Source organism: Squalius cephalus (genome assembly GCF_949319135.1).
Source record: "Squalius cephalus genome assembly, chromosome: 20".
In the NCBI taxonomy this organism is placed as follows: Eukaryota; Metazoa; Chordata; class Actinopteri; order Cypriniformes; family Leuciscidae; genus Squalius; species Squalius cephalus.
In genome coordinates, this window is record NC_137141.1 from 15,129,035 (window position 1) to 15,189,982 (window position 60,948).

The following is a 60,948-nucleotide window of genomic DNA, read 5'->3' on the forward strand; positions in this document are numbered from 1 at the left end:
TTTTGTGACAAGTGAGGACAGCCCAGCATCCAGCCTGCGTTTCTTTGACCTCGCCATTTCCCCGACGGGATGAAAAAGTTGGAGGAAAAACAGCAGATCTGACTTGTGAATTTACCTCCCGCTGACACATGAATATGCAGCCCGAATATTATTATTAACAATTCAGAAGTGCCTCATTGAAGATAACTTATAATTTAGACTCTCAGCATCCAGCAAATCTAAGAACCATTTCAATTTATCTGGAACTGAGGCAAACATTCAATTTAATGATAAATTAACAATTTAACAATTTAATCTTTTTTTTTTTTTTTTTTTTTTTTTTGAGTGACCCATTTTCAAATTTCATATGCCACAATTTGTTTGCAACCACGCAAAAGGGAAATGAAGGTTGTGCTGAAAAAAAGAGTTCAATATGCCTACGTAAATAAATATTTAAAAAATTAGATTATTAATGATTTAAAAACTTTTCAATTACATTTTTATATGTGCCCTTGTATTGGCAATGGTAACAACAGTCCTTATTTTCTCTTGTGTTGACAGAGATTACATGTGTTTTACGCCTTTAGGTTAAAGGTTAATGACAACAGATGTTTTAGTTTTTGTTGCTTGCAGTTATGCAGCATGTCACATGTTTCTCGAGTTTAGATTAAAGATCAGTAATCACACATGTGACAAAAAACAAGAGCACATGTGAGCTTTTCTTCAGTTAATTGTTACAAACTCCACATCCATATAAAAAAAAATCTGCTTATAAATGTAACCTTCAGTACTGAACACGTTTTTTTTTTATATGTTTATCACCTTGGAAACAGATTTCTAAGGCCATACTGAAGATCATTCATAAAGCTGAAAGATGAAACATTGCGCAAGTTTCTCGTTTTATTTCTGAGTGTACAGAGAGACACTGCATTGACGCCACATATTTTTTCATCAAAACTATTAATTTTACAAAGGCTTTAATTATGGTGTCTGTCAAAAGCTCACATAGAAAAACTTATGTCCAGAATTTTGAACATAAAAGGTTCTCAGGGAAATAAAACGGGGTAGGCATACAAAAAGTGTTTTTTTTTTTTCTTCAGCAACGGCCCTAATACATTTTTAGTAATACTGGGCATTTCAAACTCCAAAAATGTTTGAATACACTATGCACTGTAAAAAAAAATATCTACATTAAATTTACATTACACTCATGTGAATTTAATCATAATAAATATAGAATCTCTAAAATTCTCTGCATGGGCTTTTTTAAACCGTCTGTTTGCTATACTTGAGTTGGAAATGCTCATGAATAAATAATTAACCCATAGTATTCATTAACAGTTATATAACCGCTGATTTATCTTTCTTCTTTGTTGGATTATGCTGAGCTTGCAATCATTTCCCACATATTTAACATCTATTATCGCTTCAATATCTGATTGGTAATTAAAATAATCTTTGAGGCTGGGACCTTTTATGTTATGAGAGAAATCATAGCAAAATGAATATTACAACAATTTACACTGCTCCCTAGAATACTTAATTTTGATTGGCAAGTCCTGGCGAATATTTTTGCATAATTTACTTATCCAAAGCAACTGAATTTCTAGCTATACTGCACTGTACAACATTAATTTCATGATTTATCACAACTTTTTTTTTTCTTTTGTCAAATCAACTCAGATAATGTGGTTCAGATAACATAATATTTTGAGTTTCTGTTGATTAAACCAATCTCATTCATTGCATGAACTCAATTTTTTTAATTTCAATGAACTCAACATTTTAAGGCAACCATGTAACTTACTTTTTTTTGAAAGTTAAACCAACAATATTTTTTACAGTGTGTAGTTATATCTCATCACCTTATAGTCATTTTTTCACAAAACCATTTCAACTCAAATCGGGATTTCATGTCATTTCGAATGAGAAATCATAGCTTTTCAAACTTTTGCATAATTGACCCAGGCAACTACATATTATCTACATAGTTTCTTATCTCTTGGCATCTTATGGTATTCTTTCTCTCATAATAAAATAATTCCACCTTAAATCAATATAATGTCATTTATTTGCTAAGAAGCAATTTAATAAGCGGGACAATGCCTCGCTGTACATAATCTCTATGTTATGATTTAAAGATTAACAGTCTGTATTTCATTACTGCACATACGTTTTGTGTAATTCTTTCATCATACAGTAGCTCCAGCGAAATGTATATCTCATCATGAGTTCGTTTGCTCGAGTCTTATGCGGTTCGCCAAACAATCATTAGATCAGTGCTTAACAAATACAGTGGAAAAAATACACGACGTGGTTGTCACTCTCCCATTATTATCTAAATTTGTAAGAGCAATGCATGCAACATTAGTCCACAATTTGAGGTTCCCAGCAGTGTGAACCGCGAGAATGATTCCAGCACCCATCATAGGGAGGAGATGAGCAAATTTAACGCGAAAGAGGCCCTACAGTGCTTTGCTCCGCACTTCAAAAGAAGTCGCCTGTCTGCGTGAGCGGTAACCTCCAATCAGAGTCACTCAGATTGACAATCTTTCTCATTTGGCTTTTAGCACGGAGCCAATGTGGCAGCGCTCATTTGGACACAGTTAGGGCTGGATATCTTGAGTCTGACATGGCGCGTTTGTAAAGACTCCTACATGCCATCAGCCACGTCTTTTCAGAAAAGGTCCAAGGATGGCTTTGTTTATATTTCCAATTGAATTTCTCCATTTTGATTTGCAAACACTGCAACACAAAAGCCCTCGCTGTGCAGGGGACAGATTTATCCCTTTAATATGAGAGGCCTGACAAAGTTTTACGTAACGGATCCTTTAGTGACACACTGGCGATCCTCCAGCTCAGTGGCAGGCATCAAGTGGATACGGAGCTGGGGCGTGGTAGCGCTGAATTGCTGTGAAATCCCAGATAAGCTGAGTTTCAGTGGCAGTAGAGCCAGAGCTGAGTGAGTGGGAGGACAAATGCATGAAAAAAAGAGCCTAACCATCTGCTGCTGTGACAGTGGCAGAAAGGCAGACCTTCAGGCAAGCCCCTGGATGGAGATCCCCTCCCCCCACTCCAATCTTCTTGTGAAATCTTCATGAGATTGAAAAAAATTAAATTGCATTAGATAACAAAATAGCATTTTTCTCAGAAATAACTTTACTTTTTGCAATGACTTTGAAAGCAACTGGTGTCGGTCATTTTTTGGAAACTTTTTGTCAAATGTTTTACTTGAGCTAAGACATTTCCTTTTGATGTTTTATGAAATCAGATATTTGGGTTACACTTTACGATAAGGTTCCGTTTGGTAAAGTCGGCATGAAACAACAAGGAAAAATGCAGGACTTGGAAATAGGGCAAGACTTGATTTTGTTAATCGGGAATTGATTGGATTGTTGGATTGGTTGTGGTTTGCTATTGCTGTGATCTCATGTGAGTGACAGATTGTCCCGCCCTCACTCCAGTAACAAGAGAGAGGGGACACTTTTTTGATTAAAGCTAATGAGGGCACATGCATTGAAAAATATATACTGTATATATTGACATACGTGGATAAATCACTGATTATAAATTCTAAAAAAAAACAGGAACTGTCCATATTGATTTCATTGTAACTTAGTTTAAATGATAATGAACAATGAAAAATGCTTTTAAAGGATTTGTTAATCTTAGTTGATGTTAATTTTACGGAGCCCCCAAAGGGGATGTGGTGACGAAAAAAAAATAAATATGAAAAATTATGGAAAAATTACACTGCCCGGCCAAAAAAAAAAAAGTCGGAAGACGTGGTTGAGGAACATCATGGCCATATTCCAGGATGACAATGTCAAGATTCATCAGGCTCAAACTGGGAAAGAATGGTTGAGAGGGAGCATGAAGAATCATTTTCACACATGAATCGGCACCTCTGAGTCCAGACCTTATATTCATTGAAAGCCCGTGGGATGTGCTGGAGTAGACTTTATAGAGAGCTTGACTCTTGCATTGTCAATATAAGATCCTGACCAAAAATGTATGCACCTCTTGATGGAAATACATTTTGTGATGTTAATTCCATCAAGAGGTGCATTACTTTTTTTTTTAAAGATGAATAAATAGGCCTATAACAAATGTAGCGCCTATTGTTAGTTAATGCCTAACATGAAGTAATGAGACCTTATTAAGTGTTACTGATATTTGTAATTGTATCAAATACTCATTTATGTTTTCATATTATGCATGTTTCCCAAAATTATTCACATGTAGTGATTCAAAGTTGTCATTCCTAAACTGCATCATTACCATTCAAAGAGACACATTTGCATTTGCGGCCATCGCTCAGAGGACGTAATTTGTCTTGTTGCAAATTAACAAAAGAAAATCCAGCAGTGTTACAGTGGGGTGCCAGTCGTGGCAAACTGCCTTCTGTCTGATGTTCTCTCAACAGGAAAGGAATTACAAATGGAAAGAAACAGTGGGGAAAGGCATCGACTACTATTTTTTTGTATTCTTTTTCAATCTCTGGGTTTCTTCTATCAGAGTTTATTATATCACTAAATAAATAGTTCATTATGATCCTTGTAAGACTGGAAGAAGTACAATTCATATGGTTAAAGCCTAATCTTTATGAAATTAAAAAGACATCTTTAAGCAGTTGAAACAAAGAAACTGAACACATCAGTAGATTTTCACTGGAAGTTATGCATTGCACGCTTTTCATCATTTTGTTTCCATCCATTTAACTTGGCACAATAATTTCAACCCAGTAGAGCTGTTTGTAGGCCTAAAATCCAGAACAGACAGTTTTCAAGCCATGGATTCCCTTGGGATTGTTATTTTTAGAAGGGTGTTTTTGGAATTGTAAAATAAGGTCTGTAGATAACTTGATACATGTTTTATGTAAATTGCTAACAATTTGCTAAATAAGGGCTGGGCTACAATTACCTCAGGGAATCTTATATATCAATTTAGGCCGGGTTTTTTTTTCCCCCCTCAAACAAACAGCTTCAAAACTGCATGCAATTTGTGTATAGTCTAACCACAGATTTTATTGTACACAGAAATAAAAAAATTGGGCTTTAAAAATTAACGTCATTAGTGAGCGGCTTAATTTTGCAATTCAACGTTTTTTTTTTTTATTTCAGTTCGGCGGTTCGGTTGAATTGTAGCTGATTGTTTTCCAGTGTAAGATGGGCATCTAAAATAGGTTAGCAGCTAGCTAAAGATAGTAGCTAAATTATGTAATAGCCTACACAAGTATTTTAAACAGAATTCCATTCGCCATGGAATCGTAAGTGAATCAAACTTATAATAATTCAAGAACTGTAATGCATTGATCCCACGAGCCAGAGAGAATCATGTGGAATTGCGTCAAAAACTTTAGACGGGGTGTTTTGGTATTTAGTGGATCCATTTCACCCGTGCTTTAGATTTGAAAGCTTGCATAGTCTCCGATGCAGAGCTTTTTCTGGTCATATGTGTCTGTTTAATCCGTCTTTTCCTCCAACCCTGCTACAGACAACTGTGGGAAGCGCGCGCGTATATGCCCACCGCTGATGCCATGTGGTCAAAGCAGCTGTGCGGCTGATAACCAATGACAGGCAGCAGAGACGCCGCGCGGAGCTGCAGGATGCGTCGCGTCGCGCTGATATTTAAACCATTCTCACATCGCGCATGCCAGAGATGCGAGCTCCAGCGATTTCTGCGCTGAGAACGGAAAGATGCTGCCTTCATGGATTCATGGATTAAGCTGGAGTTCAGGACACACCTGTAGATTTTTCACCTAGTTTTCTGCATAATGCCTTATCTGAGACAGTTCCTGGTTTTAGCGCTCTTCCTGGGCTCGTTTGGGGAGTGCCGGAATAAACACGCAACGAGAGAGAGGAGGTGGACAGGAGCTGTGGACACTCAGAAGCATGGGACGTAAGTGGAAATTCAACATTTGACGGCTAAACTTGGATTGACATCTCGTGCTGATGATGATGTGGACTAGCCTACACGTTGCTGGGCTGTTCATGATGAAAAAGTTGCTGATGCTCATGCTGATGATTGTTGTGGTAGTGGTGGAGATGCTGATGATGATGCATGTAGCAATAATCACATTGAAGATGATTAATGAACATGTCTGTCAACAAGCAGGCTACACAAAACATCTATTTCTATTGATTTAAGCTTCATGAGCAAAAGTGGAAGAAAACGTATTACTGCATTCTAAGATTTAGATTTTTACTTTTTTAAGGCAGTAATTCAACTTCAGGTTTTTAGTTGGCCAATGATATAAAATTTAATTGGGATATACAAAATTATATAAATGAACCCCAAAATGATTGTGTATGGGTGTAAATTTTTACTATACTTGTCAGTGACCTTTTCATCTGAAAATCCAGGTATGCCTCAATTAAGTTGTCACACAATCTAAATTATAATTAAAATTATTTTTTTTGTTAACCAAACAAGTTGTTTTAGGTTACAGATAATGTATCTGTGCTTTTTGATGAATATATGAATATTATGCATTTTAGGTTAAATGAAAACTTATGTAATGTATTTGAAACATTCAAAATTCATTGAAAGTGTCAGACTTTGCAACTTATTTCTAAAGAAAAACACTTCTGTTAATCGACCGAGTGGGCACAGTTATCGGCTGATGCTGCTGGTGCTCTCCAAATAGTCAAATATCATATGTCAGATATTTATCACTTCATCACTAATTACAAGCATTTGATGATAATGTTTCTGATTTATGTTATCAGAGATGACAATGTTGCACATAAGAACTGAGGTGATGGTGTGACCTCATCCATTTATGTCTTTTGCAGACTCATTTTTCCACCACCTTTATTAGCCTGATTTCTATATGACAGCAGGGTGCCATAAATGAGGCCAGGGGCCGGGGTGTAATTAACATGACCCAGACAGATGATGCCGGCACTGAACCGAAACGCGTATCAGTGGTGTGCTCGGACTGGTGCTTCTTACTCAGACAAACAGCCACGTGTCACAGGCACGTTTGGCCCATCTGCCGAGGACAGTACGCTGGCACAAAGCTGTCCTGACAAGCCGACATGGGTACAGCCTCATGGGTCTATGAAATTAAAACAAACAAGCAATCTTCAGAATTAACATGTTTTTAGAGTGCAAAAGCCTTCAAATTTGCATGAGCAAATCCAGCTGTATCACTGCAGACAGGGTGCCAGTCATGGCAAGCTGCCTTCTGTCTCATATTCTCTACAGGAAATAAATTACAAATGGCAAGTCGATGTGGGGAATGAGGCAGTTTACTACTCACTGGATTCTTTTGAGTCATTGTCAGTGATTATTATATCGCTACATAAAGATTTAATTATGCTCATTGCTTGACTGGAACAAGCACAGTTTATGAAATCCAGAGTTTGGGGCTCTTCTGAGCATCTTTCGATAAGATCTCCTGTAATTTGAAAAAGATCCGGCTGCAGCAGCAAGTTGGCCACTGCGTTAGCAGTTTGTTGATACAAGCGTTGTGCATGATCTTAATCCGTCATTACACTTTTGCAGCTGCATTTTCAGAAATTATGTAAATGTCATTGACTTTGAGGGTTCAGGCTGAATTTTTCATGTAACCTCTGCTCATTTCCACATAATAATAGTGCAAATTGTCCAAATCCATGATATAAGAGGCTGATCTGCGTGTTTGTGTGACTTTGAAACCTGCAGCTCCCTGGCAAAGAAGCCGCCAGATGTGACAAAATCACGGCGACTGAAAACAGAGCAGTTGTTGAAAGTGGACGATCATGACTTCACCATGAGGCCCGCATTTGCAGGTTAGTTCATCATTCTCCTGTGTTGCAAATGTGAACTGAATTCCCTTAATTTACTGTAAATGCCACAACTTCCATTAGGAGTCTATTTTAAAAACAAATCTTCAAAGACATGACCAGTATTCGTAAGTGTTTACAGTTTAGTGTCAACATCCTCCATGAGGATGAAGATTAGTCAAAAATAACTGAAGATTAGTCAAAAATAAGACAACTGTACTTGGAGCATGAGACTAAGAAAGTCGTGGTAAAGTGTTATTATAAATTCCATACTCAATTGTTTGCCTAAAAGCCACTCAAATATTTTTAGTTGCATTGTTTTAATCTTATGTACAGATTGCACATATTTACTATGCACAATTGGAGAACATTCAAGTCAGATATTTGACCAACAGGCATAAAATCTACATTGGCTCCCTCTTGGTGGGGTAAACAACTTCCCCATCAAGCCCTGCTGTAGAAAGACTGGGATTTCAGTTTAACTGGAGTGCATATGGTTTTGAGTATTGGAATTTTTGGTAGCACTTTATTTTATAGTGTATAACTTATTATATACTATAATAAGTGTATAACTTATTATAACTTATTATTTTATAGTATAGTATAATGTTGTTACATATGTTACATGTACTTACCATAGTAGCAACAGTAAATTATGCATAATTACATGCAACTAACCCTCATTCAAAACATAATCCTACCCTAACCCTATAGTAAGTACATGTAGTTGCTTAATATTACTCAGTATTTAAATATAGAATTACACTGTAACAATGACACCTTAAAATAAAGTGTAACCAATTTTTTTTATTTTCTCAATTTAGACTATTATTACTTGATATTAAGCCATTCTAGGTTACTATTATCAATAAGTACATTTGTGTTATTGATCATGTGACTCTTTGTACAGACAGTCAAATGTTTTTGCTTCCATTGAACCAAAAGATGCTCTTTGGATCATCTCAAACCATTCTGGAGAACATGATCAACCAGGTTTTACTTGTGGAGTTCATGCAGCTTGAGTGTTGCTCGTCATTAAAGCAAAAGGGGAAGAACTAAATGCCTCATGCTTAATTCATTCAAAATGTTCAGGGAAATTTTTGCCACGGTGCTAATATAATTGGTCCGTTATATTATTTCATGTTAAAGCCTAACTTCACCAATTTTCAACCTGTTTTTTATTGCTACAATGTCATGAACAATGTTTAGTTGTTCTCTGTATTACCTGGGCTGAGAAATTCAGGTTTATTTGACAGCGTTTCATGTCATCTGGCGGTGTTCAGATTATACTTCCTCATTCCTGTATCCCCGCCCAAAAACAGTCGGATCAGCAGAGGGTTATTAACAGAACAGTTTTTTTAAGGGTAGGTTTATCACTGAAAATTGTATCATACATTGTCTACTCTTTAAACAGCATTATGGTAAAAATGTAACACTATGGCAACATCTTTCGTACCTGTACGCAACAGCGTTTTGCTGGAACTGACAGAACGACAATTTCTTTCAGTTTTTCCCCTCCGTTTGGCCTAAAAACAGTGTGTTCATGGTCATCCAGTTTGAAATGCTAACTACAAAAATGGAGGATTTTCAAATTTCCCTTCACAGCATTCTCTCCATATTTTGATTCTTTGCAGCCATTAGCCACTGGATCCTTCATTGGCAACCGAAAGTAACTCGCTCCCGCTAAACGTTTGCTTTTTGAATTCTTGCACCCGGGAACTATACAAGTCGACACCATTATGACTAAAAGTTTGCTTAGCAGTACAGTATTTCCTACTAATACAAGGTGGTAGTTGACTCTGGTCAAGCGTATCCATAACAGACTGGTTGGAGTGGTCTTGGACGTAACATAACATGGCCAGTGCAATATGGGTGTTAAAGTTTTCCAAAGTTTTTTTTTTTTTTTTGCTTTACAAAGCAAAGCTAAGCTTTTTTAGCTTGGCAGATGGAGCTTTATACACTTTCCTCAAGGTTTTTTAATGAGATTGTCACTGTCACTTTTAGGAGCGTTAACAATCAATCAGATCACATAAAAACAGCTGGATGTGTGTGCAAATTGATCCTCTGGGAAGATGAGGTTTTTAAATATTAATAGTTTACCCAAAACTTTCATTATTTATTCACTCCCATTTTGTCTCATTAACCATATATTGTCATTTTCATGGAATTTCAGTGATAATCATAGTAACAACAAGACTTTCAAACTCCAAAAAGGATGAAAAGCACCATAAAGGTATTATGAAAGTAGTCCATGTTACTTGTATATCAAGTTTATATTATCTCTAGGCATATGATATAAACACATCCGGATTCAAAAATGGCATGTCATCGTCATGGTAAGCAAAACACCATTGTTTGTGTGAGTGTGTGTGCAAACAAACCTTCCATTTTTGATAGGCAAGAGTGTAAGATTATAAGGGAATAATTACTTCATATGGCTTCAAAAGAGTTTTATGGTTTTTATTTTTGGTGAGTTATTTTCGTTTTGCAGTTGCGTTTGACAGTCATGGCCACTATTAATTTTGTCACTAAAATGGTGAAAAGATGAAAAAAATTCCCCTTTTGTGATCCATGGACAAAAATAACAGCATAGGGGTTTTGAATGACAGGAGGGCGAGAAAATTCATGTCAGAATTTTCATTTTTGTATGATCTATTCCTTTAATGCTGACTCCTCTAGTCTACCACGGTTAGAATGGTATTAAAGGATGATATAAGGGGGAGCTCAAGACTTCTCTTTGTACGACACTTAAAAGTTTGAGCAGTAAAGGCTAAGGACTAATGAAAGTTCTCCTGCCAGTCCATACAGTCCCCCCTGTTCTTTTTTTAATGACGTGTTCCTATATAGGGCAAAGAAAAAGAAACACTCCAGTGTTTGATGCTGTTCCTCCTATGAATAGAGCATTCTAAAAAGTCACTCATTTGGATGCTCAGACTCGGCATACGTTTGGGAATTGCTCTTTGTTCAGCAGGGGGTCACAGCAAAGGGAATGAAAATAGCCCAAACATATTCACCCCCTCAGACGCATACACAGATCTGTCATCTCTGTCAGTGATGCATTGTTTTATCTGGTTGACGGTGAAAATCTTGGTTCTAGTTCAAAACATGATGTAATGAGTTCACAACTGTCATCGATTCATAGTATTGTAAATTTTCACACATGGGGGGGCATTGCATGCAAAACTGTGGACGATTGTAATCGCATTACAAAACACTAAATGGTCCAAAAAAGGAAGCTTTTTTTAAAGCACTGAACAGATTTTATTTCATTATTCATTTTTAAAGTATATTTATTTCAAAATAATTTTGCAATGAGCTTAAAGACAAAAGACTTTTTATAAAATCTGATTTTTGTCTGTTTTTAGTTTAGTTCAAGGTGATTAATATTTTTTAGCAAATGCCAAATATGTGAAAGGATAGTGTCAAAAGCATCCTTCAACAAGGAGCTAAAAGTCACCCATGAAAAGCCGAAGACCGAGGCAAAAAATGCCACTGAAAACACTGAGGTGGCACAATTTTTTTTCCCAAAATTGGAAGGAAATAAGGAATAATTTGTTGTGAAGGATGTTCAAAGCGGGTGCCATTTGACTGGATTTGCGAAAAATGCCTATACTACATTAGACAGCACTAAAACCAAAATAATTAGAAAGAAGATATTTAAGTGGTTATGAAAGGCCAAGTTACTAAATAAACAGGTTGGTTCAGAACAAGGGGTTATTTTTGCATTTAGATGTTACTCAAAATTATCTTGCTGTATCAAAAAGTGTTTGCATGGATTTGTTGAACCATTTCTTTTCACAGCTCTGTCAATATTCAGTATTTGTTTTAATCATCATGCACTTTTGAACCAGGAAAAATATTAAACAATGCTTTTTAGCATGCTTTTCACCGTCAAATTGCAGTATTCTACCTAAGCAATGATTAGTCAAAGGTAGCGCAGGGATAATGTGCCGTGTATACTGCATAAATGAGATTTACTTCAGAAGCAAAAGAGAATTGCTAATGCATGACTGCAGTCTAGTTTAAATCCAGAGACGGCTAACTGATGGTGCATAAAGCTTATGCCTAATCCTCCACAAGGGGAGTATCTCTTGATGTACACAAAAAACATATAGCACTCACTGTGTTTATGGGTCATTATAGGGCAGTATGTGTTTCTTGATGTGAAGGATTACACATATTAAGGATTTGTCTCATGTCGTATGACATGCATCCCTGTTTACTTCTGTTTGTAGATTTGCATATGTGCAGTGCTGCTTTCAATACTAATATTCTGGCCTGCTGGGCCAGCAGCATCCGAAAATCAGATACGAACCAAAATGAAAGATCAAAAGATATCAAGTAACCTCTCCATGCCAGGATGCCACGTCTTGAAGCCAGCAGCGTTTCTCATGTTATTCATGCTGCCAAAATTGGCTGGACTCTAACATTCGGCAAAAGGATCAGTCAGTTTTACAAGCTGCATGCAAAACTGTGGACGATTGTAATCACATTACATTTTGTTGCCCCTCTCTCTTTTCTCACTTTTTCTTTTTTTTTTTATTCGCCCGTTAAAGACATAAGCGATCCTCACTGATGGGTTCGTCCATCTGGAGGATCGCTCGATCTGCTATGGACTGAGGCTAGAGACGAGATTAATCTGGCTGCGGTTTGTACTGACCGGACCAATCCCCATGGATTAGCACATGCAACAATCCCAGCCTGTCCTGCCACGCAGACAGCTGGTTTAAAGACCGCCCACTCGCCAAACATCAACCAGCGATCACCAGCTCAGCGGCGTGGCCTCGGGAACTTTGAAAGAAAAGCACTATTATTAAAATCAACCCGAGACGGGGTGATTTCACCATTTTTGTAAAGGAGTAGGTCATAATCATTATGTCCTTTCAACTCTATTTGACTATTTCTTCTGTGGAACACAAATTTTTTTTAAGAGGATAAAAATCATATGGGTTTGGAATAACATGAGAGTTTGCAAATAATAAAAAAAAATGTTGAGGTTGTTGTTTGTTTTTGATGAACTATCCCTTAATGAACATTTTGTTGTAATGTCGCTCCAAATCAGTGTGACTTTCTCTCCTCTGTGGAACACAAAACGAAATATATTTAAGAGGACAGAAAGTCAAATGGGTTTCAATAAGACAAGAGTGTGTAAACAGTTACAAAAAAATAGGTTTTTTTTGGATGAAGTATCCCTTTAATTAACATTTTTGTTGTAATCATTATGTTGCTCCAAATACGTGTGCCTTTCTTTCTTCTGTGGAACAAAAAGAGATATTTGTAGAACTTTTAAGAGACTAGAAAGTCATTTGTCTTTGGAACAACATAAGAGTGTGTAAACAATGACAAAAAATGATTATTATTGTTAAAAAAAATTGTATGAACTATCTCTTTAATTAAAATTGTGTCGCTCCAAATCAGTGTGACTTTCTTTCTTCTGTGGAACACAAAATGAGATATATTTATGAATTTTAAGAGGACGAGAGAAAGGCACATGGGTTTTGAAAAACATGAGAGTGTGTAAATAATAATAGGGTTTTTTTTTTGGATGAACCAACCCTTTATTAAAATCTAGTTTATATAATGTTATTTGCATTTGTTTTTCATGGAACAAGCACAAATAACCACCTCCAAGTGGTAACTATAACTGAGAAATGGGACACTCAAGGTCATTCTAATGGTTTCAGACTCAAACTGACAGCAGGGTATTGATTAGTTTGGACAAATCGATTTTACCTAGGAGCTGTGTCCTTATTTAGGCTTATTTGTGTGAAATGAAAAGCCTTGATGGTACATGACAGGGAAATTGACAGGATGGAGTCCAGTGGGTATTGCTTGGCAATAGTTTACTCATGAGGATCTGGATTACATAAGAAAATTTGTAAAAGTCATCTCCACAGTTGGCCGTTACTTATCTACAGGGCTCAAATGCATTTTCTACAGCATATTAAGCAATGCTTGTGCATTTCATAAAGATTTTTTTTTTATGAGCGACACATTAAGTGACACATAATGGCAAGTTTCAGTCAGTGTCAGTATCATTTTAAGCATCCAAGTTTAATCCACCATTTACCATCTCCAGTAATCTCGTCGGATTACTACGACTAGGAGTGAAACACACTGGAAATCTCGTTTCGAATCTGTCTGACATTTGTGCATCATCCCCGTCCATATGTACCCTCCTGCCCATTTACCTAAATGTCTTACCTTCTGAGTGACAGATAGCCCTATTACACTAATCCTGGGAAAGAGCAAGGGTTTATGTTTGCTACAAAAGACCTTACAAGTGCAGCTCCATGTAGGATATGAAAGCTACAGTTCTGGTTGAAGGCCTGTCCTTTGAGAACTAGCGTTCCTTACAATCCGTCAGATGTCAAAGCAGCTGCTAAGCCTTTTGTGAACAGATCTGGTGGAAAGCAAACAGATTCAGATCTGGCTGTGAGGACACATTTAATGATGCTCACAGAAGTATTTGCGAACACCCTGCTAATTGCAACTGGTATGAAGCTGTCAGACTCCAGTAAACAATGAGTATTGTGAAAAATTAATGCATGGCATATGCAAAAGAGGTCATAAAGCAGTGGGATGGAGAAAATGGTGTAAATGAATTGACAAACAGAGTTGTATATGTTGTATAATTTTTTTTTTTTTTTTCAGGTCCTGCTATTCCAGTGGGAGTTGATGTACAAGTGGAAAGCTTGGACAGTATCTCAGAAGTAGACATGGTAGGTAATGTGCTGTTTTATGTAACATCCTCAACTCTTTGACTCTAAATTCTAGAATATATGAACACACATTAGGCGTGTTAAACAACACATTAAACAATTACATTTTAATTTAACAAAACAAGAAATAATTATTTGCATGAAAAAATAAGCGTGTTTTAAAAAAAATGTATTGTGACAAGCACATTTTCGCTTCAAATTATTGACATATGTCCAGACGTCTTTTGAGTTCCCTTTCAAAGTGGAACTGTGACACTACGTCATGGAGTTGACGCTATGGGGAACACCCTCACAGTGTCTGAACACGTGTACCAAACACGCCAATATATTGTCTGACGACAGTCTGTGACGTCATGAGCAGTGCACCCATGAGTATAAAAGGGCACCTGCGAGATCCATCATCAACTTTTTTTGTCTTCAGGAGCTGTTTGTTTGTATGCACGTGTAAGACCAGAATCTGTGGGAGCTGGATGCACTCATTGTAATGCATTGTAAGAGCTTTTGTTTTGCTCGAATCTCTTTGGAGGGATAGAATCTACCGTTTGCACGGAGCGCTTTCGGCTTTTGAGGGAGTTGAATGCACTCATTGTGATGCATTCGTGATAAGAGCTTTTATTCCTGCTTGATTCTCTCTCGAGGGATAGAATCTAGCGTTTGCACAGAGCGTGTTTAGCTCTTTAAGGAGTTGGATGCACTCATAGTGATGCATTTGCAGTAGAAGCTCTGTTTTTGCCCGATTTTCTTATAGTGATCAGAGTCCAGCTTTTGTACGGAGCGCATGCTCTCGAGGGAGCTGAATCCATTTACCGTAATGCTCTGTAATGCAACGTTGCAATTCACTGTGGCAAGCTCCGCCCATGTTTAACTCATTCTTGAGAGATGAGAGTTGAGCATCTGCACCTCGCGGTTCAGGTATCATGGCTGCCGAGGTGGAAGAGTGATCATTAGGATTGTAGGCGGAGCTTGGGGAGAAGAAATCAAGGCTTCTGATAGATCCATTCCTCTCAATCCCATTTGGTGAATTTGGAAGCTTGCTCTTAAAAGAGAGCAAAATCTTCTGATCTGATTGGAGATTTATTAAACACCATTGGTCTCATGTTGATTCAGGAAGCCGCTCTGCTGCCCCTTCCGACCTGACTGACTTATATTCCACCACCTCCGCTGCCCTGCATATAAGACTGTGAGCCTTTTATTTCTCCAAGATCACCACATTGAGGGGTCTACCATGTAGTGAATTATTGGAGGGACTGTAAGAGCATCAATATGAGAGTATGCCCCGGTTGATGAGTTGCTTGCGAGCTGTCTCTCCCTTGGTGCTGCGTCCTCTTGGAAGGTTGAAAGTCAAGAATTTGCACCTTGCGGTTCAAGCCCTGTGTTGCTGGAATAGCGCGGGAGCTTTGATCGTGGGGTTGCAGGTGGGTAGAGCCTGCCTCCTCTGCTTTACCATCTTGCGGCAAGGCATATGTGGTGGCTAAACAGGCCTGTGGGGCCCTGCCCACCATGGAATTCGCCTAGCAGTGAAAATAAAGAAAACTGAGGGTGATGTTCCTTCCTCACTGATTTTCGGTTGCACTCCCTCCATATTCTGGAGGTGTTGGCAGTAAACCCCTGAGGCAGCAGCTTACTGAAAGAGTGGCCACCGATAAGATAATGCAACCCCTTCACTCTTTAGCTGCTCTGCCGAGGTACAACCACTTTTCAGAATGCGTGAGAAGTGGATGAGTGGCGACACTGAAGGTTGCCTGTGATGCTGAAGTTAGGAAGTCAGTTAGCATTTTGATTGCTCCCTTTTAGGAAAGCTGCTCAAGTTAGGGTAGAGCAAGGTGGACAAAATTACGGTGGGTACTTACAGTTCTTCCTCTGCTTCGTTTACCTCAAGGGCCAATTACTGTGGGTTTTTGGCTCCTTGCTGTCTGTGTATGTGTTCTTACTCAAGGCAGTGGATAAGCTCCTCTCCTCCAGTTACATTGGGGTCTTTAAGTAGGGCTTAAGTCTGGGTAAATTGAAGTACTGGGCACACTGCATTATGCCTTGCTTTAATTTTCCCTCCTTCCCTGAATAGGAGTAAGGATTAGGCTTTCCCTTAGAGAGGCATCAGTAGGGAATAGTCTGAAGGACTAATTACTAAGGTTTTGAGCACTTAAGCCATGCTCCCTTTCTTGAGCTGCCATCAAGATAACCTTAGGGTAGAGCATGATGGATGGGATTGTGATAGATATTTACAAAATGTCTCAGTTTCGTTTATTCCCTCCCCAACTACGGTTGGGTCTTGAAGTAGGGCCTTTTGCTCCCCTATGGCTTGGTATTGTGCAGTGTCTCTAGTTGGTCCATGCTGGGAAAACCTGACAAGTAGAGGCAGTTTCCTAGTGGTTCCTGGAGAGGTTCTTTGCTCAAACAGGGTTGCGCGCTCTCCCCTATGTCTTTAGTAGAGGTTAATAAATAGAGTTTAAGGGGTTGAGCTACACTAGCAAGAGTTTTGGCATTTATTCTATGCTACTCTCATATTTGCATCCCTTGCAAAATGAGGGTTATATTCTCACCCTTATAGGTAGTGGTACCTGGAAGACCCTAGTTGATTTACTCCCTTTGATAAGCTACTCTTGGGGCCTTTTAGGTTTCTTTGCCTGCCCTGAAATTGAGCTTAGTGAGTGGCTCCCATAAGCATAGAGTCAATCTATTTTATGCCCACTATGGTTTGCATAGCCACTGCCTAGTAAGGCAGGCATCCCCTCAGCATGGCGGGGTGAGTATTGGTTCCCCATAGCGTCATCTCCATGACACGAATCAAAGTTCCACTCGAAAGGGAACATCTCTGAGAAGTGGAACGAGATGCTGCACCTCGTTACCTTGCATCGGTTTGCCTGAACGTCTCTTTCAGACAAAAGAGTTTTGATGAAATGTCTTGCAGATGCCCTCTTATATTCAGGATGAGGATGTTTCCCATAGCGTCAACTCCATGACGCTGCGTCTCATTCCCCTTCTCAGGGAACCAGGGTTACATGTAACCTAGATGTTTTTTTGCTTAGATTTAATTACTAAAAAAATGATTATATATATATATATATATATATATAAAATAGAGATGCTCTGATCAACCGGCCAGGGAACGGAATCGGACAATTTTCCACATGATCAGCCTGGACCGATGACCGGATGGTCAGTCTCACGTCTTTCCGATCCCGAGCCAGTCTGTTTTGTTTCTAGCGGCACAGGCAATAACGTCAACTGTGTGTTTTTTGCTCTTTTCTCTCCGACAGCGAAGTGACACACACCCGCCTCCTTTCACTCACTCGTCTCATTTACTCTGGTTAAATAGTACTTGTATTGCGCATAATTTTACTAATTCCCGCAGGTTTCTTGCTCACACCCAGTGTGCGCACCACTGATCTACAAAAGTGGAGCATGCTTCTCAGTCTCAAGGAACTTGTCGCAAGTACCAAAATGAGTGGCTTACTGCGCATCAATGGTCAAATTATGCTATCAACTGTCAAAAAAATTCCAATCGGTGCATCTCTAATATATAAAATTAAAAACAGTCATCATTACCATGATTTATAATTATCTTACAATTTAAATAGTATATAATCATATTTTCTTTATTTTAGAAAGTTTTTTCTAAATGTTCTTGAAAAAGTATATGAAAAAACTGGCTTTATGCTAAATTTTAAAAGGTAAGAGAATTATGAAATGTTCTTTGTAATGTTTTGTAAGATTCACCCTCAATTTCATAATTCTCTTGCCTTTTGCTCATTTATTACATGGCTGTTTTGCAGTTACTGTGTCCCACAAGGGTATTCCTAAAAAAGAGCTTCTGCGTCTCTGATGGCAGAAACTTTGATCATGAATCTTCTTTTTACTTCTGTTATAACAGAATATGACACCCATTCTGTCATTTCTTTCTCATGTTTTGGATTTCCCTCTTGGCAGAAGCCTTTGTGTGATGTAACAAAGAAACTTTGTGGTGCTTTTATTGACCATATATAATTACTGGCCGCTCCAAGTGTTTATGATTATGTAACCAAAAGATAGAATAGAGAAGGGATGATCTGCTTGGGTGATTTAAAGAGACATAGCCGCCATATGGAGGATCAAGAGGTACGTAGTTAGACGACAAAGAGAGACTTGTTAGGAGTGTTTACTGTATGTAAAATTGGCCATGTACTTGCTCTAGTGAAGTACAGTTGTCGTTTGTTGCTCCCAAAACTTTGCAATGTGTACATTGACATTATTTACCAAGAAAATAATTGAATCTCACATAAACTTCGAGAGCATGTCCAGATCATATTTCACCCCAAAATCAAAGAAATTAGAAACTACATGTTGCTTAGAAAATGAAACCAACTGTATTTAATGGTACATTAAGGTTTTTAGCATTGTGACATTAGTTTTTTGACATTTAATCACATCCCCTTCTTTCAATTCTCATTGTTTTAATGCAAATACAATCCCATTCTAATTAATATAATGCAGAAAAACAATGGTATTTTATGTCAGCATTTACTCCTCATGTTGTTGCAAACACAAATGACTTTCATTGTTCCTTAAATCTCAAAAGGAGAATTTCTGAATAATGTGGTCACTCTTTTGATTGCAATTACAAGGAATGGAACTTTCAAGCTTCAAAAAGACACAGAAGTACCATAAAAGTGATTCATATCATGCGCTATGCTCTTCAATCTTCAGAAGCCATACGATTTTGAAGACTTAGACTATTGCGCACAGGTTATATGAACCACTTTTATGGTACTTCTGTGTACCTTTTGAAGCTCTATTCCACATTCTTGAGACACGTACAGTCTCCAAATGTCTCATTTTGTGTTCCAAGGTAAAAAGAAAGTCAAAATGGTTTTGACTAGATGGTTTTGAAATGACAAATGATCCCTTTTTTTTTTTTTTCATCTTTTGAAAATCATATATTTTTCACCTCACTGTGAGAATTAGATTTTTGAAGTAAGATTTTTGAGGGAGATAATGTCCCAATTTGAAAAAATCTTAATGATCCTATAAAAAGGCTTTATTATAATAACACAAAATATAATATCTTATTTTTGTCTTATTATTTGTGTGTCAAATGTGAGAGGTTTTCATGAGATTAATCCAAATACTACCATTGAAAAATTTAAGGTTGGTAAGATTTTAAAAAATATTTTTGAAAAAAGTCTCTTATGCTCATCAAGACTGCATTTGATCAAAAATACAGTAAAAACGGTAAAAAATTGAATTTTCAGCATCATTACTCCAATCTTCAGTCTCATGATCCTTCAGAAATCATTCTGATATACTGCTCAGGAAACAATTCTTCGTGTATTTTTTTTTCACGATTCTTTGATGAATAGAAAGTTCAAAGTAACAGCATTTATTTGTGACATTGAAAATGTCACTTTTGATCAATTTAATATGTCCTTCCTGAATAAAAGTATTCATTTGTCAAAATACAAATACCAACCCCAAACTTTTAAAAGTTAATGTATCTCCTTTGTACATGTTCAAACAACAAGGATGATACAGCCTCCTGTAAAGATCGTTGTTGTGACTGAATCTTGTGAAAACTCCCACAATCTCTTTTCCTCCGTTTGTGTAGGACTTTACTATGACATTATACTTGAGGCACTACTGGAAGGATGAGCGCTTGTCCTTCGCCAGCACCACAAATAAAAGCATGACTTTCGACGGCCGCTTGGTGAAGAAGATCTGGGTTCCTGATGTCTTCTTCGTCCACTCTAAAAGATCTTTTATTCATGACACCACCACAGAAAATATCATGCTGAGAGTGTTCCCTGATGGTCACGTTCTCTACAGCCTGAGGTAAAAAAGCAGATTATCAACACTAGCATTTCTGACTTTTAAGTGTGTCATTATAATTCCAATTATTTGTAAGTTATGTATATATGTATAGAGTTTAAATGTATTTATGTAAATGTACGTATACATATTTATTATTCGTGTTTATTTTGTACAATGTAAGAAAAAGGTAATATTTTTTTCTCTGGGCGTAAGCATTTGCATATTGCTTTAGTGTTAAAATTAGAAAGATGCTTCTGGCCTGTGATGTTTTTGCCGTGTCTTTTGTGCTGCGAGTTAAAAATTAGGCCAAGCTACCTGCGTGCAGGCTATAATCAAGGTCTAGCGCTGAGTTCAAAGTCAAATTTCAGATACTGTTCTGGCTCCAGGGAAAGTGTCATTATTGATGGGCTTGGCCCAGATTATTTCCATTGTCCGACAAATGATTGACAGAGAACAGAGAGAAATACTGAGAGAAAAATTAGATGTCCTCAGTGCCAATTCAGTAAATGCCGCTAGTATGCCGTTCTTGACTAGCATTACTAAGCACATTTACATCACATTTACATTTTTATTCTTAGCAGAAGCTTTATTACTAGAGCCCAAGAATTTCTCTTTTTGTGGAACACTTAGTAGAATGTTCAAGATGGTCTTTTATAGGGCATTAAAACGATTAATCGTATCTAACTTAAAAGTTTGTTTACATAATATGTTTGTGTGTATATGTATGTATATATGAGAGTGTGTGTGTGTGTGTGTGTGTGTGTGTGTGTGTGTGTGTGTGTGTTTATGCACTGAAAAAAATGATTCGTTGAAATTAATAAAAAAAATTATCGTAAGTGGTTGCATTCAATTGATTTTATCTACATTTAAACAAATGCATTAAGTTGAACTAAAATTGAATCATTTTTTTCAGTGTGTATATATTACACACACTCATAGACATGCACACACACACACACACATATATATATATATATATATATATATATATATATATATATATATATATATATATATATATATACACACACACACATATATTATATAAACACAAACTTTTATGTTATATGCGATTAATCGCAATGAATCGGTTTTACAGCTCTATTCTTATACACTCGTATAGAAAAGAGCAGCTTAGACATTCTGCTGTACAACTCCTTTTGCGTTTCACAAATGCAAGAAAGTCAGGTCACACTATATATTGGGTGTCTTCAATTACTATGTACTTACATCAAAAAAATTGTTTACTATAGTGGACTTATTGTATTCATGTTGGATTGCAAAACACTTTTGCTTCTGTTGAGGTGAGATACTGGTAAGGTTAGAGACAGGTTTGGTGGTATGGTTAGGTTTAAGGGTTGGTTAAGGGATAGGTGTAGGGTCAACAGTGTAATTATGGATATAATTACAGATATTAATTAAATGTTATTATGTACAGGTATTTTTAATATATAAGTACAATGTAAAAACATGTATGGACACAATAAGTGTATTCTATCAAATTATTAATTTAAATCTTAGTACATAGTAGTTATAGTCAGATACTTGTACAGGTTTGTGCATGAGGGTGAGTATATGATGGCTGAATTTTCCATTTTTTAGTGAATTATCAATACAGGTTCCACTTCCCTTGTAACTGCAAATGAAAATTCCATGGATTTTGGGTTCGAAAACTGAAGTCTGTGAGAAATATGATGAAATATAAAGATCTAAGACGGTGTGTTTCTGTATTTTCATTCATGTTATACATGGTTCTTATGCCCAGGGTCACAGTTACAGCAGCCTGCAACATGGACTTCAGCCGTTTCCCGCTGGATACACAGACCTGCACTTTGGAGTTGGAGAGTTGTGAGTGAATCACTAATTTGTGTTATTTTTAGTGCGGCACATGCTCAATCCACTCTGCCAAGTTAGTTTTTCCTGAATTGGATCCTTTTTTTTTCTAGACGCCTACACGGATGAGGATCTGATGCTGTACTGGAAAAGTGGAGATGAGTCTTTGAGTATAGATGACAAAATCTCTCTCTCTCAGTTCCTCATACAGAAGTTTCACACTACCTCTCGGCTGGCTTTCTACAGCAGCACAGGTATCTGGGGATTATTTGTCAAGTTGAATTATTTCAAATAAATGTGGCCCCAAGATGGATTTGGACACTTAAGTCACACTTAAAAGTGTAGGAATGTTATTACATTAAATATCAAAGCAAGTGCATCTGCAAGCAAATTATGCAAGAGCTTTCCTCCGAACTAACTTCACTCTCTGTGCTGGGTTTACAGTGACATTTAACCAACTGGTGCCACTGGTTCATCAGATTGTGTTCAACAACCACAATGTGTCCTAATTCTGGACAATGTATTTTTTGTATTTTGTATTCAATGTATGTATTCAATGTATTTTCAATTATTTTTTATCATTTACAACCTAACAAACAAATTTTTGTGAAATATTTAGCTTAAAGTGTGCTTCGACTGTCTTGCTTTAAAATACACTATTGTTCAAAATCTTATTAAGATATAAATATTAATAATATTAATATTAAAAGATATGTAATATATATATATATATACAATATAGAGACATTAAAGACATTAATGATTTTGGAAAAGATTTCTATCTCAAATGAATGCTGTTCTTTTGAACTTTCTATTCATAAAAAATATTTTTAAAATATATATATATATTTAAATTAGAATTAGCATATTAGAATGATTTCTGAAGGATCATTGACACTGGAGACTGGAGTAATGATGCTGAAAATTCAGAAAGGATTAAATGATATTTTAAAATATATAAAAATAGAAAACAGTTATTTTAAATTGTAATAGTATTTCACAGTACTGTTCTTACTGTATTTTTGATCAAATAAATTCAGCCTTGGTGAGCATAAAGGCCCCAATATACTCATGGTGAAGTCCTTTTTGTTTGAAACACGTGACCATCAATATACTGTTAGCGAACATCCCAACGCCGCCCACACTGCTTAGAGCGGCATTTAGATGAATATTTAAGTATGTGTTGCACGCTTTCATTTTTTAATAACAAAATAAACACAACAAAAATGACAGCTGTGAGAAAACAGCAGTTAAGAAAGCATCTGATTATAGCTTTCCAATTCTGCACTCCAGTAAAGTCATGTTTTTATAGCGCTTTATACAATAGATTGTTTCAAAGCAAACAGCTTTACAGTTTTAAACATGAACAAACAATGTCAGTGTCTCTTTCAATTAGGACTACAACTTCAATTTCTACTATAAAGCAGCACTACAGTGTATCTGCGTTTTACTCGTGATGGACGTCTGCTCTGGATGGACTGAACAAAGGAAATTAACCGATAAGTTCTGTTAAAGAAGAGGGAGCCTCAGAGCACACCTACCTGTTATGTCATTACCATAATGCTAGTTCGAAGGTGTTTACTAGTCAGAGCAAACTTTTCCGCAAAGTTCGCTTTGGCAAGCTGTTTTGGAACTTCCAAAACGAACACCAAACGAACATTTTGGCCTGATAACGCGACAGCGGTAAAACTCTTTCTCTATTTAATTACTTTCTCTATTTAAAACTTTCTCTATTTATTTACCACTAGCGCATGCTGATGACGTTTTATTCTTGTATACTAAGTTGCATCGTAGCCTATGATTCAATAGGTGTCACCATCGTACGGTCTATATACATGTCGTACCCAAGTTTATTAGATCAGTGTGATTTGTAATGATCTTTTAGGATTGTCTGTAGCAGGCTTCTTCCAAAAACATGGAAAAATCTTACCAACCCAAAAACTTTTGAACAGAAGTGTAAATGTCACTTGTTTTAATATTTATTTTTTATTTAATCCAATGAAATTCGTTTTTAAGTGTGGCTGAAATGTTTTGGGGTTGCTGGGTTAATATTTGACTCGATCATCCATCTGCATTTTTATCTCTCTTTAGGATGGTACAACCGCCTGTACATAAACTTTACGCTTCGCCGCCACATCTTCTTCTTCCTGCTGCAGACTTATTTCCCTGCCACGCTTATGGTGATGTTGTCCTGGGTGTCGTTCTGGATTGATCGCAGGGCTGTTCCAGCCAGAGTTTCATTAGGTAAGATTATCACAAATCAGCATTTTGGCCTCGGGCGTCACTGCTGCTCCCTATGTCGTGTCACGCACCTGCAGATGTTAACAGGATGTGGTGATTTTATCCAGGTATCACCACGGTGCTCACCATGTCCACCATCATCACAGGGGTGAACGCCTCCATGCCCAGAGTCTCATACATCAAAGCTGTGGACATTTACCTGTGGGTCAGTTTTGTGTTTGTGTTCCTGTCCGTCTTGGAGTACGCGGCAGTCAACTACCTGACCACGGTCCAGGAGAGGAGAGAGCGGAAGCTCAGAAATCGAGCAGCTCAAGAGCAGGTAAAAAAATCTGAATTTATGAACATCTATTTTCAGTTATTAATGCATTGTTTTTTTAAAGAACCCATGACATGAAATACGTAGAGTGTTGTGGCTCTTAGTCTTTGTTTGTTAGTTTTGAGTGTAATCTATCTGTTAACACACACCTAAAAATAGACTGTTGTCACATGACCTTATCATATTGCATATTTCATTTGGTTCGTGGAGCTTTATCATCTCGGTTATTTGGATTATTTAAGTATGTTTATAAAATGTCTTCACCTTTAGCAATCCAATCAAATAATGAGTCTGGAAAGATTTTAAGAGCTGTTAAAAAACACGGCTGAAATGATTACAGGTTCATTCATCAAAATGGAAATGAAAGTCAAGAGCAATGCATTGTGGGATACAGTACAGAACACGGCATTCTCTTTTTATACTCTTGTTTTGCTCTGCCACTAATTTGGGTGCAAAATTGTTTATGGCAGTATGCAATAAACCTTATTCACAGCAGTGCCGTCTTTGATTTAATGGGACTCAGCGAGGTTGTGAGGGAAAGACATATAAGCTGTATTTCAGTAAGTTGTATTTAATGTGTTTTTGGGTTGTTCTGCTGACGAATCACTGCAAAAATATATTTCCAAGAAATTTCAGTAGACCAACATGAGCTGTGGAAAATTATAAGTGATCTAGGAGCTTTATACAGCGGATGTCACTGAAAACACGTTAAGTCTATTCCTCACAGCCTCGCTTTCATACGTCATGGCGCTGCTCTAAATAAGGTCTATTCCATAGCCACAACTCCTTTTTAGAATTGATATTTGAACTCTAGCGTACTACTTACTACACAATGGCTACTATTTTTTTTTTTAAGTATTAATTATGCAATATTTTCCAACTGTAATCCGCTACTTTGTTGTCATGACCATCTTGCACGTAATCATCTTAACTCTTGCTATTCCAATCAAATATCAAAACACAAAAGATTGTGTGGATATTACTTCCGACTTATCCATGAGTGGAAAGTCAACTCAATCGCATTGCATTGTGGGATATTGTATTTCATTCTGCACTTTTTAAAGGTATTTCTATGCATTCAGAAATATTGCCTGTGGTGAGCTGTATACTTACTGTATACTAACTACTTATGTTAAAAGGCTATTGGCTATTTTTTAAGAGGCCCTTCTTTATAGTGGCCTTGATTTATTAATGCCAACTGATATTGTGCCCTTGTTAATGATCTCTTCTTCGCTCTCTTTGTTTTCTGTTCTCCCTGGGTGCCCAACTCAACGTGTTCCAGTCATTGCCATGCACCTGCGGTATGTCCCACACCAGGACCATGATGTTGGATGGGACCTACAGTGAGGCTGACGCCAACAGCTTGGCTGGCTACACAGAGGCTCCCATGGTTCACGAAGAATTGGTGCCGGAGAAACAGGAACATATGGTGGTTCACCTGTCAATGAGCAGCGAGTCCACCGCCACTAAGAAAAAGGGCATCCGCGCCTTCCGCATTATGCAGAACACGCATGCCATTGACAAGTACTCCCGCATGATCTTCCCGGGAGCCTATATAGTTTTCAACCTTATTTACTGGTCGGTGTACTGCTGATCGTTCTCCAGCTACATCCATCTTACACTCTTTTAGACTTTTGGAGGTTTACACAACCATCCTTCTGACTTTTTGATGCACATCAAACATTGGCTCATGCGATACCAAACTGCAGTTACCTTTGTCACTTTCATACGCAAAAAGACTGGCGAAATGCAGAGAGAAATATGGTTGAGTGCTTCATATAGGCCTTTTCAGGTTTATGACAAATTAACTGTAAAACATTTATCAGACTTTTGTACGGGCTTGTGTTTTCTCTTCATGTTTGCGTCATTGGTCTATTAATGTTATGGTATGGACAGAGCAAGAAAGTATTTTTTTAGCTACTCTTAGCTAAATGTGTACTAATTAATTGTTTCCACTTTTACTTTTTATACCTAAAAAATAATAATAGTGCTTTTAACAGATATGTTGAAAGGTTAGTCAAGAGATCCAGTCATATCATTGGCATAGAAAAATCCGTTTTTTTTCTACATAAGGTGGGTTGCACCCTCATGGGAGCCGCCATGTTTAGATCACATGACCATCTGTTTTGTGCAATTTGAGCAATTTAATACGTTTATATATATATAGACTTCAGATGCAATCTGAAATTTTCTTTTAAAATGAGCATTTTTATCAAGCTCGTATATTTAGGTTCAGTAATTTCACTTTAATGACAATGAATAGGTCATTTTCATTGCCATTAAAGTAAAATAACTGAACATAAACATACAAGCTTGATAAAAATGATCATTTTAGAAGAACATTTCAGATGGCACTTTCAGAAGTCTTCATATATTTATTTATGTAGCAAAGATTTATACATGATTTTTACAGTGCTCAAGGTGCTTTACAAAAATAATCAAAAAGGCCATATAAAACAAACCAAATACAATATAAAGATACAACTCAACAAAAATGTTGTCATCAAACAAACAAAAAATACAAAAAGGAACAGAACAACTGCTCCGATGTAAAGTGGCAGTGATTAATAAATAAAATGTAATGAATTAACACTAACTTAAAATTATTTAGTAAACCTTTTAGTCTATTTATTTGCGTATCTGCACAATGTCCAGTTTTATTTCATTTAGGCAAGGCCGTTTGTTTATGCTAGCAATCACTCATGTTAATATATAGTAATTACCAGTAACGAGAAAGAATCCTTTCAGTTTGAGGTTTGTTTGGATGTGTGTGTTATGTGGAGTGAGTGTGTATTTGATACCATTATATTTTTCATGCAAAATAAATCGGTATGTCTTTACTGTGGTTCATCTGTATGCATGTTAGTATTATTTATTATACTTATATTTTATATCAGTTATACTCCAACCTGAACTTGCCATGATACCTTACAAGAGCTGAGTGCAAAGCTTGTTCATGGAGGCAGTCAGGGCAGGCTAAAGGTTAGTTTGTGATGAAATGGTCTTGAATACAACTTGAAACTGCCTTATGTGCAACGTTAAACACTGAAGGTGATGGTTCATTTTGGTGGGACAATTTTAGTGCACATTAGTACACATACAGGCATCACATGCCAAATTTTCAAAACACCTGTTGCTGTAAATGAAAATGCTGTGAACTACGTATATGTGCTTGAAGTTTGTATTTATATTTGAAGGTATAACCAAATCATTGAATCTATGAAGACAGCTCCACTCCATAAGATGTTTCTGTAATTGTTGAAAAGTTAAGAATGTAATATGTGTTGACCAGAAAAAAGGTGCAATGTAAAAATATATATATGTATAGATCTAAACGTATTTTGTATTTTTTAAAATGTATAAAGGTGAAGGTTATTGTTAGTTATGTTGCATTACATTATCACTCAGTACCCCTGAAATCACCTGTCCACCTGTCCTACTGTGTCCTGACAGAAGGCAGAATTTATTTATTTTTTAAATAAGGTTTCACAGCTGAGTCCCTGCTTTTTGTCAACACCATGAGATGTTTATGAAAGCATATACAAATGTGATATTAAAGTCAGCCTGTATCCTGAATGTCCTTTTTATTTGAGTTCAATGATGTCAAATGGCTCTGGTGAGATTCATAGTGTATTTATTTTTTTGTCATTTTAAGCAGAGCTGTGTTTTTCTAGTAATATTATACAAAAACCTTATTTTATTCATAAAAAAAAAAAAAACTGCTATTCTAATAACACGTTTGAGGGAATAAACTGTGGAATTTATAGATTTGCCTCATTGGGTCCATTAAAACAAAAAGCTACAACATTTAATTTGTATGGTTCATTGATCATTTTCTTTTTAATAGTGATAATTTAATAGATGGGTTGAAAATTAGTTTGAAACCATCCTTTATGCTAAATGCAAGTAATGCTAGATATGTAATATTTAGGCCTATAATAAATATTTCACTCATTATTAGCAGAGGTGGAAAGTAACGAATTACATAACAACCGTAATTTAATAATACTGTTTATTTATTTAATAACTGATTAAAGGGATAGTTCACCCAAAAATGAAAATTAGCCTATGATTTACTCACCCTCAAGTCATCCTAGGTGTATATGACATTCTTCTTTCAGACGAATACAATCGGAGTTATATTAAAAAATGTCCTGGCTCTTCCGAGCTTTATAATGGCAATGAATGGCCGTTTCTGTTTTGAAGTCCATAAAAGTGCATCTATCCATCATAGTATGGAAGAATTAGTGAGTGATGTTCATTTATTTTTATTATATCTATTTTTTATCAATTATTTAGAATTTTATTATACAAACAAGTTTTTTTTAAAAGTTTTTTTTAATGTATTTACTTATTTTTGCCAGCCCTGTTACGGTCAGTAAAGCCTGTTCCTTTTTTTAAATTTTATTTAATTTTTTATTGATTATGTATCTGACAATAAGCAGACATAAAGGACAGAACATGTAGAATTTCTACAGGAATTAAATTATATCAAATATATGTAAAGTTTCACACAACAAAAAATAAATTAAATAAAAAATAAATACATATATAAAATAACATGATAAACATAAACAGAGGAAACATTATGCATCAGTGGTATTACCAAAAAAATCAACATAATATTTCAAGAATCTGTCACTTTTCTTGTTTTATTCAACCTTAGAGATTTGAAAAATGCATAAATTTCTATTAAGAAATGTGGAAAAGTAGGCTGCGATTTGGATAATTTTTGCTTGTGAATAATTTTATTTCGAAACAAAATAAAAAAAATTACAGTTTTGAAGTATTAGCTTTATCTTTATAGTAACAGATTATATATTTTAAATGAAAGGATTTGGAAGAATCAAGGTGCTTATCTATATGAAGATATAAACTATTCCAAAAGTTTTGAGTTTTTTCACTCTGCAAAATAAATGGATCATCCTTATTCCCACAAAATGAGCAAGAACTGTCAACATCCATATATTTTGCCACAGTATCATTCACCGGGTATACAGACCCTTTCCAAAAAATTTGAATATCATGGAAAAGTTTATTTATTTCCATAATTCCATTCAAAAGGTTAAACTTCCATAGATCATAGATTCAGGGTTAATGATTTCAAGTATTTAGTTGTTTATTTGTACATAATTTGGGCTTCAAGCTCATAAAACCCACGAAAACAGGATTTCAAAAAATTTGAATATTACATGAAATCACACAGTAATTACACAGTGATACCATGGTCATTGAACCAGGTTTTGGTTCTTTTGGCAGTGTGGGCAGGTGCAAATCCTGCTGGAAAATGAAGTCAGCATCTCCATAAAGCTTGTCTGCTGAAGGAAGCATGAAGTGCTCTGAAAATGTCCTGGTAGACGGCTGCGTTGAGTGGACAGCACAGTGGACCAACACCAGCCGATGACATGGCTCCCCAAACCAACACAGACTGTGGAAACTTCACACTGGACTTCAAGCATCTTGGATTGTGTGCCTCTCCATTCTTCCTCCAGACTCTGGGACCTTGGTTTCCAAATGAGATGCAAAATTTGCTCTCATCAGAAAAGAGGACTTTGGTCCACTGTGCTTTATTAAATCCAGAGTCAACGCAGCCGTCTACCAGGACATGTTCAGAGCACTTCATGCTTCCTTCATTTTCCAGCAGGATTTGCACCTGCCCACACTGCCAAAAGAACCAAAACCTGGTTCAATGACCATGGTATCCCTGTACTGTGTGATTTCATCCTGTTTTCGTGGGTTTTATGAGCTGGAAGCCCAAATTATGTACAAATAAACAACTAAATACTTGAAATCGTTTAAGTTGTGGGCCCTGAATCTATAATCTATGGAAGTTTAACGTTTTGAATGGAATTATGGAAATAAATCAACTTTTCCATGATATTCTAATTTTTTGGACAGGGTCTGTATTTTATGTAAGACCTTAAAATGAACTTCTTTAGTCTTATAGAAAAAGCAGTAGCCTACTTATGAGGTAACAGCAGGCTTCCTTCCAGTCTGTAAGTTCAATAAATAAATATAAATATAATTTGCCTTTAGCAACATTATATTTTTTATTCTGAAGAATTTGTCGAGTATGCTTATTATTATATTTCTTGCTAAATATATTTATTCCATCTAAGATCAGAAATCAGGTTAACGCCCGCTCCTTTTTTGAATAATTCCGGCGCGCAGTGACGTGCACTCATCGGTTACTCAGCGGATGTGCTGCTTCTGCCTGCCCGATCTCCTCCTCGACCAGCCCAAGCAACTGACAGGCCTGCATTGACTTCCTGGCGGATCACAGTAACTTTGTAGCTCGAAGAACAACTTGAGGTCATTTCTTATCATAAATACTCGCATCAGATGCACATATATCCGTAAGTACTACCACTTTATCGATTGTTTAAGCTCTGAATACGCCGTTATTTCAGTATAGCTGCATTGCTGTGCTGTGTTACTTTCTAAACACAAAGTTGACAGCTTCAAAAGTGTGACACTGTGGGATTTAATGCACTTAACTGTGTCTGCATGGTTCAGTCAAGGCAGTAATCCTCTATATTTTGTTGTTACACTGAATTATATCTGACTTTAAGGTTGAATTTATGTTATATTCAGACTCAGGCAGAGAATAGACCTTCAACTGCTCCATCCATGTATGCAAATGCGATTGTCGTGTAAAAGAGGGCGTGTGGTTGTTTTGGTTGTGACTTGCCATGATTATCTGTTTATGTTTATAACATGTTAAAAGTGGACAAATGGTTTCATTAAAGGGGACATTTGTTTCTAACAATCTGCAATTTGAGCCATGTATTTAACCATTGAACTATAATTTCAGTGTAGTTTACAAACTTTACAAACCTAGAGATCCCCTATTCAGAATAAATTCTGTATATTATATACATGCCCAAAATGTATAGATATTTTGTATGTGTATGTTTGTTCACGTTCCCACTGCATAACCTTCAAGACACCTAATGGTTGAGAACCAAGGCACTAGCCAGGGGATTACAGTGTGCTCCAAATTGAATTGTTTGTGTATTTTCATATGAAAAGGGTTATGGGAATGCTGTGGGAGATATGACTCACACAGGAAAGTGGCTTGTAATCCTTTTTAAGGCTCCCTCTGTAAAGAAGAAAAAAGAAGACATTTGGCTTTGCTCTTGTTTTGAAAGAAAATATGTAGCCACAAGGAACTGTGTTTTGTGCCCCCTAAGAAAAGTCATTGCTGATGTACAGGGTTTGGCGGAAACATTGTGCTGTTGGGTGGAGTGGTTAAGTTAAGTGATTACACATATTGTATGGCACCCAAAAGGTGTTTGGTACAAACCAGCTGCCAGGGGGGATTCGTGAACTATCACCATTTGTGAGCAAAGCAAACCCGCCAAATTCCTATAATTACTATGGTTTGTTTGTTCTGTAAATTTATAGGGGATCTCCTTCCAACAGTGTAAGATCCTGTTACTCTTACTTTATTTTATTTTTTGATGGCAGTTTTATTGCGGTGTTATTTACAATGCATTTTAGCAGAAATTATGGTTACAATTTTTGATTTTTTTTGAGAGAAATTCCTTAACTGTAAGTAGGGCTGGGCGATATATCGCATGACATTGTTAGGCGCATCTCATCAGTAAAGCCGGTTCCTTGATTAGTAGTAAATCGCCATCACCTGCTTTCAGATGGAGAGGGATTCACTACAAAGAGCCGTAGTTAAATGACAAGCTGAGCCATATCGCATTAATTATCGCAGGCGTCCGCGAGCTGAGCCATATCGCATTAATTATCGCAGGCGATACGTCCGCGATATTAATGCGATATGGCTCAGCTTGTCAGTTAACTACGGCTCTTTGTAGTGAATGCCGCTCCATCTGAAAGCAGGTGATGGCGATTTACTACTAATCAAGGAACCGGCTTTACTGATGAGATGCGCCTAACAATGTCATGCGATATATCGCCCAGCCCTAACTGTACTTTATATTCTATATTTGACAGACCCTTTTATCCAAAGTGACTTAGTTGGTCTAAGTATACAGTTTTTCAGTATATTTGTTTTCTAGGAATCAAATCAACGACTTTTTAAAGGGTGAAGACATACATATGTATATATAATATGACCCCTATGTTTTTGCATTAGGTCAGCCTTAACCTAATGACCCAGCAAGAGCAGCATGAGTTCAAGGAATGTTTGGAGGAAGCCCTGTCCTGGATGCAGGCCGTCCAGGAGAGGCTTAAACAAAATGATAACACCCAAGGGCCCAGATCAGCGCTGGAGATCAGGCTCCGAGAGACAGAGGTGAGACCTCCCTTGACCTTAACCTATTTAGAGCATGGTACTACTCAAATAGAACCATTTCAGTTTCTCAAATGTGTCTCATGTTTGCTAAAGAAGCTATTGTGATCATTTCACATTACAGCTGCACGATTAGGCTAATCGTTAAAGGCACACTATGCAGTTTCTGTTTTTGTCAAACAGCGACCCCTAGAGTCGCTGTGGAGTACTTGTATTTAACGTTACTGTCGTAAATCCACACGCGGTCAGTTTCTTGTTTTCTTTTCCTTGACTCTTCCGACCGCGTTTTCTTCGTTTTCTTCGTCGACTCTGCCATGATTCACGTCTGAAATGCGTGCTAGTGTCTTCCATAGAGGCTGCTTCATATGTTGTTGATGTATGTGACGTCGTGCCGTAAAGCAAGTCGTGATTCTCGCGAGATTTGTCGGAGCGCCACCTCTTAAACTTGCATTGCTGATTTGCCAGCGGCGTCCCCCCGCTTTGCTATCGTGATGATTCGCCCTACTATGAGTTCGTTTACCATAGAAATGACTTCGAAGCTGTTATATTAATGTACAAATCTTGCATAGTGTGCCTTTAAAAGATTGTGATCTCGATTCAAACACCCTCTCGATCTTATTCCTAAATGACAACGATTCAGCTATGTCTATTAAAATCTTTGACAAGCACGATCACAGTGAACTTTCAGATCTGCATGGCGCTGCCGCAGAGAGAGCATTTGTCATGTATAGGTATGAAACCGCTTCACAAACATACTTTTTTCCAACCACACAGTATCAATATTTCTGTGTTGCAATAATTAAAATCATTACAGAAGTACTGGGATAAAAGCTTACAGTAGCGATCAAAATAGAGTAAATCACCATTTGAAAGTAGCTTGACGGTTCAAATGAAGACTGTATTTACATTGTTACACCAGTAGGTGGCGACAAGTGACTGTTAAAAAATTTATTTGTCATTGAATCTTTCATTAAAGAGATTCATTAAAAAACACTGATTCATCCATTAATGAAACAAGGAAAGTTTTTATTAGTGAGTCATTGAATCATTCAATCAAACCATTTAAAACATATATCATATATTCACATTATTTTAGATATTTTAAATCGATTACAACAAATAACATTTTGTCAGAACCTCTGTTATTTTGTTGTTTATTCAGAATTGAGGGAGAATTTTGAACTCTATTTTAAACAAAAGCATAGTTGTCAATTTATCCAGAATCGCGCTGCTCTATTTCACAGAGATACATTGTATATAATCTCATCTGTTTAAATGTTCCATTAAGCATGACTTTTCTTTGTTGTAAAGAAAATCAATAGCTCAGAACCTGAAGGCTATGTGAAGATGGACAGGGTGCTTGTGGCTTCTGAAGCTCTGCTTCGAAATGGAGATGAAGAAATGAAGAATCAGACTCATTCGAAACTCAAAGATCTGAAAGCGCTCTGGGAGGAGACGTTAACCTACATCATTCACTGTCACAGGTACAGATTTTGTCCATAGGTTGACCAATCATATCACCAATGTGTCACCAGTCATATTCACTTGTACTTAATGATACTTAAAAGTGTCTTCCTATCCACCTTATTTTTCAACACGGAAGTAAGGTGTTTTCTGTGAATGTGCGAGACTTTTGATTTATTAGCTGCTATAGAGAAATAACGAGAAAAATATAACAAAGTGCAGTAAACTATAAAACCAGCATGTTTATAATAATTAAGGACACTACTTTAAAATAATTAAAATAATATGGTAAGAAATACCAGTTTGCAATATCAAGCAGTATAACAAGCTGTTTTGTACAACTAAAAATAACTGGAAGCAAATGATACCGGAAGCCAGACACAATTCTGAAAATTAAGGTGGGTATTAAAAAAGTATTTGTATATGGCGACATTTGCAATATGACTTTTGCCACTATATTACTGCAGCCATTGGGGGAATTGTCCATTTCTGGTGGATCTTTTTTGGTTCTTTTACCTCAGATGTAGAAACTTTTACATGATTTTCAATCAGAACGTATTTTACCATTCAGTTTTACACACATTATTTTGCTCCATCAATTTTCGATTAGAATTTATAATATTTTTTCAGTTGTCATGCAATTTAAGACCAGGGATAAAAATAAAAACACATTATCCTTAAGGGCAACGTATCCTGTCGTAACATATATATTAGTGCTGTCAAATCAATTAATTGTGCTTAATCACATCTAACATAAAAGTTTTTGTTTACATAATATATGTGTGTGTGTGTGTATATATATATATATATGATTATATTTATATACTGTATATGTTGTATATATATGTGTCTTTGGGTGTGGGTTTGGTTTTTTGTGCATGTCTGTGTATATATACACACACACACACACACACACACACACACACACACACACACACACACAGAGTTAAAAGCTATGTAGGAAATCTTTGTTTATTAGTTTTGCAGTCATTATACAATAATATTTGACTACAGAATGCCACGAATGACCAATCAGAATATAGAATATAAGTATTTATTTCTTTCATATTTTTTGTTCCCCTCTGATAGTCGTATCGAGTGGGTGTGGCTGCACTGGAGTGAATACTTAAAGGCCCATGAGGAGTTTGGGATTTGGCTGGAGAAGATGCACAGGGCTCTGGAGCCCCTGCTTGAGATGCAGGTGGGTCTCCAAGAGAAGCTGTGGCAGGTGGATCATCTGCAGGTCCTTCACAGTGACATCCAAGCCCAGGCTCAGTTTCTGGAGAGGCTCCTGGATGAGGCTGCAGCCTTGTTCAACCGGACCGAGGACCCCAGTGTAAATGAGCAGGCTCAACAAGGTCTTCAAGATGCCTACAACCACATTCGAGACCGAGCACAGGTAAACCTTCATCTGTTCAGGTCAATAACTAAAATTCAATAGTTTAGTTATCACTGACAATCAGAACAAATGTGTGTTGAATCATTTCAGAATGTTTTAAGGCAATTAATGGAATGCGATTAAATTGTTCTACAATAAAATTATGCATTTGAAGAATCTGAAAACCTTTTAAGCTGCATTATATTGTTAATGTTTCATAAGGTTGTTCAGCATGTTAAAGGTAGGGTAGGTAATCCTGTTCGGAAACAATTTTTTTTATACTGGGTGAAATGGTCCTTCCATCCTGAGAGTAGTCAATACATTATGTGTTCAGAAAAAGGAATGGAAAAAATCTGACCTCTGTAGCAGCTGTAGGACAGTAAAAACTCTGACCAATCACTGCCATTCGGTGCGAATGTAAAGAACCAATCAGATGCCTTCATGTCTCGTGCCTTAGCACCACTGCGTGCACAGCCCTGCGTGCACTCATCATCACATGTCACCGTTCCCGGAAATATTCAGCTCACTACACCGAGTAAGCAGGAGTTTGCGGCACAATGGCTGAGAAAATGCAGCAAAAAGTACCAATGCCAGCTTTGCTACTTTGCTAAACTACTTCCTCGGGCCCTGCCCGCACTTTTGAACGACCTCCTCTGCTTCGCCCTCGACCCCGGAGTGGACCTGTCCTCGAACTGACGATGCGGTACTTGTCACCGGAGTGTAACGTTAGTCCTCATCAGAGTCAATGTTTTCATCATGGAAACTCTTACATGCAAAACACCGTATATGTTATGACTCTTACACGAAATTCACCTTCATCACAGTTTAACTGATGGTAATGGAAAAACGTGTATCAATGCAACCTAGCTTTGCCTTATAAATATAGCTCGTTACCGAATCAAACAAAATATATTTTAAACTTTACCAGTATCGATATGCTAGCTTGATAGTGAGTACTAAAAGCCATCATATTTGTTTATATTCATAGTGATAAAGTTAGGTATTTTATTACATGTGATTCTGACATGATGTCACTGCATGCACTGCGCTCCTTCCTCTCCGCTCGTCTCAGGTAAATAAATGCCTCTTCAGCTGAGCCTGAGCGTTTGGTGTCGCGCGTTCATGTGTTTTGGGGGCGTGGCTTTGGAAGGAGCCCAGAAGGGAGGGGGTGGAGTGAATGGAAATAATGAGCTGTGTTTACAACAGTCGTGAGAGGTCTACAGACACTCGATTTTTATACTTTCTTTTTCAGAGTACTTACATTTTAATTATGTATTGGTATATAAAGACAGTTTAAACAAATTTGGAATGTTTTTTTTTTTAGAAAAATCCTACCTACCCTAGCTTTAAATAAGTTAAAAACAGCCTTATAAACTTCCATTTCTTTTACACCCACTTTTGAAGGTCATTCAAAAGATCTAGTTTCAAGATATATTGTTCTTCAGTTCTTCACTGCTGTCACTGACTGGTTGTAACTTGTTTGATCTTCCATAGTTATTATTGAAGAATGTATTATTAGGCATCTACGTAAAGTTTTTGGTCGGTAAGATTTTTTAAATGATTTTGAAAGAAGTTTCTTTTGCTCACCAATAGGGCTGTCAAACGATTAATCGCATCCAAAATAAAAATTTGTGTTTACATATTTTATGTCTTTGTACAGAGTATAATTATTTTCTATATATAAATACACACACATGCATATATATATTTAAGAAAATGTGTTATTTATATATAAAATATTTATATATAATATAAATTATATATAATATAAATATATATACACAGTATATACATGCAAATATTTCCTAAATATATACATGCATGTGTGCGTATTTATATATAGAAAATAATTATACACCGTACACACACATGTATTATGTAAAAACAAACTTTTATTTTGGATGCGATTAATCGCGATTAATCGTTTAACAGCCTTACTCACCAAGACCAAGATTTTTGGGGAATCGTATTGAATCCAATTAGGGTCCATTTGACCTGCACCATACAGGCTGTAACCAGAAATCAAAGAGTGCTTGAGGGTTAAAAGAACAGCATTTATTTGAAATAGAAACCTTGCAACAATGTAAAAATCTTTACTGTCACTTTTGAACAATTTAATGCATTCTTACTAAATTAAAAGTATTATATTTATTTTTAAAAATGTGAATGGTAGTGTGTAATTTATAGTATTTTTATTTATAGCATAGTATAGTATATGTAATTTAACCATATACTTAATGCATCAATCAAATTTATTGCTGTTACCTGCAGAATTAATTGAGTTTATAAAATTGAAAATAATACTGTAGTGTCAAAGATATGACTTTGTCCTTTAATAGAAATGCATTACTTATTTGCAGGAAAGGTTGGCATCGGCACAGAAAGTAGTAGAGGAGCACCAGCAATACCAAAATTGCTTTCATAAATTCCAAACCTGGCTGATGTCTAAAACAGAAGAAGTCAGCCGTTTCAGTGACATGGAGGATACGACACAGAATAGGCTGAAAGCCCTGCAGGTACACTGACCTACTTATTTGGGGGAGGGGAGGTCAGAATGATCAACTGGGAAAATCATCCCTGCTTTGGAAGCCAAGCTGTGGATAAGTCATTCCAGTTTAGCCGAGTACTTGCTAATTTGCGTCCTCATTCTCATTTTGGGCTACTGTATTAAAGGGGGCATGTGAAAAATCGTATTACTATGTCTAAAACTATGTAAAATCTAGTACTATGTAAACATGCAGAACCTTACAGTAATTAAGTAAAACATGAATTGCAACTATAGATGCAAAAGCAACGAATAAACATTAATTATAATGAATAAACACCATTTCTGTGTTGAGGAACTTGAAGGAATAATGAGGAAGTACTACTATTTCCAAACACCCATAGAAAATGATACTCCCCTATAATATAAATGGTCTCAACAGAATTAATAAAACTATGAGCTGACGGCTCAGAAATTCCTTTCTGAGCTGTTCACATCCTTGGACTTATTCTTTGTTTCCATAGCAACGTTCACCATGCCAAAATGGATCCATGACTTTGTTGTTGTTGTTGACAGGAAGATACTTCATCATTACATTCATTCATTTATTTATTCTATCTCGAAATATTGAAGAACAAAAGAAAAAAAAAGTATAATCAAATTGGTCAAGGTATCTCCCTGACTGCCTCGATGCTGTGCGGCTTCTTTCTTTGCCACAGTCATGTTTGGCTTGCTCCCTGTGGGATTAAGGAGTGATTTTCTGTAAAGCTGCTTTGAAACAATATGTATTTTGAAAATTGCTATACAAATAAACTTGACCTGACTTTCACTGTTGAGGCTGCTGCCATTTTGCATATTTTTTATATGATGGCAGTTAGAGTTTGACAGATGTAAACAGTAGTAATTGATGGTGTCAATGTTGGGCAAAAATACAATGATTAAAAAAATTATAATAAATTATAGTAACTTTAAGTATAGTTATTAATAGTTATAATAGAATAGCTATAGTATTTATAGTGGTTATAATAAAACAAGTAACAATTATTAATATTAATTATTTTTATAATTTAATATAATTGTAGATTATACAGTGTTATTTTCATATTATTTATTGTAGTATTTATTAATATTTTGAATTAGCTTTATTTTCAGATTTCATTTTAAATTTAGTTTACGTTTTTAGTAATTTTGTTATGTGCTTTTGTCATTATTATTTGTATTATTATATATAATTATTTTAGTTTTAGTAATTCAGTTAGTTGCCAAGGCAGCATTTCTAATTTTCTTTTATTTTGTCAACTTTATTTCAGTTGTTTATTTCTATTATTAATTTAATAGATTTAGTTGTAGCTTTGTTTAACAATAACAACAATGATGATATATGGAGTTAATCATTGTATATTCTATCTGTAATATTTCTGAATTAATGCTCAGTGTACACATCGAGATGGTCATCTTTGGCTATTGATCACATTCCACTTCTTATTACATGTTAAGAAGGCCTTGTTGCAAATATATTATGAAGAATTTGTACAATTACTCAAAATGAATTCATTATTCCCCCCAGGAGCTGAATGCTAGTATAGCCCAAGAAGAACTCACTCTCCAGCACATTGAAAGGTTGTCTGAGGTGGTGAAGGCCAACACGTCTCCAGCAGGTGCGGAGAAGATCACAAAAGAGATGGAGGAGTTAAGGCTGGCCTGGCAGAGGTTACGCCAAGTGCTGGTGGAGAATCAAGAAGAGCTCCAGAGCTCACTGGACTCTGAGAGCGAGTATTCAAACCGCTGTAAGGAGCTGTGGGCGGACCTGGGGCAGATCAGATCCCTGGTCCAGAACCTCAGCAGTGAGCTGGAGATCAGGGATGGAGAGAGGACTGAGGAACACTTGGTAGCTCAATGGAAGACGCACACGGTTAGCATTCTGTTCATTTCTCTCACCACTCCCAAATACTTTTAATGCCTTCTTGTAGGACACAGATGGAGACTCAACATATTTTTGTGACAGCTCATGACACTTACAGTGATTTAGGAATGCCTTGGGTAAATTCCTTTTGGGGGTGTGACAGTAATTTGATCCGTAGTAAATCAAATTCTACAAGAGCTCTGTGGTGTGGCATACCTCCTAAATGATGGACACACAAGGGTGAAATGTTGTGACACTTTGTATTCAGTATTTCAGTGCAAACATCTTGCGTCTTATTCACTTACTGCATAGGGCTTTACCACGCACAATCACCTTTTTTCTATCTAAATTCGACTTATTAGACATTGAGATGATTTAATTACGTTTTCTGATTTAAACTTAGCAAAAACAGTGTCAGAAGTTGTGTCATGGCATAATATATGTGATAAAAACAGCATAATTTTAGATATTGTAGATAATATTGCTGTTTAAAATTAAGTATTATATATATTTTTCATTATTACATGACATATTTGAAATTATAAATGGCCATCTTTCCAGGGTGCTTTCCCCTGCCTCTGGCCTAAGAAACTGAGATAGGCTCCAGCCCTATGACCCTAGAAGGTCGTATAAGGATCTATAGATATTAGTATCCATATGCCATTTGCATTACAATTAAACCTTTACTGAAAACACCCAATCAATTGTAGATGATTATAATGGCATTTGAAATCTGATGTTTTTATGTCAATTTGACAAAGTTATTAATTGGACCAAGATTGCTGTTAGCAGTGGGGGAAAAACCAACAAGGATGAAAACCTTTTTTTAGATCAGTGAAAGCTGTCCTGGACCCCATGTGGAGAAATCCTGCATTAATGCCCTGCTTGAATGAGCTCCCTTCAAACTCATGATGGGTGTACTAATTTCATTGATTAGTTCTCTACATCCACGTTTCAGAGGGTGCGCAACAGGCTCATCGCAGAGGAGCCCGGGGTGGAACAGCTAAAATCCCGGTTGAAAGAGCTATTCCGATTCCCACAAGATTCTAAAAACCTGTCTGATGAGTTGCTAGCAGTGGTAAAAGAGTACCAGAGGTGAGCAGCAACCACACACGCACACCCAAAAAGCCTCCGGCAAAGGAGGAATGAGGCTAGGAGAAATACTTTGATGGATATTTTATTAATCATTAGCTATCGAGACTGACGTTGGTAAACATTCCATCATGCAGACACAACGGGAGGCTCGTCACATTCCCATTGTGTTACTGTCAATGGGATGTCACTCACACAGGTCTAGTCAGCCGTAAACAATGTGTATCCAGCAATAAAAGAGTGCTAATGTAAGCACTTCAAACAATTAGAGCATTACACACAGGGTTTACAGCATTTATTTATGCATTTGTTTTGTGGCAGCCATCTGTTGAAAGCCCTATAAGCTCATACTGTAAAGGACTACTCAGTAGAGTTGTTTTGTGTTTCCTGTGACAGTGTGAAAGGCAGATCTTTCAGGCTGTGCTCTGAAAGCGAGACGAGTCTCCGGCAGATACTGCAGGACCCTCTGTATGGCTTCAGCCAGTGGAGTCAGATGGTTTCTCAGGTACTGGAGGCTTCCGCCGAGGTGACGGAATTCTCCCATATCGCTCTGCTCGTGCAGAATATAGAGGTAAATTATTTAAAGCCACAGTTTTCTTGAAAAAGCGTGTGAGTGTGTGGGGTAGAAATGTGTCCCTCCAGATACACTACTGGTCAAATGTTTGGGGTCAATAAGAGTTTTTTTTTTTGTTTTTTTTGAGAAATTAATCCTTTTATTCAGCAAGGATGTATTCAATTGATCAAAAACACAGAATTATTTTATAACTATATAAATGTTTTACTATTTCAAATAAATGCTGTTCTATTCATCAAAAAAAAAACTGTTTCCACAAAAATATAAAGCGGCACAATGGTTTCAACATTGATAATAATTAGAAATGTGTATTTGAGCACCAAATCATCATATTAGAATGATTTCTGAAGGATCATGTTACACTGAAAACTGGAGTAATGATGCTGAAAATTTATCTTTGCTACCACAGGAATAAATTACATTTTAAAGTATATTAAAATAGAAACATTGTAATATAATTTCACAATATTGCTGTTTTTACTGTATTTTGATCAAATAAATGCAGCCTTGGTGAGCGTAAGAGACTTCTTTTAAAACAATCTTACTGACCACAAACAGAACAGGATAGGTCTGAAGCACTTTATTTTAAGGTGACTTAGTTACATTGTACTTATTCAAATAAGTACTGAGTAATATTAATTAACTACTTACTATAGAGTTTGGGTTTGGTTTAGGGTTAGTTACTTGTAATTATGCATAATTTACTGTTATTACTGGAGTAAGTACATGTAGTAGTATGTAACTACGTCACCTTAAAATAAAGTGTTACCAGTTTTTGGAAATGATTAAGAATCATACCAAAATAATTAAATTGTGACCTGACTTTAAGGTTGCATCATGCATTGCATCATTTAGTAAAGAATTGTGTGAATCAAATCATTCAGAGCAAATATTAACCCCAGGACTCAACAAAAAGACACTTTTACTCTAGTCTGGCCCCTTCCAAAAATGTAAAATTAATTAATTAATTAAAATTAAATACATATTTAACAAAAAATGTAATATGTTTTTTAATTTGCAATAATAGCTGGAAACTATATTGTTATGTAACTCAATTGCTATTAATTCATAAACACGCTTGCTCGGATATTATCGCTTATGGCTCAAAATGCTTTATAATTTATTTATAATTTTATCCCATTCTAAATGGTGTTTTTAGGGTTATCTTACGTAATTCTTGCTATTTAGACAACACCATTTATGTTAGCCAGCTAAATAACATTACTGTGTGATGCTGTGGTTTGAATCTCTCTCATATTGGGCTTTTGTTGAGTCTTGAACATCTCATCTCCATCTCTCCTCAATAATTTTAGACCTATATCCAAGTTGCCTTTTATTTCTAAACTTTTAGAGAGAGTCGTGCATTGCCAGTTGAATACCTATCTCAGTACATCCAATATTTCTGATACTTTTCAGTCTGGTTTTAGATCTATGCACAGTACAGAAACTGCTTTGTTGAAGGTCAACAATGACCTTCTGCAAATCCTCGACACCGGATCGCACGCAGGGCTTGTCTTACTAGATTTAAGCGCTGCTTTTGATACGATCGATCATAGTACCTTGCTGCATCGGTTGGAAAAAGTGGTGGGCATTCAGGGTGTTGCCTTGCAGTGGTTAGCCTCGTATCTCAAAGACAGAACCTTCTCAGTAAATATGGGGAAATTTACTTCTACACCTGTTCCCCTACTCTGTGGTGTGCCCCAAGGGTCCATTTTAAGCCCGCTCCTTTTTTCACTTTATATGTTGCCACTGGGTGCCATTTTTGAGAAACATAGGATATCCTACCACTGTTACGCTGACGATACTCAGTTTTATCTACCGGCAAAAACGGATATGTCTTATCCCCTGGAAGCACTGTGTGACTGTTTTGAGGAGATCAAATGTTGGATGGCAAATAATTTCTTACAATTAAATGAAAGTAAGAGCGAAATTTTGATTTTAGGCCCATCTAGTTCCTCATCTACTTTAAATTTCGGTTCCTTCCCTGTCAGTGCTCAACCTCATGTAAGGAACCTTGGATTTACATTGGATTCGGCACTTCATTTTGAAAAACAAGTCAGCTCAGTGGTAAAAGGCAGTTTCTTTCACTTGAGATCGATTGCAAAAGTAAAACATTTCTTGTCTCCAAAAGATTTAGAGATTGTAATCCACGCCTTCATTACATCACGGCTGGATTACTGTAATTCCCTGTACTGTGGTCTGCCTCAAACTACAATCTCTCGCCTGCAAGTTGTTCAAAATGCTGCAGCAAGACTTCTGACCGGTACAAAAAAGAGAGATCACATTTCACCTATCCTAAAAACTTTACATTGGCTTCCGGTTAAGTTCAGAATCGATTTTAAACTTGCAGTTTTTGTGTACAAGGCGCTATCCGGTGTTGCACCAAAATACTTATCTGACCTTCTGACTTTGTACACTCCCCAAAGAACTCTTAGGTCTTGTAATCAGCTTCTTTTAACTGTCCCACGCTTTCGCTGTAAAACCAAGGGTGGTCGGGCCTTCTCTGCTGCGGCACCTAAACTCTGGAACATTTTGCCCTTCGCTGTGAGGTCGGCTCCATCATTATTCAGCTTTAAATCGGCTCTTAAAACTTATTTATTCTCTCTGGCTTTTAATTAAGTCGCTTTTGATTGATCTTATATGATCTATTAAATGGATTGTATCAGGTGTAACGTGTCTGTAATTGTATTTTTCCTTGTCTATTCTAATGCTTTTTATCTGCACACTGTAGCCCTGTACAGCACTTTGGCGCAACCCTGTTGTTTTTAAATGTGCTATAGAAATAAAATTTGACTTGACTTGACTCATGCAGAGATTTGAGCTGTATTGAAGATCAGCCTTTTTTTTTTTTTTTTTTTACTCTGAATGCACCTGATTTACACTTTGTTTTGAGGAAAAAAAAGGTTACAAATGCAGTTTATGCTACAATCTGTTGTGGATATGATCATATTGTATTTAAGCATTTGAAGTGATTTTTGCCTTCATCTCAGCACCTTAATTCAGTGTTGATGCTTTGTTCTCTTTGAAGTTATTGAGTGTGCTCTTTCTTCTTTTGTTTTGTTCTTTGTAGAAGTTGCTTAAAAACAGCGTGCAGCTTCAGGAGCGCTTGAGTTTGCTCCAGGTGAAGAGTGATCTGCTTAGCTCTGTTTTTGGCCAAGAGAAGGCTGTTGATCTGTTGGAAGAGCTCAGCGGGGATATGAGGAAGAGAGAGTTACTCCACAGCCAGCTCCAACAGCGCAAGAACCGCCTGCAGGTACACCAACAGACAGAGCTCAAAATGTTATTGTTGTATACAGACTGTATACCCCCGCCATTAGCCATAACATGCATAGTCTTACATAACAGAAAATATGGTCAAAGTCACAGCTTATCATATCTGGCTGAAAAGACTAGAAGCCTTGTTTGTTTGAATAAATGTATGCAGGCAGATAAAGTTGTAAAAATAACAACCTATTCTTAATTTTTTTTATAGAGTTATCTACCTTTAAATGAAGAGGAATTTTTATTGGTATTTTATCAATGTCTACAGCAATTACGAACAATTGTGGTATTGAATACAAACATAGATAAAATTAAAAAGATAAAAAAAAACTGCAAAAAACATTTAAAGAGAAATATATATGTGTTATATATATATATATATATATATATATATATATATGTGTTAAATATATATGTTAATTATAATGGAGGAAAATGATAAAGTACAAAAAAAGTCTAATGTATATCTACATATATATACAGTACAGCCAGTATTATATAAGCCAGTTATTAATATCTTTTGCTGCTGTGTGTCAGTACCAAATATCAGTTTACATTTCCAAATATTCCATGGAAAATAATTGTATTCAATTATTATTCCAAATCACTTTCTTTATTTATTTTTTATTAAAATATTATTTTTGTATGTTTATGTATGTGTTAATATTATTATGTATATGTATATATATATATATATATATATATATAATGTGTATATATATATATATATAATGTGTGTATATATATATATATATATATATATATATATATATATATATATGTGTATGTATGTGTGTGTGTGTGTGTGTGTGTGTGTGTGTGTGTGTGTGTGTGTGTGTGTGAATATAAATTATATAATATTTATGTTATCCTATGTGCGCCCTCAGGGTTTGATATCAAAGACGAAGGACTTTTCCAATGCCTATGACTCCATACATAAAAAACTGACCTTCATAAAGGAACGGTTTGTCAAGACGGATGGACTTCAACCTGACATTCTAGCCAAGAAGAGCCAGGCCGATCAACTCCGGGTGAGCACCAGAGAAAACAGAAGCGTGTAGCTGTTTCAGTCTTCAAAAAATGTTGCTTTTTGAATTTCTTTTTAAACAGCTGTTTTGGTTTTAATCTCTGCATGTGGTAAGCTGTAGACGTACAGTGACTTTTGATTAGATCGTCTTTCAGGCATTCACTAAAAGAGTCATGTGAATAATTTAAGGAGCTAGGAGTTATGTCACGCTGAGATCAATGTGTTTGCGCTGGTTGATCAGAGTGGCTTGTCCAGGTGGGAGCGGGAAAGATTCGCTAGTGGCAGACTGAATTTAAAATGAGTGTGCATCTATCTGCAGGTCATTAGAAAGGACTTGGAAGATTGTGAAGCCCATATCATAGCTCTGGAGACGCTGGTGTCATCCAACCCTGCTAACAGAACAAAGTTTGAGCGTCTGTTTGCCGACTGGAAATTGCTTTATAAGGCAGTTCAGGTAAGATCCGTTCTGCTTAAGGTTTTTTGGTTTTCTCCCCATGTTGTTTCTTTTTTTCCTTTTTTCTTTTTTCTTTCGTGGAACACAAAATGAGACAATTTGAAGTGTTTGTGCTGCTCTTTTCTGTACAACAAAAGCAGACTACAGTGAAGTAGTTCATGCTATATTCCAATTTATCGGAAGCCATACACTACGCTAGCTTTGTGCGGAGTATTTGTAAGCAGAGTGGAAATGAAGTTGTGAATTTTTTTTTGAAAGTCGGACTGTCTCTGTCTTTCTATTGCTCCAATCTCCAATACATTAACCAGCAAAATAAATCCAATGATACACTCCTGGATTTTTTAAATGCTTTTGAAATAAGTCTCTTATTTGATCAAAAATACAGTAAAAAACTGTGATATTGTGAAATATTATTACAATTAATAATAAGTATTTTCTATTTGAATTCTTTTAAAATGTCACTTATTACTGTGATGTAAAGCTGTATTTTCAGCATCATTTCTCCAGTCTTCAGTGTCACACGATCCTTCAGAAATCATTTTTATGATGCTGATTGGGTGCTCAAGGATGCTTAATATTTTTGTGAAAACCATAAAAAAAAAATTTCAAGAGTCTTTCGTAAATAGAAAGTTCAAAAGAACAGCATTCAATGTATTTTTTGTGGAATTTATAAAAATATGTCTATAGATCTTCTCAGTCTATTGAAATTATATCATATTTTATCATATTATCATACTCCAACATTGCACTCGCAACTGTACAGAAATTGTATGAACACAATTTCTCTTGTTACATCGTGTCCCCGGACATCCGTAATACAAAACAAAACCTGTTGAAAGACTTTTACAGCAACTGTGGCAAATTTAGCTATGAAGTTATGAATACGCATAAGCTCAAATGAGATTTTAGAGCTGTTGCAAAAGGAAGATTTTCATAGAGTAAATTAATTTTCTTCCTTGGTGAACTATTCCTTTTATTCCTCAAGTTTTTTTGCATCGTTAATTGATAGAAATATGAAATTCTTAATAATGAGGGGAGGATACATACATATATTTTTACTAACCACTTCAAAAATTCCCAACTTCACAAGTGATTCTGATTTAACCCTGAAGATCTGTGGAAACCGCTGAGATCACACCCCGGTTTCCATACCTCCTGCTGTGTGTTGATCATGATAGTGATGAAGAAGATGACTATGAAGGCCTTGATCAAACCTCCTTACTTCAGTTTTAATGCGCACTTGTGGCCTGAAGAGATTTTTATTTTATTTTATTTTTTATAACAGATACCAGAGTTTTATTGCACTAAAATCCTTCTCAAGTCTGTTTCAGCTTCATAATGCAATGTATGTGTGTATTTATATGTATGAGTGTTGTTGTTCATTCCAGATGAAGGTGAATGAAAGTGAGGAGAACATTGCGGAACATGAGAGTTTACATGAAAACATTCTGAATTTGGAGAAGTGGTTGATGATCATGAGACAGAAGCTGGAGTCGTTTCGTGGATCAGATGGGGAATGGAGCATTGATAACCGCCAGCATGAGGCTGAGGTACGCCTATGAGCTACACTTATGGCTTAGTTACTACAGTTAATGTTGCTTTTATTAAGAAGAGTACATGAAATAAACATGACAAAGCTTCTGATAGCTTTTTATGATACTTGAAGGATCCTATTTAAATCTATAATGGTATTACTATTATGGTTGTATTTTATTTTAATAATTTATTAATCTGTTGATTTATTTGGTTTACTAATCTGAAGTAATACCTGAATATTAGAATACAGTCCAAGCTGAATAATAATTAAACAATTGTTGTCAGCTATTTTCATTATTACTTTATGTCAGTTAATTGTTGCAGCATCTGTATTTTGGCAGAAATCATGAATATATCATGGTATTGTTTTGTAAGAGATAACATTCTACACTTCTATAAATGCATTTAACCCATTCATAAATGTATTTGACAAGATTCAAATACTTGATGTATTACTATTACAAGTCGCTTGAGTCATGACACAAAAGCACACAATGTGCAGGATATGAGCACATGAATGTTTGCTTGTGCACGCATGACTCAGTCTCGTGTCACTGTTGTTGTCCTCTAGAGGGCGCTCGGAGAGTTTCCAGAGAAGGAACTTCAGCTTCATCAGACGGAGGCTCAGGGTCAGACCGTGCTGGCCAAAACCTCGGAGAAAGGCAAAGTTCACATCGTTCAGGACCTTAAACGCCTTCGAGAGTCCTGGACGTCCCTCCACGCGCTTAGTCTCAATCTTTACAGGTTAGGAGAAGGAATGCTTGCAGGGTGTTGATGGTATTAAATGGACAGAAACTGTGACTCAAGAAGCATAATTGTGATACAATTGTTTAAAAACATAATAGGAATTCCAAAGGGCATATTTCACATTCTGTTTTAATTGCAACCAGTTCACCTACCCATGTTAATCTCAATTATTGTTGATTGCTATGTGAATCAGTTCTGTGTTTACTAGTCAGGAGATCTAGAATGTAGCATTTCCTATTTAACTATTTATTTTATAGCCGATATGTGTAATTTTTCATTGTTAAAATACTTATCCAATTAAAACATTTTGGCTGATTAATTGCCAACATGGCCAATATATTTCTCTTTATCACTACTGAATATAAAATTTAATTAAAAAGGGAATTTTTGACAACATATTTGTTACTTTCACCGTCACTTGTTAGGCTTCTAAATGGACATGCTGCCACAGGCGACCAAGATTCCCTATCACAGAAAACTGAGTTCCTGCTGGACAGATGGGCAGGCGGGCATCACCAGGGCACAGCTTCAGACTTTGAAGTGGGAATTGCCACAGGTGACAAAGGACTGGAACAGCATCAGAGATTCCTGCACAGACCAGAATCAACAGATCACCCAGAGCCGGAGAGGAACATTGAAGCAAATCCGGATCAAATTCGAATTGTGGTCTCTGAGGGCATCGCAAGACCTGGACGTTCAGAGGTCAGGAGAAGAGAGAAGACTTACCGAGACCAGTCCATGGATGATGAGGTGGATGCAGTCATGTCTGGAAGTGACCGTACTGTGAACAGGATGCAGATAGGGATAAAAGGCTCTTACGGAGATAACTTGCTTAGGAGCGGTGGTCGGACTGGTGAATGGGTTGAAGAACACATAGCCAGTTCTGGGATTAAAGACCTGGATATGCAAGTCAAATACGGCTTTTCTGATGATGCACAGATCCCACCTGAAATGACCAGTGCTGCTTATGGCTCAACTGATGACTATCAGGTTAGGATGATTAAAATATGATTCTTGTTATTCTGACTGTCACCATTAAGGGCTGGCATTATATCAAAAACGTGCAATATATTTGTAGTGATTTTGCATGCGATATGATTAAATGACATAGTGAATATGGCAGTAATTTTATTTATTGTCGATTCATGCATTTTTCGTGTATTGTTTTATTTAAACATGTTGTTAATGCGTTGTTATACTGGTACATATACACTACTGTTGTTCAAATGTCTGGGGTCTGTAAATAACATTTTTAAAATTAGTATTTAATTAAGTTGATTTAATTAAGTATTAGTATTTAAAAGAGTATTAAAAAATGAAATAGTCATCTTAAATTGTAATAATACTTCACTATAGTAATGTTTTAACTGTATTTCTGACTGAATAAATGCAGCTTTTGTGAGCATAAGAGACTTCTTTCAAATACATGAACAAAATCAGACCGACTCCAAACTTCTGAACGATACAGTCTTTTTGTTAATTTAGTTTTTTTTTTTTTAAATAGTAACATGTGGAAAACATGCCTTAATTATTTTAAATTGGGGTAATCAAGTTTTTTTCTGTAATTTACTTCATCAAACATTTTGAGCCATACCCTGGCACCAGTGGCTGTTTGGTCAAAATGTTACTTTGAAGGGAGGAAAAGCCTTTAATTATTTCAGAGCAAATGCATTAAAAGAGATATCAAAAGAACTAAGAATATATCATGATAATATTTTAGCTAGATGACTCAGCCCTAAAGCCACCATTAAGCATGCTATACCTAGGCTTTAATAATAAACGGACAGAGGGATGTCTCTTTCCATTTCTCCTGTAGATGGGCTCTCAGGGGCCCCAGCGTCATGCTGATCTGGAGGCCCAGAAGAGGGAGTTTGAAGCGTGGCTTCACAAGGAAAATGACAAACTCACAGGAATTCTGAACAACCAAATATCCCTGAGCGCTAAAGAACTGAGGATAAGACAGAATACACTCAAGGTTGGTGGTGTTTGTTAAAAAAAAATTTGCTTTCTTTTTATCTGTTTTTGATTAAAGTTTCATGAAGAGTCCAAAATATCAAAAAGTGTTCGAGTAAAAAACAATCTTTGATAGCTTTGATATCTTATTCAACAAAGCGCAGTGTGATATTTTACTTTGGTCACACAGAATATGCTGGATAATTTTCTATATGTGAAGCTACACGTTTGTGAGAGTCTGGTGTGTAGTGTGCGTTTCCATCAGTGCGAATGTAGTTGCAGATCTGTGAAGCTTTGAAAGGCTTGTGCTCGGTTGTTACCCTAGGCTTAGAAAAATTCAAACTTCACAAATACCTGAAAGCTGTCATATCTGATGACATTTGAGCTGACAGCCACTGTGCCACATTTACTTTTTTTTGTTCAGTCACAGCTTCACAGCTCAGATTTGAAAAAGCTCTTGAACGGCAAGTCATAGGTGGTCTTCCTGTTGAATAATACCATGAAATAACATCAAACATCTTTTGCAGATTGTGCTATGCGAAGAAGCCGCATTGAGATTGTTTTCAATTATTTGAATCTGATACAAATAAAGATTTGTATCAGCTTTAAAAGATACAAAATCGAGGTTTTGTATTAACAACTACTGTATGTCTCTATTGGTACAAAATGCTGCACATTCATGTGATTTTGGATTTTGCACACACAAGTTGTATTGTATTAGTTTAAATGTAGTGACGCACGTTTGTGAATTTGTCAAATAGATGTGTAGTTGTGCACACACTAATAATTAGCACCTGGCCTATTCATTTGTAGTTGTTTGTGTCTGGGTTGTGAAATGCTTAAAAACAGCGAAAAGAAAGTCTCAAAATCCAAATGAATCAAATGAGATCGACTCAGAAAAGACGTCAATGAATGCACGCGTGTCACCTGATCCTCACATGCACATCTTCTTTGTTGCATGCGCAAATAGGAAAACATTTGTATTCACAAAAATGTCTCTTTGTACAAATTGCTAGCCTGGCAAGCCAGACCTACATTAAGATGTTAGGTCTGAAAACTCACCATAGACACGGCTCAATCCGAGGGGCGGGATAAACGGCTGTCTTTCAAATTCCCTCTGCACGCAATAGGACAGCGCTTCAACCAACCAGAGCGTTTTCCCAACAGCGGAGCTTACGTTAGTTGATAGATTCATTTTGAATCTGGCCGGCAAAACTACGAACACATCTTCCTTTTTTAAGAATGACTTAAGTGCCGTTCTTTGCTCTTTTCTCAAAGAAAAACTTAACTCCAAGTCCTCCAGAGTCGCAGCCAAATCCGATTTGAAAGACTGTTTCGCCAGAAGCAGCAACTCTTCTTTGTTTTCAAGTAGCAGGGAACCGTCGCAACTCTGTCGTTATTATGTTAAGCCCTCCCCGCCTACTCTGTACATGATGTGATTGGCCTGACCCAATTTAGGTTTTTACGGCTCCGAAAGTCAACGAAGAGTTGCTAGACTGGCTGCAAAATACATTTTGCTTCCGCTAGGGTGCGTCTAGGCTAACAAATTGCTACACATTCATTCAATTTTGAATTTTGCACACGCAAGTTGAAAGGCATGGATAAAACATTTCTGCAACGTGTATCAAGTTCATTGATAAGTGTGCTTGCACGTGTTAATCATTTTGATACTATATTCATCCCATAAAAACACTGCATGTTCTCTGGGGACCTTTTCCTTCTCACTTGTTTCATTGTGATTAAGTGCCCTAGTAATTATATTTTACTGTATTTTTTTTATAATTTCCATAAAATTCACTGAGATATTACTGTAAAATGTCATACAAATGCACAGGATATCCATGTACACTGTCATTCATATGTTTTGGTGTCAGTAAGAGAAAAGCTGCTATAAGACACTTAGGAAAACAAATTCTAAGAAAAACTAACTGACCCCAAACTTTTAACTGCTGTACTTACATCAATTTTTTTTTTTAAATAACTTGTTTGATTTATAGATGGCAATTTGCTAAGGCAGAATTGGTTGGTAAAAAATGTTGAAACAAAGGGTCAATTTTGGATTTGAAGTAATTGGATGATGATCCAATTATGAGCACAAATCTTTAACAACCACACACACACAAACCCCTACTAGTAACTCTGTCTTGATATCTGTATAGGGTTTACGTGCCGGTGTAGCCTGGGGTCAGAGTCAGTTCACGAAACTGATGTCTGGTCAGCAGAGTAAGTCAGCGGAGGTGGACATAGAGCTAGAAGAGCTGCGCTATCGCTGGATGTTATACAAATCCAAACTTCAAGAGGCTGGTGACCTCAGAGGTCTGCTCAAACACAAGGTACGAAGAAAACAATATTTTCCTTTTATATTAAATTATATTCATTTCTATATTTTGTATTTAGATTTGATTTTTCAAAATAGAATTTGATTACATTTTTCCTCAAGAACCTATGTCTACCTATTTTTCTTTACATTCATTACATTTTTTGCTTGTGCCATGAATAAATGTTTTAACCTGAAGCCATCCTTTTGAAAAATTGTGAACAAAATTGTTATATGATGAATATCAGGAAAGAGTCATATATCATCTACTACATGATTTCTCCATTAACAAATGAAGTGGTTGGTGTAGTATCATGTGTCCACCAGTAGGGGGCAGTAGCTTGTAGCCAGATCTAACTAAATAAAGCAAATGTTTCTGTTTGTTTCAGGGTGTCAGTGGACATGAACAGGAGCTTGTCCGAGCTGGAAAGGTAGGTTTGATTTATTGAACACAGGTCTTGATGCTGTGAGTGGGCTTGTGTTTGAAGTGGGTTTCAGAAATATCTGATATGACAGTGAAGTTTGTTTGAACACTCTTTGAAAAGAAAGTATTCCCTTTTAAGGGTGAGAACAGAATTGACTGCAGGGTTTATTTATTGACACAACTGGGGCTGGTGAAGTTTGTTTCTGCAGTGCAATGTCACTGTGTTATGGTGTCAGGTGATTTATAGCTGCAAATTGATTTAATGTAATATATTGAAGGAGGGTATAAGGATTTTTATTAGCACTTTGTATTAAACCTTGGCCTCATAGGCTATTAGATATTGTTTTTTTTACTCAGATCTGGCTCCATTCTTGTGTGGAACACCCATATTTTATGACCAAATCAATTTCTGATGGCCAAAATATATATATTTTTATAGCACATTTCACAGCAAAGTGAAGTGCTTTTACAGAAAAAAATTGCAGCTCATTTAGCAGTTCAAATCAACTATATGTATATATATATATTGCATTTCACTCTGAAATATGTCACATTACGGAAGTAAAATGGGATGTGAATGCCGTTTCATGTTGACTTAAAAAGTTTGTAAGCACTCTGAAGTGAAGTGGGACACTGTTCAGCTGGATTAGTAGGAGGTCTTTGAAATAGAGGCACATGAATAGCATTTTGAAAGCCTGAACCAAAGCACTGTCTTAGCCCCCAAAGACAAATGCTATTTTTTGGCTCCGTGGGCCGCTTAGAAACATCAAGGCAGTTGCTCCACTGCATCTCTCTGGGGAGTGTGTTAATCTTTCTGAGTAATTTCTCAAATTTATCGTGTTCACACCTTTTTCAGCACCTCTTTTCCCACTCTCTGGCCATCTGTTCATGAGCGGTCATGTCTTCTTGAGAAGAGACGCAGGTGCCCTGCTGACTGCATTTGAAAGGCTGCTCTGATAGGCCTGCTTTATTTACATAAGCAGATATTAGTGGATGGAGATAGAAATGTTGTTTTGCACATGCAGCATTACCTTCCAATTATCAAGGCTATTCACAGATGCTTTGGTTGAACTAGTTCTGCAAAATATGCACACACACCAAAAAACTTTTTTGAATCGTTATGAAATGGGGCATCCAAACATAATGCCAATTAATTAGGAGGGTTTTGTTTGTTTGTTTCTGGATGCTTCATTATCATTTACTGAGTGTTATTAGAGTGATGTGGTTTAGTCAGTGATCAGTTGGCTAATTGATTTATGTATTTTTATTGAAATATTTTCTATAAATTACATTTATATTTTATTTATATTGATTAAACTTTTTATTTATTATATACTGTATTTGTTTTATATATATATATATATATATATATATATATATATATTATTTTTTTTTATTTTTTTTTATTTTTTTTTTTAGGTATAAAAGTGCTTTTTACAACGCATATTGATGACCACGTCTTTTAAGTTTCCTTTTTAAGCAGTATTATATGTATATAATATGAGTTCTTTATGTCCATTTAGTTTACTAATCTTTCAAGCAACCAATCATCTATTTAATTTTACAAATATGTAGTTGTGTGTGTGCACACCCCTACTGTAATTGCGTTTTTTAGCATCTGCTATATGTCTCCTACTTTTAACCAACCATTCCAGAACATATTTTTCTCTTGGCTGTATTTTGACATTGCAAACGTGTTTAAAGCTGCTCATTAATGTATCATAAGACCACACAAGCAAATGTTGCTCACCTGAACCTCAGCGTCTGACTCTGTCGTGGAAACCGTCATCATCTTCTGCTGTCATTGTCGTGCAGGGTAAATACACACTCTGATTGTCTCCGTCACTGACCAAATACAATCATCTTTTGAAGATGACACTTCAGTTGTCAGTGAGGTAATCTTTCTGCCACTAATTACAGGCTCCTCACATAGAATATATAGTTATTTGTTGTGATAAAGTATATTTTCCTATTGTATAATTATCAAGCCAGAATGATATGATGATTGGATGATGTGTATCTGTAAGGACATTACGCCAGGCCTGAGCACTGCTGTAATTACCTTCCAGTGTAATTACATTTTCCTCAATAGAGGCTGACAAGAGAGAGAAAGAGTGGAAAGAGATTTCTGCTTTTCATCCACCCACATTTCCTCCTCCTCACTTCCTCGTACTTCTGCACTCTCTCTCAAACACAAAGTAAAAGTTCCCATGTTCCTCAGCTTTGCTACAGAGGCGTTAAATAGAAAGGGTCGTATTAAGTTCAGATATCTCACAGTCCGGCGCTCAGAGCGATGGCGGTTGTTGAGCTGCTTTAGGTGGATATTCACTCCCACAATTCCACAGGAGCTTGAAAAACTTCCCTGTGCATTTTATCAGGTAAACATTTGTCCGTGTGAATTAGGTTTTTTGGCACCCAGTGAGTCATCTAGGCAGAAACCTTCAATCATTGTGATGTTTTAATCAGATGTATATTGAATGAGAGATGTCAAGTCACAAGCCAAGATCTATCTTTTTATCAAGGCGTTTTCTTTTTTGTAATCTGACGACTTTGAGGAATTATATGAGATTTGAGGGATTTGTTCTGCCCTTTCATCATCCACCAGGAGAAAAGTATAAGTCCAATAGCTTATAGTACTTTTTTTATGAGCTGGCTATTTATAATAACTTCTAAAACTCAGAGAAGTATCTTTACACTCAGGATTTGAGCTCATCTTGTGTACAAATTTCTGTAAAAAACCCTAGTTGTGAGTAACCCTACCTACCATGGCAGCTTTTTTAGGTATCATAAGGCACCAACGACTACATATACCAGTGTTCTGAGATGTGCGCTTGGGACTGCATATCTGCATTGGCTGGACCAAACAGAAATATAAAATGTTTAATGCAATTTGAGGATAAGAAACAACCATTTATAGAACAGTTAATGTCAGATTTTATTGCCAGTTTGTTTTACATGTTATTTAAATGCAAGTTCGGCCTTCAGGTTTTGAAATTTCATTTTTTCCCTATTTGAGTAAATAGGTATTGGCCTTGCATGTCCAAAATGCAATAAATACATAGTTTTAAAGTAACATTTAAAAAATCTTTCTTAAATAATGCAATCCTAGAATTCACTGCAACCAGTTAAGGTGAAGGTTTTGTACAAGGTTATTTTTTTTTCAAAACTGAAAAGCATCAGTTGAAAATTCTTGCATGTAATAAAAAAAAATTGTGTTATGTATTTTTTGTATCTCATTTATTTTTCATGAGAGCAGTGATTCCCAAACTTTTTTTTTTCAGCAAACCCCTTTTGTCCTATAATATTTTCTTGAAGTACCCCCTGAGATTTAAAATATTTCAATAATTTAACATGTTCTTTGATGTCGGTTAAAGTTCACATGTAGGTAAAAAAATCTTTTAAATATTTCCCTTTTGTATTTTTCCCTTTTGTTGTATTTTAATTTTAAATTTGTATGATTTAACTAATTAAGCTTTTCATCAATCACTCATTTGAAATCAGTCACTTACAAAAATGTGTCACAGGTCAAGATTTTGCCTTATGTGTAATTCACACTGACAGTGTTGTCATTCATTTTCAATGAGAGTTAGTGATTTGCTACAGCAAAGTTGAGCAGTGACTACAGTGAAACTAGTGTGATAAACAGTTGGACACTGTAGTCATTGGAACGCACCTGTAAAAACTCACTAGGTTTCGTGATACAGCCATTCAGCATGTAACGGCATCTGTGGATGTGTGTTTTGCAGACGAACAGCAGTCTGGGATTCTTGTACCGTGTGTGTCGCGTGGCTCTTCCTCTCCAGCTCCTGCTGTTGGCTCTTCTTCTGCTGGCCTTCCTGCTGCCCATGATGGACGAGGGCACCAGCTGTTCACTGTCCAACAACTTCGCCCGCTCCTTCAACATCATGCTCCGCTACGACGGACCTCCGCCCACCTAAGCGTCGACAGTCCAAAGCAGCTTTTTAAAATGCGCCAATCTGCTCTTGTGTTTATGTAACAAATACTTCTATTTTTTATCAATGTTCTGTTAATGTTTTAAGTCATTTTATTTTTAGTTCTCAGCTGCTCCACCATACACCCACAAGTGGACGCAGCAGATCAGAAACTGTGTTTGTGTGTGAGAGAGTGAGAGTGAAAGTGTGAGTGGGTGGATGGCATAGATGCTCACAACCTGCTCAACATGATTCAAGCTGTTCATTTCTCTACAGGCTTTAGAGAAACCAATGCAGCCTTTACAAAGAGCAAAACTCCCTTAAAGACATCTACTCAGGAGCCATTGCAAAGTCCTTGCGTTTTTATGTTCGTTGTATGTTATTGCTAGTTTCTAAATGTTAAAGGGATAGTTTGCACACAAAAAAAGAAAATTCTGTCATCATTTACTCACCCTCATGTCCAAACCTGTTTGACTTCCTTTCTTTTGTCAGATATTTTTGAGACTTTTTTTGTCAATGCAATTAAAGTCAATTGTTTTGGACCCCAGTGGCGTTCATTAAATGGATAAAAACATTTGTTCAAAATATCTTATTTTGATACCGTGAGGGTGAGAAAATGATGGCAGAATTTTCATTTTTGGGTGAGCTATCCCTTTAAATAATTTGACTGTGGTATGTCTTATATTTAAACAGAATTGTGCATGTTTTTATTCATATGTCTTGTTTAAATTCTGTTGTTTGCTATTTTACTCAGGCCACTCAGAAACTAAACTGTGTTTATTAATCGGATTTATCTTAACACTGTGTTGCGGGTATTGATTCTGATGTCATTGAGTCATGATGGATAAGACCACCATGTAAATATTTCAAAACTAAGCTCAGTTTTCAGTGTTCTTCATATATTGGTGAGCTTTAGAAGAGGAAATGGTCAAAATCCACACAGACATTCCTCTATCACTCCAAAGCAAAGGTGCTATGCTCATGCGTTCATGTAATTGACATTTTTCCTTTAACGGTTTTTGGAAATTGAGATGGCAGAATCACATTGTTGGACTTGAGTTTTGGCATTGGCTTGCCTCTGATTGTTGTTATAGGTTATTGTATGTGCGTTTTTCTGGCATAGATTATGCAGTAAAAATAGCTCTGTTTGGGGAGAATTGCCTTTTTTGAACACAATTTTGGAACTCTGACCTTCTTGGTCTTTTTTTGGTCTCAGCTGGGTCTCAGAAGGGCCCAAAACCATCAGAAGTTAAGTTCAGTTATTCTTTTTTAAGACGGCTTCTTTAAGGTCATGGTTTGATGAAAGGAATGCCTTGATTTATTTTTTTTGGTCCAGAACGAAGGCTTCTTTGTCTTTCAAAGCTGGCTTTTTGCAGTGTGAGACACGTTATTTAGAGGCTAATTGCATGGCTTTTCAGCTTTAAGTAGTATTACACAAACGCACAACGCACTGAACTGCTTTTATCCTGTAGCAAAATGCCATTTTAAAATCATATTCAGACCTCTGCATATCTCTGCTATGCTAAAACAGTAATATCCGTTAATATGTGATGCACTATGTAATGTTAAATGCATTAATAGGAGTGTGATAGTCTGAAAGAGACTTAGCATAAAATATGCTGCATTTTCTGAAAAGAAACCGTAATATTGAAGCTCAGCACTTCAACTTATTGCACTGCTTTATTGTTTGTATTTAATCTCTTTTTATGCCAATGCAAGCCCTTTAATGATGTATACAGGTTTCATCAATGATACTGTGCGATTCATTAGGCTGCAAATGCTAAACTGTACAAAATTTGGTTAAATGGTTCAACTGTGTTTCAAGATCATTAAACGTATGCTACTAGAGCTAGTTTACAGCACTGTGTGCATGGAAGAATTTTCTCATTGGAGAAATCTTTGATTTGCGAAGAAAATACTGGAAATTATTCTCAAAGACAGCTAACAAAATTGGAAGCATGTAGAAATTACAACATTTAGACTTCAAATGCATGAAGGGTTGTAAGACAATGTATTAACAAAATACAAGTTAAACATTTATTTTATTACTATATTTTGAATGAAACTCGTATAATGTATCTTTAAACTGATAAATATATATAGTAAAAAAAAAATATATATATATATAACCAGTATTTTTGTATTTTACTCCAGGCAATAAACATGCAGTGCATTTTCAATGCTGTTTGTGTCTCTTTTGTTGCTATGGACTTGAGATTGAATAGATAAATGTGTGAGTCAGTGATCCTCTTTTAGCAGGAAACGTATCTATTTGCCTGCATTCGGCATTAAACCAAAGCTGAACTGGTCTGACGAGATGTGCGATGATAACGAAACACAAAACCAGCCTGCAGGTGTGACTAAACATCATGCAATAGCGCACAGCTAGGTCTTCTCCGGCTATATAGCGGCCATGTAAGGTCCTGAGGTCAGCCCGAGGTTACTTGATGATCTATGTATGATTTGATTGTCTTCAAAGCTATAGGAAGGTTTTACATTTTAGTTCTAGAAAAGCTATGGTTACAGAAATACGCATTTGAGTGTTTATTTGCATGGATTTGTCATTTCTGGGTTGCCTAAGTAACCGTGTGTGGTTCTCTGCCTATTCCATTTACATTTAATTTAGGTCACCAGCTCTGTAAAAAATGATTGCTGTGATTATTTATCACAACTTAAAATTCAACATTAGAATAAGAAGTAATGTGTTGTTTCAACTTAAAAAAAGTACTTGTTTGTGCTTGACTTAAAATAGTAAGTTTAGTTAACTTTAGTTGGATATTTAAGTTATCTCAACAAATTTTAAGTTAAGAATTGCAGCTATATGTTTACAGTGTAGTTCTAATTGTAAATTAATTAATTTAGGTCACCAGCTAAAGGGAAACTAGTTCTAATTGAAGAATACTGCACACCACTGTCAGAACAACTATTGGTAAAACATTTAAAGTCACTATCAGACTGCACAGATACATGTTTTGGTTAAACATTGGTCAACGGAGTCCGTTTATTGACATTCGCTGTATAGTCAGGTGGATGTTTGTCTTCGAGGTGTGTACGTGAACTCTAAAGGCTATCTGGCTTAAAGATACACTATGACTATGATTTTAATGCTAAAGCCCAATTCCTGAAAGCACACTCACATGGCCTAATTTATACGAGTGGGAAAGAGTTGGATCTATTCTACACACTCACCCACATGATTTCACACTGCCGTTTCCTTCCTGCGTAGCAATGAGCAGATATTTCTCTGGTGTGGAAATGTCATCTCAATGCAATCCAAATCATGTTTGTTTGCTGATGCCCAAATATTTATGGAGCAAGGAACCAGATTGATGGATTACATTAGAAATTAGCCATTCAGGTGAAAGTAATGGGGTTTGAATAATACAGTGATCTTACCCAGATTCATTTCATTGGAGCACGGCTATGAAACATTAAAGTTTTTGCAGCTCTCCACCCTTTAAACGCTGAAATATTAACCAAAAACCAGT

At 36.4% G+C, this 60,948-nt stretch overlaps 2 protein-coding genes across 2 annotated transcripts; both read left to right on the forward strand.

Moving 5' to 3' along the window:
• Positions 1-5,471: 5,471 nt before the first annotated feature.
• Positions 5,472-28,221, forward strand: gabrr2a (gamma-aminobutyric acid type A receptor subunit rho2a). The gene is made up of 9 exons (XM_079852715.1): positions 5,472-5,880; positions 7,651-7,757; positions 14,406-14,473; positions 20,055-20,278; positions 22,023-22,105; positions 22,204-22,344; positions 24,182-24,334; positions 24,439-24,650; positions 25,930-28,221. The coding sequence occupies exons 1-9, from the start codon at positions 5,756-5,758 to the stop codon at positions 26,239-26,241; spliced, it is 1,425 nt and encodes a 474-aa protein (XP_079708841.1). The 5' UTR covers positions 5,472-5,755; the 3' UTR covers positions 26,242-28,221.
• Positions 28,222-30,890: 2,669 nt separating this feature from the next.
• Positions 30,891-57,880, forward strand: syne3 (spectrin repeat containing, nuclear envelope family member 3). The gene is made up of 18 exons (XM_079853039.1): positions 30,891-31,003; positions 32,758-32,916; positions 34,225-34,397; positions 35,467-35,776; positions 38,116-38,271; positions 39,808-40,152; positions 41,102-41,238; positions 41,632-41,806; positions 44,880-45,062; positions 45,958-46,101; positions 46,417-46,551; positions 47,940-48,101; positions 48,659-48,831; positions 49,260-49,824; positions 50,651-50,809; positions 52,947-53,120; positions 53,494-53,535; positions 57,275-57,880. Exons 2-18 carry the CDS (start codon positions 32,773-32,775, stop codon positions 57,464-57,466), a joined length of 3,369 nt encoding a protein of 1,122 aa, XP_079709165.1. The 5' UTR covers positions 30,891-31,003; positions 32,758-32,772; the 3' UTR covers positions 57,467-57,880.
• The last annotated feature ends 3,068 nt before the right edge of the window (positions 57,881-60,948 follow it).

Excerpts from the sequence above, each read along its gene's own strand:
- syne3 (XM_079853039.1), top strand. The coding sequence starts at position 32,773 with ATGACCCAGCAAGAGCAGCATGAGTTCAAGGAATGTTTGGAGGAAGCC. Across the intron at positions 34,398-35,466 it reads TACATCATTCACTGTCACAG|TCGTATCGAGTGGGTGTGGC; the intron begins GTACAGATTTTG and ends CCCCTCTGATAG. Across the intron at positions 53,536-57,274 it reads AGCTTGTCCGAGCTGGAAAG|ACGAACAGCAGTCTGGGATT; the intron begins GTAGGTTTGATT and ends TGTGTTTTGCAG.
- gabrr2a (XM_079852715.1), top strand. The coding sequence starts at position 5,756 with ATGCCTTATCTGAGACAGTTCCTGGTTTTAGCGCTCTTCCTGGGCTCG. Across the intron at positions 22,106-22,203 it reads CACTTTGGAGTTGGAGAGTT|ACGCCTACACGGATGAGGAT; the intron begins GTGAGTGAATCA and ends TTTTTTTTCTAG. Across the intron at positions 22,345-24,181 it reads GGCTTTCTACAGCAGCACAG|GATGGTACAACCGCCTGTAC; the intron begins GTATCTGGGGAT and ends ATCTCTCTTTAG.